The 72,089-nt window shown below is 41.0% G+C and overlaps 1 protein-coding gene across 1 annotated transcript; it reads left to right on the top strand.

Moving 5' to 3' along the window:
* Positions 1 to 30,827: 30,827 nt before the first annotated feature.
* LIFR (LIF receptor subunit alpha) lies at positions 30,828 to 65,126 on the top strand (the record flags this gene model as incomplete). The annotated part of the gene is made up of 19 exons (XM_080707340.1): positions 30,828 to 30,954; positions 32,427 to 32,541; positions 34,717 to 34,856; positions 37,204 to 37,367; positions 42,789 to 42,960; positions 44,281 to 44,535; positions 47,797 to 47,926; positions 48,342 to 48,511; positions 50,431 to 50,576; positions 51,179 to 51,341; positions 51,657 to 51,727; positions 52,987 to 53,206; positions 55,961 to 56,140; positions 57,115 to 57,216; positions 57,784 to 57,951; positions 60,628 to 60,789; positions 62,216 to 62,309; positions 64,073 to 64,151; positions 64,503 to 65,126. 19 exons carry the CDS (start codon positions 30,828 to 30,830, stop codon positions 65,124 to 65,126), a joined length of 3,282 nt encoding a protein of 1,093 aa, XP_080563466.1.
* Positions 65,127 to 72,089: the final 6,963 nt, after the last annotated feature.

The raw sequence follows: 72,089 nt of genomic DNA, 5'->3' as shown, positions 1-72,089 counted from the left end.
TGAATCTTCAACCCTAGGCTCCTGGCACACACAGGGAGTTCATTTGAACAGCTTGAGGCTTTTGACTTCCAAGAAGCCTAAGAAACTTAACAAGTTTCTTGAAGTTGACAGACCTCCAGGACCAGGAGTTAACTGAATGTTAGTCTACTGGGGGAAAGTGGCTCACTCAGTGTTCCTCAAATCAGACAAGTAAGTGATGTCTTGGAGGATGGGAGCTGATGAAAGAGATCCAGGGGAACGAAAGTGCAGAGAAGACCTCACAGATGACTCGTGATACCTGTTCGCTCCTCGTGAGTCATGTACGCATTCCTCTCTAAGGACAAATGAATGTCCTCACGGATTCTCTATACCACCCTTTCCCCCAGAGAGGTGCACATTTTTGCTCTGAATGATTTAGGAGTGGGAGTAGAAAGCAAATAGTGATGACATTCACAGCAAATATTGACTGCTTACTTTGTGTGGGGGCATATAAGCCATGCATTCTTCCCAAAGGGGTTGAAGGTAGTCTACAATAAAAGTTACCTCCAAGAGGGGAGGAAAAAATATACTCTCACACCCTGGCTGAGGAAAACTATATCAAAATTGACACATGAATAAGTGGTTTTATTAGATTATCGTTTCCACGGCCCTATGAGGTAATTACCTTTTTAGTGGTACACTGCATATGGTAGTTAGATTCATAGTTGACGAAATTATATAGTTGATGAAAATACAATTATATATATATTATATATATATTATATATATATGTGTATACATAATTTTATTTTTATTTTTTGCAGTACTGGGGATGGAACCCAGGGGCATTCTACCTCCATGCTATATCCCTATCCCTATTTTTTATTCTTTATTTGGAAATAGGGTCTAAGTTGCAGAGGGCCTTACTAAGTAGCTAAGGCTGGCTGCAAACCTGTGATCCTTTTGTCTCAGCCTCCCAAGTACGAGGATTATAAGCTTGTACCACCATGCCTGGAGACTTCAATACTTTTAATGATATAAATATATTTAGAGAAGGAAACTGGGAAAACCAAGGTATTGCAGTCTTTGTTTGACTTCAAAGGCCAGAATAAAAATAAATAACTGTAGGAGTCTTACTACTCATGTACAGCAATAAATTTCAAAGTTAAAAGCTGGGCGTGATAGCACACGCTTGTAATCCCAGCATTTGGAAGGTTGAGACTGATCTTGGTTCGTGGACAGCCTTAGCTACTTAATGAGGCCGTTTGCAACTCAGTGAGACTGTTTCAAAATAAAGAATAAAAAAAATAGGGCTGAGGGTGTAGCTTGGAGGTAGAATACCCCTGGATTCCATCCCCAGTACTGATAAATAAATAAACAAATAAATAAATAAAATAAAGTTAAAAACAGATAACTTTACTTACTATGAAAAGATGGCCCTAACTATTGTGTAGCGTCTCTCTTAACTTTTGAATATGCTCATATAAGAACCCTTATAACAAATTTCTTTCAGAGGCTGGGCCAAGAAAGACTTTCTCCTAAAAGAAGCCACATGATTCCTTCTATCTGACAACAAAAACCTTCATTTCCCCCGTTTCACTATTGTGAAGCTTAGAGCTAAATGTGTGCTCAAATTGTTTCAGCCAATTTTGAAAACCTTTTTTTAAAAAATTTTGTCTTTCATTGTAAACCACCTTAAGTCCTTTTTGGGAGAAGGCACAGTATAAATAAACAAAGGCTAACAGAACACAGTCCTGTTGGGGTCATGCTAGGGATATAATAAGTTACCAAAATATTTTACATAACACCCCTGAAATCATTTTATTTGAAAGGGAATATTCTAAACAGAACTCTGGGCAGATACTTTCTTTCATGGTGTTTATCACATTTTTCATGGCCCTTAAATAGCATCATTCCAAACCACTTTGGGTAAAGAACATCAGATCTAGAGGAAAATTAGCTGATTGCTCTCATATGTCTTCTTGTTACAGGGATCCAATTAAAGTTTTGAATCTTGTCCAAAACTGTGCTCTAAAAGAAACCAATTTGAATTTACATTTATCTGTCAGGCTTAAAATGAAGAACAGTTTCACTCATTTCAACCAGGCACAAATGAATAACTAGGCTTAATTTGTACATTCTTACTGGATTCCCCAATTTCTTCCAGGAATATGGCCATTCCTTGTCCCACTGATAGACAAGCACTGTACCTAATACATCATCCATCAAGAGAAGGCTTTTCAAGAGCCAGGATGTTGGTAACTTAATTGCAAAACCTTCATCATCTCAAGTTTGCAGCTTTTGCGGGTCATTGAGCTTTGCAAGCCTTTTATTTCCAGAGCTTGCGTCACAGGTGTGCTTATGATTTTTGTTGCACATAACCATTATTTTTATATTTAAGAATTTCAAATAAAATGTTATTACAAAAGCATGAAGGGAGGAGGGGAGGCGAAAGAGAAATCAAAAGAGAACGGCAGGGAGAATAGCAGAAGTCTTTAACATAATTAGCTAAGAAGCCAGTTCTGCTTATTCAGCAAGTACTTACAATTCAACATGCTGCTGCTTTCATTACATTCAATTTTAGCTTGTTATATAACCTACGTTTTCACTTTGAATTGTGTGATCTTTTCTATTTTTGTTGTTTGTTTGTCCTTTCTGTGGTGCTGGGGATTGAACCCAGGGGCATTCTACCTCCAAGCTACACCCCCAGCCCTATTTTTTAAATTTTGAAACAGGGTCTCACTGAGTCAGTTGCAGAGGGCCTCGCTAAGTAGCTGAGGCTGGCTGCGAATTGGCAATCCTGCTGTCTCAGTCTCCCAAGAACTGGGATTATAAACCTGCGCCATCATGCAGTCTTGATATTTTCTATTTTATTATTTTATTTTGACAAACATGTCCGGAGACCTGCTGGGTGTCAGGCTCTTTGCCGCACACTACATGAGCACCAAACAAAACAAATACTTGCGCTGATACTTATTTTGCAGCTTTTCATCAATTTGCAAGCGGCAAATATCATTTGTAAATAGTATTTACAAAATAGACCGCTCTTTGACAAGGTAAATAAAAAAGGTGTCAACCTATGGTACTTGAAACTGAGCTGAAATTCCTTTAAGAATCAGTTTTATCCAATAGATAAGAAACCTTTAGATGGCAGAATCCTACCAAATGTTCCAAACTAGATTATGGCCTGGTCATAACGCAAATACTGCTAATATATTTATTAAAGTCGGCCACCAAGACACTAGTAGGGACCACATTTTGCTCATAAAGTATATATTTTCATCTAGGCAGTCCACTTCTCAATTTGATATACTTTCAGGGTTATTATTATTATTTTTTGCCCGTTTTAGCTTTACATTATCAACAGAGAAAAGTTATTTTCGAAAATAAGCTTCATCTTGCCAATTTGCAAATGGCTTTGGAATTTCACCCATAGGTCTGGTGCTGGTGCATCAAATAAATCACAGACAAAACAAACAAGCCGCTTCCTCCTGAAGGTGTGGCGGCAGGGCCGGTGGCTCTGCGTGCCAGGGGCTCCATCTGGCACGTTTCTGAACTTTGCACAATTGATGCCGTTCGAAGAGAACACCATCAAACGCGTCCGGCACAGAACGTAAACATCTTCAGACCAGGACTCGGTGCCATCAAACGCTCTCCAGCTAATTTCATTTGGTGCATGACTCTGGAAGAACACCGAGGCCAAGCGAAACTGCGGAAATAGGAACAATGCACGGAGGAAAAATCGCACCCATTAAGGGATCCGTTTCTTCTCCGCACAAATAAGCCCACCACGCCTCGGAGGCAAGACCAAATGGCTCCAGGATATTCGCCGGGCCCCGCGGGCCCTGGGGGCGGAGGCCAGGCGACCCCAGCAGCCCGGCCTCGGCCCGAGGGCAGCTAGGCTGCTCCCATCCTGTAAAATCTGGGTGGTCGCTCCCTCCTCCACCTGCGCCGCGGCTCAGAAGCTCGAGTACACGCGTGCGCACACGTGGGCGGCCGGCTTTGCAGGGCGCCGCTCCCCGCTCGGCTTCGGAGGACGCCGGGCGACCGGAGCCTCGGCCGGGGCGCCACCCTCGGCGCCGGGCCCCGCGCGCCGCCGACTGCGCGCGGCGGGCGGGGGCGCGCGGCTTCCGGCGGGGGCGCGCGCGGGGGCGTGGCCGGGCGGGGGCGTGGCCTGCGCGGCCCCCAGCCGAGCGGCGTGCAGGCGCCGCCCCCGCGCGCCGCAGTCCGCGCTCCAGCCTCTCGGCGGCGACGGCCCGGCTGGTCCCGCGGCGTCCCGGGCTGCGGCGGCGGCGGCGGCGAGGCTCCGGGCTCCGGGCTCGCGCCGGGCGGCGGGCGCAGCGGGCCCGCGCGGGCACCGGGGGCCGAGGCGGCGGCGGCGGCGCGCCCGGGCACCCCTAGGCAGCCCCGGCCCCGGGCGGCGGGGGATGGCGAGATAGCGGCGGTGAGTGCGGGGCGCGGCCCGGGGCGGGCGGGGCGGCCGCGGTCAGGCTGGAGCGCCCGGGACACGGGCGGCCGCCCGCCAAGGGCAGCGAGTCCTGGGGCCCGAGGTTACCTGGGGGATGGGAAGGACCTTTAAATCCCCCTCCCGCCGGGAGCCGGGACCTGCCGAGTGCCCGCGCGCCCCGAGAGTGCCCCCGCACCTCGCTACCCAAGTTCCTGGTCGGGTCTGTATTTATAGTGCATCCGACTTACCTTTATTTATTTATTTATTTATTTATTTATTTATTACGTGCTTATACGCGAAGGGGCTATAGTCGTTTTAAACCCCAAGTTCAAGTGCCGGCGATCAAAGTTGGGCTTCTTGAAAGATGCCATTTCTGATGTGTTGTCTGAGCAGGAATTCGGACCCGCAGGAAAGAAAACTGCACATTAAATGTTGTCGTCTTAGGTGAAGGCTTGAGTAATGTGATTCTGGTCCCCACCTTCAGCTACCAAAAATATACGAGGTCTTTTGTTTACAGTTGTGTCTCTTGTGTCCCTTTTGTGTTTGTGTGTTTTAGTGTGGTCAGAGATTGATATAACGTGTGTACTGTAACTGGATGACAGTTATGTGGAAATGTGTTCTTTGCATTTCTTTTCATATGTTCTTGTAAGATGCATTTTTTTTTCCAACAAAAAGTTTCGGTTTAAATTTTGCCTTCCGATTTGTCTTCAGTTTCTTATTTGTTTTTAATTCCAAGAAGTATTTGCTTGGAGGCAAATTAATGGCTTGATATCGTTTGGTCAGGGATCCAAACATGGTGCCAAGATTAAATTTAAAGCAAACCTCCCTTCCCCGCAAGAAAAAAATTAAGAGTTTTGGATCAGTGGGAATGATGCTTGCCCCTCTCCTGAGGTGATTATTTTGCCACATATCTGAAGTCATATTTCAGTAATATCAGAGGGTTCCTTGTCTAAGCCTGGCAGAAGAAAGGAAGCCTATGTAGTCGTGTTTTTAAAAACATAAGCCTGACCTCCTAATCTCTTATGTTGAGTTTCTGCATACTAGCCAGGTGGAAACTGCTTGGAGGCGTCAATAGGACATTACAGGCCAAATTTAAATACGAGATACATCTGCAAGTTGAACTGTGGAGCTATTTCCCCTCCCAAGAATTGAGGTGTATCTGCTTTGTGATAGGTGAGTTCACTCAGGAGCACACTTCTCTGGTTAGTGGAGACCTGAATTCTCTCTGGGAAATGAGAATTTGGAACTGTGCTGTTGAAGGGAAACCTCTGTGTTTTTCTTGAAACGTTTTGTTTCTGAATGGTCATCCTCGGTGAATATGCTGGTCATACTATAAGTTAGTATGTTAAAACGCGTATTACTTTGTGGGATAGGCAGTCCGTTCACACTGGAAAGGATTCAATACATACAAAGCAATAGAGTAGAAGTATGCCTCTCCCCAGCATGTCCATAGTACCCGGCTTCCTCCCCAGGAACCAGAGTTACTGGCTCCTGTATTTGTGTTCTAGACATGCCTAATGCTCTTTTAAGAATTTTGTTTGCTTTCTTTTTGTCTCTACACAAATGAGGACACATTGTATATTCTGTTCTGCACCAGCACCCCCCCCCCAGTACTAAATCATGCTCTAAATCTCTTTCAGTATCTGAGGCTATCATTCTGAGAGGCTGAGTACTCCATTAAGGATAAACCATAATTTATTTAACCTCCTCTTTATTGATATATATATATATATATATATATATGTACATATATATGTCATTTCTAATGTTTTACTGTAAAGTTATTATAAAGCATTCATTTTTGAGGTTTTTAAGTGGATTTCAGTTATTCCCCAAAGCCCAAAGGCAGTAGTATCTTGCTTCTTGACATCACATTACAGGAAATAAATGCCCCCTCTCTCCCCTGTACATCATTTTTCTTTTGTATAGCTCCAGAGAGATGGACATATAAAGATCTTTGGCATCTTTGCTGTGAAGTGTGAGCCATGATGGTCAGTAACTAAAGTCATATTTCCTTAATAATAATTCAGCTTTGTTTCAACCAAAGAAAGAAAGGAAAAATTAAAAATTTAAGAATAAAAGGAAAAATTCTTAATAGTTTAGATTTTTTTTAACACATAGTAAAGGCTCATTCTTTTGGTTAAATTGAAGTTGTGAAACTTTTGTGTTTCATAAAACTTTCTTGCCATTAGGCATGAAAATATCCCTGCCTTCCATAGATGATCACCAGCATCTCATATTTCAATATTGCTAATATGATTACAAACCTTACAGTTTGAGAAAGGGTTATTAACAGCTCTTAAGAGAAAGGATGCTTTAAAAAGCATTTGGCCTTGCTCTTTTTCTCAAATGGAAAATGGGGGTCTCAGTGCTTCTCAGAACAGAATGAATTGTAGAAGTAATGCTAGAAATTAGCCTAATGCATTATATAAAGTTTGACATTAGTCATTGTGAGCTTTAGTATTTTCCATTATGCTTTTATTTTCCTGAGGGTTGTAAGCTATAATTCTTTTTTTTTAAAAAAAATATATTCTTTGTTTTTAATGGATTCAGTCTTTTAGCATGTAAAGAGTTCTTTTACCTTTGTTTTTTGATTCCGATTTTTCAAGTCTGCCACTGTCTGAGTTTGTTCTTAAGTATTTACCAAACACCTGTTAATATGCCAGGTGCCTCTCTGGGGAGGAAAAGCAGCACACAGGAAGGACAGACATACCTGGCTCTGAGTTCGTACCTGAGTTGGGGGAATGTATAAAAAGCAAAGGAACAGTGACGGGATGACGTGTCAGATGGTGATAAATACTGGGAAGGTAATAGAGTGGAGTTGCTCTCTTCCAGAGGGACAGGCCGGGGCTGCAGTTTTAGACTTAGTGGCCAGAGAAGCCTCTCTGGAATAGAACTGTCTAGGTGATCATTGAATAAGGAGAGCAGGAAGCCTGTAATTTTGGACATCTGGAGGGAGAGTGGCTCGGGCAGAAGCCCTGCAGTGGGGCTGAGCCAGGCACGCCTGGAGAACCCAGGGGCGCTGCTCTGGTGGGAGCTGATGATGAGCAGGAGGGGTGGCTGTCAGGAGTGTGTGGAGCTTCCTGCCCTGTGCCTCGCAGAGGTCAAGACATGCTTACAGAAGGGAGGAGAAGCTGAGGGTGGCAGAGTTAACTCCTGCCTGGGCTTGAGCGTCCAGGAGGGCAGGAGCAGATCTGCTCATTACCTATAGCATCTGCAGCAGGAGGAACCACCTCTCTCACAGACTGGGCTCTGACTCTTTGTTGAATAAATAAATAAATAAATAAATAGAGATCTTAGAAATGATTTGCCTGATTTTGTTCAAAATATGGAAAATCCGAGTCTTTTATCTGAGCTATCCAGCTTGGTTTTGGCCCTCAACCTTATCAGATCTGTTACACTATCAACACTCTGAAGTCATTGCTTTAAGTCAGTTGTACATTATTGCTTATCTAGTGTGAAACCTTAAAATGATAGTGATTTCTGAGAGGTTTAGTACTTTTGTGTTTGATGTCAGTGAAGTGGCCATTTGCTTAAGTGTAAAATTTTCAGAGATGCCTTATTGTATATTTAATATTCCAATTCTTTGGACGGATAGACTAATGAGTGGATAAATATTAATTGAAAGCTTGGGAAATGACTTTTATGCCAAGCAGTCGATGTAGATATCTAATAAGACTCTTTTATTTATTTTATTTTATTTTTTATATATTTTTTGGTGGTACTGGGGATGGAACCCAGGGGCCTTCTACCTCCGGGCTACACTCCCAGACCTATTTTATATTTTATTTGGAAACAGGGTCTCTTAAGCCAGCTGAGGCTGGCTTCAAACCTGCTCCATCCTCCTGTCTGTGCCTCCCAAGGGTGGGGATTACAAGCGTGCGCCACCACGCCCAGCTAATAAGACTCTCTTGACTAACTTTTGGGCTCCTATCCTCTGTCAGGAGTTTTGTGATCTTGCAGGAGAGTTTAAGTTTTTCTATTCTGGTAGGTTGATACGTGAAAGTAAAAAAATTATTTTCAGGTAAGATAAAATTGCCTTCCAACTTTCAAGTTCTATGCAAGCTTTGTGTAAAGGATGGATTTCTTAACTCCTCAATCTTAAGCAAAGTAGCCTTTGTCCTTACACTTGCAGTAAAAGTTCTTTGAGCAAATAGCAGGAGCACTAGTAGAAGCATGACACTGTTTGGAAGGGACTTTAGAGGCTCAGAAGCTTGAGTTAAAGTGCTTTTAACCAACTTTGTTAAATTCTCTCTTGTGAACTCTAGACATCCAGGAATTGTATATCTTTCTTACGTTGTCTAATATGATAACACACACATTCTTCCTAGTAATATGTTGCTACTGATGTTGCTCCAGTGAGCAAAGCTCGTAAATGTTTATTAGCTGCTGTTTTATGGTTTGATGTTTGAAGTGGAGAAAATGCTTCTGGTGGGCGATTCTTTCTTCATGTGCTTTTGCACAGAGGTGAGAAAACCTTGGCTGCTGTTCATTCTAATGCTTTATGAGGCAGCTACAGAGGAGAAATTGGAATGGCATGTATGCCTGGAGCAGAGACCTTGTACATGTGTGAGTAAGTGGCAGTGTCCCACAGGGCCACCAGGAGGCGATGCTACTTCCAGTTGGTGCGTCTCCCTTGGTTACCTAGGTATACTGAGACCTCTAGCTACCCGCTACCCCTTCCTCTGACTACTCCCCCAAGGAGACTTCTTCAAGGAGTCCCTGGATCCAAGGACAATTGAAGTGGGGGTGGCAGGAACATCTGGTGGAAAATAACAAGTGGTGACAGAAATAGTGCTTCCCATTTCTAATATTAGCAATGCTCGCAGGGCAGTGAGTTGTAGTCTATGGACAGCATTGTGTGTGCTTGTGGAGTTGGAGGTGGGTAAGCTGCAGTGAGGGGGATCTGCACAGGACTCCAGTGCTGCAACCCTTCCGGGTCCCCAGGTGCCACTGAGAACATTAAGGCGCGGAGCCCAGGTCTGAGCTGTGCTGGAGCAGGCCTCAAGGCCTGCCACCATGCCCTGCTTCATGCCTTGCATGGATTTAGCACACACAGCGAAGGAGGTGAGACTGGTTGAGGAGCCTCTCAAAGAAACAGTTAAAGATGGGAGCATACAGCATCTAATGGGAACCTTGTCCTGCACTCATTCCTTGAAGGTGTCTGTGCCGCCACAGTTTTACTGTATATATAAAATTGCAGTTTTTGAAGGGTCTGGTTTTAGTGGAAGACCTAAATAGAGATTAAAATTCAAAGCTTTGGGGAGTAATAGAAAAAAATAAACATTCAAACAAACCCAAAGAAAATATAGACGTTGAGAGTCAGAAGGACCCTTGGATCCTCTGGTAAATTCTTAAGTTTACAGATAAAGAAACAGATCTAGACGTTCTATAATTTGTCCAAGAACCTAGTAGTTGCTGGCATCGTAACTAAGGTTTGGTGATTTCTTAACTGTAGTGTCTGAATTCTTCTCTAGAATGGCGGTTCCTACAGGGGTTAACCACTGTTTCCCCAGCAATATGACAGTGCCCAGCCCACAGCAGGAACCAGATATTGTTTTTTTTTTTTAAAAAAAAGACTATCTAAAAGAATTTTAAGAATTTTGGATTGCCACATTGGCTGTGACAGTGCTTATACATTTTTAAAGAATATACAGTTTCATGAGTTTCTTGTTAACGATTAAAATGCAGTCTCTTAGCCAGGCAGGCAAATGCAGGTTCAGTGTTTCACTTACCAGCCTGGCACCTTATAGAGAATCATTTCACTAGATTTTCTAGTAGCCACTCTCCTAAGTCATCTGGTACTCAGTGCCTCACGAAAGTCTTCTATTTTGTATTTGAAAATGTGTACTCTAAAATCAAGCATTTATTTATTGCCTGGATCATTTGCTGTTTTTCTAGATGTGCTTTATCAATAGTTTTGCAGTTTTTAAAACTCACGGCAGTAGAGGGGTTTGGTTGTTTAAAAAAATTCTAGCCAACCCTGGAGAGGTTTGGGTAGAATTGTCACATTCAGACACTGCTGGTGGGTGTTTGGATTGTAACCTTCCAGGAGGCCAATTTTGTATTACTCATCAAAAGCCTCAAAAATGTGCCCTGTCCCTTAGTCAGGCATTTCCACCACCAGGAATTTAAACTAAGGAAGGAAGAAAAATAAAGCTCTTATATAGGGACCAACATATAGCGGGGGTTCCTGCTGCATAGGACATGTGTACACTGCGCTCCTGATGGGAGCTTTTTCTTTCCCACAGTGATTGTTAACTTGGTGGGAAGTCCACTTAGTGGCATGTATCAAACAAAATCTGGAAGGGAGCTTTTTGAAGTTTGGGGGGAAAAACTTGCCTCCAGATGTGGATGAAGTCCACAAATATGTACACACCAAAAGAAAAAAAAAAACCCTTTAATTTGCAAAAGTAATTTTTGTAACCTTGTTTATACTAGTTACAAACTATACACAATTTAAATTCTCAGTAATAAGGAGACTGATTAAATGAATTATGGTACTTAGAGAGATAGGGAATCCTCTTTCTTCCTTAACCATGATATAGAGAGTGCTTAGTGGTGTGGAAATATACTCAGAATTTGTAAACTGAAAAAAAAACACACATTACAAAGCAGCAGTGTAAGTTGACACAAGCTTTTTGTTGTCTTTTCTGTTTTTGGAGTGTGTATCTACACATATTCTACATTTTAATGTAGAAACATTCCAGGAAGAATATACACCACATGTTAGGGATGTTATTCCTATGTTAATTGCAGCTGTTACTCTTTTTACTTGGCCAAATTTCCAGTATCTAAAGTGTCCTGCAGTAAAGGGACCAGGATCAGACCCTATTTCCATCTCTCAGGTTTTTGTTGTGTGAATGTGGGTCAGTTCCGTGTGTTTCCTCCTCTGTGTTTGGGGATGATGATCCCTAGCTCTCAAGGTGGCACTTGAGAAATGTTCCCTTGGCCTCGCTGACTTGATAGAATGACTAACACCAGTGTTATATTCCTAATTCCTAGTATTTCTAAGCAGAATGATTTTGTTTCATAAGTTAAATCAAAACTGTCATGAAAAGCATTTCAGGGCATTTTTGACAAAATATTGTAATCCCTGTGCTTGGGAGGCAGAGACAGGAGGATCGCGCAGGTTCGAAGCCAGGCACGCGCACTGGCTTAGGAGACCCTGTTTCCAAATTAAAAAAAAATGTAAAAATAGGTCTGGGAGTGTAGCCCAGAGGTAGAAGGGCTTCCAGGAACCCCAGTATCACAAAATAAATAAATAAATAAATAAATAATAATAATAATAATAATATAAAATAAAAGTAAAAAAATTCAAATGCTAGCTGGGTGTGGTGGCACACGCTTGTAATCCCAGCATTTGGGAGGCTGAGACCAGAGGATCACAGTTAGCAGACAGCCTCAGCTACTTAGTGAGTTCTCCTTCACTCAGACCCTGTTTCAAAATAAAGAATAAAAAATAGGGCTGGGAGTGTAGCTTGGCGGTAGAGTGGCCCTGGGTTCCATCCCGAGACCCACACAATAAATAAATAATTAATTAATTAAAATTAAAATGCTTTCAATTGCAGACATTTTATTTTGAAGGCATTTCTTCTTTAGTGGTCTTGAATAGTCCTGCAGATTCCTGAAGGTCGGGGTCCGATCTTCCTTTCCTTTTACAGGAGTGGCAGGCGACTCACTCACTGTGAAGTGCCTCTGCTTTGCCCAGGTACTAGGGAGGCATCAGATCCACAGCAGTGCTCTGGAGACATATCCCACGTCCCTGCCTATATTGATCAGTGCTCACTACAGTAACAGAACTCACAGGACATCTTTATGGTAAAAGAGGAATTATCAAATCAGCTTATAGTCCAAAGTGGCATAGTCTCAAGTGGCTGACTGCATGTGGAGAGCTGGAGGAACCAGCAGCTGGTCCAGTGGTCCAAGAGCTGGAGTCTCAGAATCAGAGTGACCACTAATTCAGCCCTAGTCTAAGATAGAAAGGCCAGGAAAGTCTCAATGAAATGAAGAAATGAAGATGAAAAGCCAAAGAGCTGAAGGCCAGCATCTCAGATGAGGGCAGATGCGCTTTCTTCAGGAAGAACCATGCATAGCTTTCATGGGGCTTTCTCTATCTTTTACCCAAGTCCTGCGCCTATCTAAGGACTGTGTTGCCCACGTTCAGGGCAGGGCTTCCCTTTCAGTCTGCCATTACATAAACCAGTCGTCTCATCAACACAGCCAGAGTCACATAACCTTAGGTGTCCCATGATCCAGTAGAAAACTGGCCCTCAAATGGCGTATGGGAAGTGGCCAGTACCATTGGGATCCAGGAGGCCCACTCAGTGAGCGGTAATTATGACAGTTAACAATCATGTAATCCTCATTTTCTCTCCTGCATTATTTTTTTTTTTCAGTACTGGGGATTGAACCAAGGGCCTTGCACAGGCGAGGCAAGAACTCTACCACCAGGCTATATCCCCAGCCCTCTGTCCTGCAATTTTAAAAGAAATTTTGTTCTGAGATTACTTTTCAGTGCACTCAAACATTAGCTCCTGCTTATTCAACCAACTAAATGAGCAACAGCTAGATTATTTCACCTTGTTGGCATTTACGGATGATTTAGTGATGACATATTAAAGATGTGTAAGAATGTCTTAGGTTAATAGTCTTAAAATTGCTACTATATCTTTTATGAAGGACAGTTTTTCATGACGTTCAGGTCATGAAAGAGATTAGCGCTAGCTCTTTTTTTATATAATTATATTTTTTAACATTAGTGAGGATGTGTTCTTCCTAGTAAATCTAGGACATAAGGAATTCACAGGTCTTCAACATGAGAAATTCCAGCACATGATCTTACTAAGAGACAAGGGCAATAAAACATGCAGTTAAAATATGTTTGCATTTGACCATATGCAAACTACATTAATTCTGTACTTATGTGTAGAGACAAACTTGAAGTTGGCCACAGTTATAAATGACATATAATTTGTACATCCATAATATATACACATTTCATATGTGTGAATGTGTATATATATATATATATATATAGTGTTGCATATTATAACGCTAAAAACATAGGCCCTCAGTTGTCATGAAAAATGATGCATGTCAAATGTTGACCTTGAATTTTATTTCCCCATGCAACCAAGTGAAAGACAGTTTCATGAATCATGAAATTATTTCTATGTACAACTTGTGAAAGGTTAAGTCACATCACAGGTTGGGGCTGCCAGCAACGTTAGCATTTTAATATTTATTTATTTTTTTATTTATTGGTACTGGGGGTACCCAGGGGCTTTTTTTCCTCTGGGCTATACTCCCAGACCTATTTTATACTTTATTTGGAAACAGGATCTCACTAAGTTGCTGAGAGCCTCACTAAGTAGCTGAGGCTGGCTTCAAACCTGTGCAATCCTCCTGGCTAAGCTTCCCAAGCGCGGGGATTACAAGCGTGCGCCACCATGCCTGGCTTAATGTTTATTGTTTTGTATTGGGTTTTCTGTCTAAAGCATTACTTTCCGTGGCCCACTTCACTCCTCCTTTCCCCAGTGGAACCAGCAGATGTTCTTTTGTGGGGGATATGGTTACTTTTCACAAAAAAATACTTTATTTCTCTTTTTTAAAAAACCATGCTTTTACTGGTGCGACATAGTATAGTTGTAGTGAGATTCAGTGTGATATAAACTTACATGCAGTCGCCTCGGTGTATTTCCCTCCACATACCTCCCTCTCCAAACATATTAGTGAGATGGTAGTGAAACCTGTGGATATAACCTCGTTGGCTCCCTTCCTCAGTCCTGTTTTTCTCCCTTCTCCCCAGTCCCTTCCACTGGCCTATGATTCTCTCTCCTCATGTGACTGGAGTCCCTTTGCTTTCTGTTTTCATCCTGGCTTCGAAAACATACGACCCTTGACTTTCTGAGTCTGGCTGATCTCACTTAGCATAATATTCTCTAGTTCCATCTCTTTTGCTACAAGTGACGTAATTTTGTTCTTTATGGTTGAATAATATTTCATTGTGAGTATATACACACTTCTGCCTATTGATGAACACCTAGTCTGCTTCCATAATTTAGCTATTGAGAATTGTAGTGCTATAAACAAAGGTATGTGTGTATCACTATAGTATTCTAACCTAAGTTTTTATGGATTTTTAAATTAATTTGTTTATTTTTATGTGGATCATATTGAAAATGGCATACATTCAGACTGTGCTTGGTCCCTTACCCCCCCCCCCAGCAGCGAGTGTCCAGGTTAACCATGCTATATTAATTTTACACATATTTGGGTGTAGCTCCTCCATTAATCAACCTCAACCTTCTTCCTCTCCTATTCTTTCATTCTAGCTTTGCTGAGGTTTCCCCTCCATTATCTGGAGTCCCTCTGGTATCCCTAACACTCCCTAGTTTGGGCATATTAGAGAAAACATATGTCCCCTCTCTTTCTGTGCTTGGATGATCTCAACATAATGTTCTCCAGGTCTTTCCATCTTCTTGCTAATGACATGATTTTGTTCTTCTTTATAGCTGAGTAAAATTGCATTGTGTGTATTTCCCGTAATTCTGCAGTCCATTCATCTGTTGATGGAAACGTAGGGTTTTTTTTTTAAAGATACTGAGGTGTGATATGGCTGGCTCCTATGATGGCTCCATCCCCTGTCTTTTTTTTTTTTTTTTTTTTTGTGGTACTGGGGTTCCTGAAAGCCCTTCTACCTCTGGGCTACACTCCCAGACCTATTTTTATATTTTTATTTAGAAACAGGGTCTCCTAAGCCAGCGCGCGCGGCTGGCTTCGAACCTGCACGATCCTCCTGTCTCCGCCTCCCAAGCGTGGGGATTACAAGCGTGCGCCACCACGCCCGGCTATCCCGTCTTTTGAGGAACCTCCGTATTGAGCTCCGTAGTTGTCCTCTTTTGCCATCCCACCAACAGTGTTCTGTGGTGGTATGTGGGGAGCAGCTGAGCTGTGCAGACATGAGACTATTGGCGAGACAACAGCCAACCCCCCCTTTCCTGAAAGGCAGCCTCAATAAAATTACAGATGATTCTGTTTTGGAACTTCTCAAGTCACTTACACATACTTAAAGCTTATGCACTCTACAAGCTGTACTCCTGGGATAAGAAACTCATGCCTCCTGGACAGGGGAAGCTACATAAGTTGCTTCTGCCTTTTAGTCTCAGCACTCAGAGGTAACTTCAGGTAATATTCTGTTGTACATTCTTCTAGATTAATTTCTGTGCATGTGCATGTTTTCAATATCTGTACCTCCAGATATGTTAAATCATGGTTAGAGGTACATATGTAATTTTAAAACATGATTTTAAAGGTTTAAGTTAACATACGCGACACATTTTTGCATTCTAGTCCATATATAAATTTACCCATGTATTTAATATTCAACAGGTTTGCTGCACATTTTCTGTGCTCCATGCAGTTTTTCTGGCTGCTGGGAGCCACAGTGCTGAAGAAGAGAGGTGGTCTTGGCCCTCATGGTGCATTGATGAGGGTGCGACCCACAATAGGGAGAGCCGGGGGGCCACCTGACATGTGTGAGGCCAAGGTGACTGGAATACAGGGATGGACGGAGAGAGACCTGTGCAGGAGGAGAGGCAGGGCCTGGCAAGGTCTTGGGGGAGAGTGGACTCTGTGTAGAAGGGAATCTACCCTACAGTTTTAAACTGAGGTGTAACCTCATTTAATGTTTTTTGTTTGTTTGTTTTTTGTGTGGTGCCTGGAATTGAACCCAGAGCCATTTTACCTCTGAGCTACACTCAGCCCTATTTTATTTTGAAACAGGGTCTTGGTAGGTTGATGAGAGTCTCACTGTTTGCTGAGGCTGTTCTCGAACCTGCGATCCTCTAGTCTCAGCCTCTCAAGTCCTGGGATCACAGGTGTGTGCCTCCATGCTGGTTTATTGTGTATTTTTGTAAGGCCTCTGGCTTCTTTGTGCAGGACTGATGGGTAGGGAGCAACAGTGGAGGCTAGAGCCCACTTCAGACTGTGATGGCAGTTCTGGCAGTGGAGGTGGGTATTACTAATTTAGGGAGGTAGCAGTGAGGAGAATGGGTAGTGTTTGGTTTTGGAATGTGGTCACAGCTGGAGCTGTGGAACCGAGGGAGGAAGTGGAGGCTACTGATGAAGGAAGGGGTGAAGCAAGGTACAAATCAAGGATCTGTTTGGGTGTAAATAAAATGCCTTTGTGAGTTGTGTGTACATCTGGAGACAGAGCAGGTAGAAAGTTACATGTACACCTGGGGAAAAGTTGAGATAAATGAAGAAATCAGTATGGGTAGGTAGGTAGGGTTTATGTAAATTAATGTGATGGTTTAAGAAGTTAGTGTGCCTGCAGGAAGAAAGTGGGCTAGAATGCATGTGGGGGTTATTTTAATCAAGCCCAGGTAATGGTTAGACATTCAGGTTGTTTCTTTTCATTTACATTATGGATTGTATTTTGTGGATATCTTTGCAGTCTTGTCTCATCTCTTTTGAGAAAAATTTGCTTAAAGTGGATTACAAATTGCATGTGAAATGCTTGGCACAGAACCTAGCACACAGTGAGCCCAGTAAATGTTTACAGCCTTGGTTTATCAACATCACTGCTATCAAGGTAAAAGCTGTTGATTTGAAGGTCATCATAATGTACTGGCTTTGAGTTCAGACTGGAGTCACAATCACAACCCCAAGTGCAAATTCTAGTTTTGTTCCTGCAAGCTATGAGACTATGGAAAGACATGTAATCCCCTTGTGTCCTCATGTATGACATGTAAAAGACACCAGGCCTCCCTCAAGAGCTGTAAGAAGCAGCAGGAAGAGTGCTTGGCTCTCTGGAGCAGGTGGTACTGTAACCTCACAAAACTGTGGTTTTGGGTCCAGGTTCTCCCTACCCTCCTGAATAGTACCTAGCATCACTCTCCTGAGTACCCTCCCAAATAGTACTAGCATCACTCTCCTGAATACCCTTCTGAATAGTACCTAGCTGTAAAGATTTAGATTCATTGGAGATGCTGTGTAGATTACGAAAGGAGGTGATCTGACAGCGATGTACAGAATCTGCTTTAATCCGGAGAAGAGCTCGCCTCCCCTCGGGGATGGGTCAGCCAATCATGGGAGTAAGGGACCAGTCCCAATTGGCCAGCTTAGTCAACCGCCTGGCTGGGCAGAATTCTGCTTTTAAGCTGGTATTTTGGGGGTGGGGTGGGACTAAGCATGGGAACACCGCTGCTCTCACGACATCTGTAGTCTCCTGAAGCCTAGAGTCTTGAGGCACCTGGACTCGTTATATCTCCAGCTCCAGGATTCCGCCTCCTGTACCTGCTGTGAGATCAGGTGGGGGAGGAGAGGGACCTGACTTATCACTAGCATCACTCTTAGAACCTTTTTCAGTTTGTAGTGGGAATATGGTTTCTCATCCTTTTCATGTTTTGCCCACTGATATTTCTTAGTGTGTGAGTTGCTTATTTATCTTTTTATTGAAGCTATCCATCTTGCTTTAACACATTTTTGTCCATTTTTACTAATATACTAGGTATATTAACACTGCCAGCGGGGCGTGGTGGCGCACGCTTGTAATCCCCGTGCTTGGGAGGCGGAAACAGGAGAATCGCGCAGGTCCAAAGCCAGCTGTGCTGGCTTAAGAGACCCTGTTTCCAAATTTAAAAAAAAAGTATAAAATAGGTCTGGGAGTATAGCCCGGAGGTAGAAGGGCTTCCAGGAACCCCAGAACCACCAAAAAAATAAAATAAAAATAACACTGCCATATTTGTTGCACATACTATTTTCTCAGTGGAAAAAATCTTCATTGTGCTCAGGCTGGTGAGCAAGGTGACAGTAACAGAAGGCTGTGCACTGCGCGGTGAGAACTCTGGTGAAGAGCAGATCTGGAGGGGTGAGCTGAGCTTTGAAGAGCAGGTTGATATGTGTTAAAGTGATAACAAAGAGTGGAGTGGAAAAGTGGGGTTCTTCTGGGTAGACGAACAATACTGGAGAAGACCTAGCAGTGGGCAGAGGTGGACTGGAGACATAGGGAAGCAGGGAAGAGCCCCAGGCCATGTTCTTGTTGGGACCTTTTCCTGCAGGCCAGGGCAGGGAGCGGGGATCATGGAAGAATCTGCTGTGTGAGGCTGCCCTTGTGCTGTGGAGGGTTGGCATCTGAGTCTGTGGGACGCTGCAGTGCACACGGCTCCGAGGCTCCTCTCTGCAGGACTGTCTTGTTTCCTGGTCAAGTTACGGCGGTGGCACAGACAGTAGCATTGACCAAAAGCGCCCTCACGCCCATCCCACAGTGTCATTTTTTTACCAAATGTCAGGTTAAACTTGAGTAGTGAGAAGCCTTTCAGCTAGTCTAGAGCTCTCTGACATAGGTTTTTTGACCTTACCTTCAAGTCACTAAATGTTCAAATCGTCCCCCAGTGTGGGCAGTATTGAAATAGGGAGTAGCTCGTCCCATGGAGACATGGAATGAGAATCTTTAGATTTATTTTGAAGCAAGAGTTCTTAATGTTTATTAGTAATTTTTCAAAATAAAAATGAGCCATCCAGCTTAACACCAGTAGAGGTTAGGATTTTAGACACTTTGGTAAAGTGAGGTAAAAGGGCCATCTCTTTATTTTGGTGGCCACAGTACAGTATTGGCCTGTTTTTGTTTTTGTTTTTGTTTTGGTACTGGGGATGGAACCCAGGGGCTTCTAGCTCCGGGCTATACTCCCAGACCTTTTTTTTTTTTTTTTTTTTTTTGAAAACAGGGTCTCACTAAGTTGCTGAGAGCCTCACTCAGTAGCTGAGGCTGGCTTCAAACCTGTGTAAATCCTCCTGTCTCAGCCTCCCAAGTACTGGGAGTACAAGCGTGTGCCACCACGCCCAGCCAGTATTGGCCCATTTTGTAAATCATTTTTGGTTGTTTTTCTGCGGGTTGCTGTTAATGTATCACCTCCGCTATGTATTTGTTCATTCTCTGTTCGCATTATCATTTCATTTTGGACCCTGAAGTAACCTACGCTAAGTCTACTTTGTTGAGTTAATTTATTGGAGTAATTTGTTGGCATCCTTATTCTTACGTACACTGTCTTTGCTATTTTGCCCATTGCTTCCACCCACAGAGCTGATGATATCCTTGATCTTCCTCAGCTCACTAAAACGCTGTCAGGAGCAACAGCTCTGCCACTCAGTCAGTGATACTTCTGTCCCACTTGACGTCACCCATGAGTTTCCATTCTTTGAGTGTGGTTGGTCACATGATGAAAGCAACCCATTTTCTCTCGTTGATACAGCCTGAGGTTTTTCATCTTGCTCATCCTAGCATTTAAAAATAAGGAAATTTCACATTAAAAAAGAAAACAAAACCCTCCTTCTGCATGGAATCTTAGTGGGCGGGGAGAGAGCCAGGGCCTGAAGGTGAAGGTCCCCACCCCAATGACAGACACTCTGCCCCAAAGGTCCAAGCAGTCAGACTCTAAAGAAAAAATTGTACAAAGCAACAACCTTGATTTTTTTTTTTTTGAAAAGCTTGCAAATTGAAGTCTCTGCTGTCCCCAGTTCCTGCATGGCGTGAGTAGACACAGGAACTGATGGCCGCCTCAAATCACACTTCACCTGGCTGGCCTGAGAGTGTGTTTGAGTGTGCGTCAGCTGAGTTAAGTAAGAGCTTAACCAATTAAAAGTGCACTTGGAGTTGAGAGCGGACAGTAAGACAGCACTTGCTTTCCTTGTTCCCTCAGCGAGGCCTGGCTGATCTCTGTCATGACTTCACTAGTGGAGTGCTTGGTAAAGAGGGTGGTGTTTCCCCTAGTAAGAGCGCTGACAGGAGTTCCTGGAGGGGACAAACAAGGTGTCCAGAAAATGAAACAACCCCAAGTCTGCGTGGCCTGTGAAGTAGGGAAGGCAGGCCTTGGGCCATGGCAGTGTGCTGTGAGCCTGGTCCTGAGAGGTCAGGGCTTTCTCTGCAGCCCGGTCTCTTCAGTGCAGGAATAGGTACTGGAGCCCAGGACCCCAATTCAGAGGTGTTTCCTTTCCACGTTTCACAGTTTAGTGGTCTACTGATTTGCAGGCAGAACGGGGGACCTGAGTTAACCAGGACATTGCTTTGTGTTTTGCATCCTTATTACTAAGAGGAGAGTCATGAAACTGACTTGATGGAGTTGATAGGGGAATTTAATCCAGTATTACACTTAAAGAACTTAGAAAAGTGCCTGCCCCTTAATAACAATGAATATCTAAAAAAATTTATGAATTTTATTTTACATGGCACTTAGCTAAAACCTGCCCTTTGTTTATTTGTATGTATGTATGCATGTATGTATTGTAGCACTGAGAATTGAACCCAGGGACTTTCTACTTCTGAGCTACACCTTTAGTGCTATATTATTATTATTATTATTATCATTTTTAAATTTTGAAACAGGGTCTCACTAAGTTGAGGTCTTTCTAAGTTACTGAGGCTAGCCTTGAGCCTGCAAACCTCCTGTCTCAGCCTCCCAAGTACTGGGATTACAAGTATATGTCATCATGCCTTTCTAAAACAGCATTTCAATTACATTAAATTATTACATAATTAGGTTTTTTTTTCCTCTAAGAATTTTTAACGACCTTTAGTTTTAATTCATGTATTTAAAAAAAGTAAATTCCCAAACTTCATCGGTTGGAACCAATGTCTTTCATTCATCAGTTTTTCTATAGTAAACAGGTGCACTTGAAAACAGACTGATCGTTTACCTTATTCTTCAGGATGTAAAGGAACAGCCGGGTGGCATAAGATTTTTTTTTTTTTTTTTTTTTTGTGGTACTGGGGGTGGAACCCAGAGGCTTTCTGCCTCCAGGCTATACTCCCAGACCTTTTTTTTATATTTTATTTGGAAACGGGGTCTCACTAAGTTGCTGAAAGCCTCACTAAGTAGCTGAGGCTGGCTTCAAACTTGTGCGATCCTCCTGTCTCAGCCTCCCAAGCACAGGGATTACAAGCATGTGCCACTACGCCTGGTGGCAAAAGATATTTTACATCCTCAGGAACTCCATTTAGATGAATTGAGTCAAGTCGGAGGGAAATAAAAACAAAACCAAACCCCTGAATATATGTGAGTTTAAAGGACTGTTAGATACAAAAAACGTACAAAGGTAAAGCTCTGCTCTTAGTTTATATTTAATGGAAAGAGGGTAGAAGAGAGAAAATAATCTCCATAATACCTGGATTGATAATGATAAACACGAAAAGTGGAAATTAACACGTAAGCTCTATGTTAACTGAGACCTGAGCCCGAGGGGAGGGCCGAGAGTCAGAGGTGCCCCCAGAAAGGAGGAGAGGGGAAGAAGGTTGAGTCTGGACATAATGTCAGTGTCTGGGCTATCAGTGGGACCACCTCCTGCTGTTTGGCCTGGGGCTTGGGAGAATGACAAAGGTCAGAGATAGTATTTAAAGTTTATTGTGGAAGGTGAACTGCTGGAGCCCCTTGCTGGAGGCAGGAGTGATTTTTTTGTGTGTGTGGGGGTACTGGGGGTGGAACCCAGGAACTTTTCTACCCCCGGGCTATACTCCCAGACCTATTTTATACTTTATTTGGAAACAGGGTCTCACTATTGCTGAGAGCCTCACTAAGCAGCTGAGGCTGGCTTCAAACCTGTGTGATCCTCTTGTCTCAGCCTCCCAAGTGCTGGGATTACAAGCATGCGCCACCATACCCAGCACTAGTGGTGATTTAAATTGCTTTTGCTGGAAGTGAGAGGAACCTGAGCCAGGGAAGCGGGAATGGGACCAGGACAGGGCAGAATCAAGCCATGTTCTAGAAGTAAAATTGGCTAGTATTAGACGGGCGTGGTGGTGAAACGGGGGTTTCTTGCGAGAAAACCCCAGCGAGTTCTTGTCTACGGAGAGCGAAGAATGACACCCGCAGACCTCAGGAAGGGGAGTAAAAGGTTTATTGGAAGCAGCAGGGAATGGGGCAAGGGTGGCTGAACACCCCCAAAGGGGCTGGAACTCTGGGTCCAGCAGCTGCCTTCAGGACAATACTTGAGAGTAGCCCAAGCCGAATTGCCTTCAGGTGCAGGCTGCTTTCTTCCGGAGTCCGCACAATCTGCCAGAAGGGAATAGAGAAAAGTGGCCGAACACCCCATAGGGGCGGTTGGAACTCCGGGGTCTAGTAGCTGCCTTCAGGGTCACTACCCGAGTGTCGCCCGAGCCAAGTGAGGCCCATCAGTTGCAAACTACTTTCTCCCAGAGTCCACGCGATCTGCAAGAAAAGAGGTGCAGGTCACCCCTAGGGGCCTGGTCAGCCATGATGTCCAGCAGAGGCCTTCAGGTCACTACTCGAGAGTCGCCCGAGCCATGTGCCCTCAGATGCACTCTGCCTTCTCTCAGGGCCAACACAACCTGTGAGAGAGAGAACAGCTCCCCAAAAGGAGAGGGGGTCCAACTACTTTCTCCCAGAGTCCACGCGATCTGCAAGAAAAGAGGTGCAGGTCACCCCTAGGGGCCTGGTCAGCCATGATGTCCAGCAGAGGCCTTCAGGTCACTACTCGAGAGTCGCCCGAGCCATGTGCCCTCAGATGCACTCTGCCTTCTCTCAGGGCCAACACAACCTGTGAGAGAGAGAACAGCTCCCCAAAAGGAGAGGGGGTCCCGAGCGGGAAGTCCCTGCTTTTGCCATCTGACTGGCCGATGCCTGACCGCTTGCAAGTCCGTTTGTGGTTAGGGTGACTCCAAGGAGAATTTGCATAGGACATTTGCAAGTTCTTTGAAGGGTCTCCTTTCAGGAATGCCAGACTTGCTGGGTGGGTTTGTTGATTAGGAAACTCAGGATGGCCTTGTGAAGCTTTGACCTTCTTATCTCTGAACCTTTAGAGTTTCAGGTATCTGTTGTCTCTCAGGAAACTCAGGATGGCTTTCTGAAGCTCTGGTCTTCTTATCTCTGAGCCTTTGGAGTTTCAGGCATTTGATGCCCCTCAGGGAACTCAGGAAATTAACTTTTTTCTACCAAGGCCTTTTCCCTATCTGCCTATTTCCTTTCTATCTCCTCAGTGGCGCACGCTTGTAACAGGAGGATCCAGGTTTGTGGACAGTCTCAGCTACTTGGAGAGACCCTTTGCAACTCAGTGAGACCCTGTTTCAAAATAAGGGAAAAAAAATAGGGCTGAGGGTGTAGCTCAAGGAGAATGACCCTGGGTTCCATCTCCAATACCGTAAATAAATAAATAAATAAATAAATAAATAAATAAATAAATAAATAAATAAATAGGCTAGTATTGGGAGCAGTGAGGAAGGAGGAGGAGTCACCAGAAGGTGACCCAGAGATACTGGTACCATGAGCTGGGCCTGGGGCATGAGAGCGGATTTGTGGTGGGGGGTAAGTTTTGCTTTTGTTTATGTGCTGATTTTATAAATCTGAAATGTCCAAGTACATATGTAGCCTCAAAATACTTGGGCATTCCTGATAGACCCGGCCTTAAGAACTTGTCTATTAAACTTGTCTGTTAAGTCGTTAGTCTGTAAGTGGGAAGAGGCCATTCCTGGGAACATGAAATGGGAAGTCATTGTTCAGCCACAAGAGTAGACAATATAGCTCAATGATGGCATGGAAAGTGAAAAGAGCCATGGGCTAAGGGAGGCCCAAGCACCTAGGAAGGAGTGCTGTTTAATGCATCTGAAGCCAGTGAGGCAAAGGATGGATTACTGGATAAACTCCTTTGGATAAGGGGAACCATTTTGGTGGTGGTAAGGGTAAACTGAATCCCTGACTCATACCATATACCAAAGTTAATTTCATGTGGATTAAAGCTTAAAATGTTAAAAGCTTTAAATGTACTCGAAAGCAATAGGGGAGGTAATTTGTATAATCTTAAGACATTTGGTCAGAAACCATAATGGACAAAATTAAGAAATAGGATTTTATAAAAGACAAACAAAAACCTCAGGAAAGTAAGAAGGGATTTGGAAATATATTTCTAAAGTAAATAGTTGCCATGCATATTTCCTATTTCTCTCCCATCAAGTAGTAAGGAAAAGATTATGCCCAACTAGACAAATAGGCAAAAGAGAATACCTGCTGTACAAATAAAGCATTGCAAATTACCAATGGAAAGATGAAAAGATCATTTGGCTATGTAATCAAGGAAATGCCACTTAGGACTCAACAGAAGAGAGTTTTTTTTAAAGTAATTTTTGGTGTTAAAATGATTATTTTTCATTATTTTAGAGTGAGAGAGTAGGGAAGCAAGTTGGAAATGTTTCAGAATCTGAAAATTTTGGTGTCCATGTGATACAAGTGGCAAATTCCACGCCTGACCTCACGTGAACAAGTTAGAGTCAGAATACACTAAGAGTATCTTCTATGCTTGCCTTCAGGTTATGTGTGTATTTAAAGCTCACTGAAAGCATAAATGGATTTCGTGTTCAAACTCAGGTCCTCTTCCCAAGATATAGTATATATATACTGGGATACATTATATATACTGGGTATATATACATTATATATACCTTCTAAGTACTGGGATTATAATTGTGCGCCACCACGCCTGGCTGAGATATTACTCTTAAGAGTGATTCTAACGAGTCGTGAAGGATAGGAAAAATTGGAATTAAGGTGAACATTGCAAGAGACATTCCATAGGAGCCGTGGTTTGGGGGAGCTTTGAGGTGGGTGTGTGGAGGGTTTGGGCTCTGCTGTGGTGTGGAGGTGGCCAGCAGCTGCCATGTTGAAGGATTGTCTGCCACATGGAGCTGGAGTTTTATGTTAAAGCCTTGGGAAATCTTGATTGTATTTTTTTTTTTTTTTGGGTGGTACTGGAAGTGGAACCCAGAGGCTTTCTACCTCCGGGCTATCTCCCAGACCTATTTTTATATTTTATTTGTAAACAGGGTCTCACTAAGTTGCCGAGGGTCTCACTGAGGCTGGCTTTGAACCTGTGCGATCCTCCTGTCTCAGCCTCCCAAGCGCAGGGATTACAAGCGTGTGCCACCACGCCCAGCCCCTTGAGAGTATTTTGTACCCGTGGTGATATATTCAAACTTGTTTTGACATTCCGAAGTTAATGGACAAGCTCTTGAGTTAACAAGGAAGTCCCCACTGCGATGAAAATTAGCAAAACTAACAAAGAGCCTGAAGAACATTCTGGAAGGCACCATACTTCAAAAGTTACCAGAAAATGCAAAGAAATTAAGAAAAAAAGTGGATCAGCATATTTTATTTAAATTGTAGACCAGAAAGATGTTTTGGGGACTGGATAGCCTATAGTATCCAGGGTGATAGATGAGTTTTTTATAACATAGTACACATTAAGTTTCAGTATTCTGCAGCAGAGTGCAGATTAAAGTGCGAGGCAGTGGAATGAGTGTCTGAGCATCTGCCCCACCTCAAGTTGCACATTCTTAATTCACGGACGCGTAGCGTCTCATCAGTGATTTGCACAGCGCCCCTCAGAAAAGAATTACTAACACTACTTTTTTATGAAGCTGCTAGGTCCAAACAATGTAATAGGTATTTATGACATGACACTTAACAGGAGAAAAATTTGTTTTATTTCATTCTTTAAGCTGCAATTACTGATGAAAGTGTGAACCTATGCATTGTTTCTCAAACTTTAGAAACAGAGATTGGATGCCACCAGTCCCATTCCTATGTCTACACTGATTTTGGGGTGTTTGTTTGTTTTTGGTGTACTGGGAGTAGAACTCAGAGGCTTTCTACCTCCAGGCTATACTACCGGACATATTTTATATTTTATTTGGAAACAGGGTCTCACTAGGTTGCTGAGAGCCTCACTCAGTAGCTGAGGCTGGCTTCGAACCTGTGCGACCCTCCTGTCTCCGCCTCCCAAGCACGGGGATCACAAGCGTGTGCCACCACGCTCGGATCCACACTGATTTTTGGATAATCCTCGTGGTTTATTCCATCAGTCACCAACACTTTGAACTTCTCCACAAGTATACTATCCCTGGAAGGAATATGGCATGACCAGATGCTGAAACTGTGAACTTTCTTGAGTTAAAGGTTCTCACAGAGTTAGACAGATGAGCTCTGTTTCCTTTAAAAATTTAAACTGTTCTATGATGGTCTTTATGATCTTCCTTGAATAGTTATTTTGATGTTCTCAGTGATGTACCTTGATGTACGTCTTTTCCGGTTCATTGTGCTTAATATGTTAGGGGGCTCTTTGAGGACTAGATTCTTGACTGTATATGTGTATATGCACGCACATATGTATTGATCATTTTGTGTACATCTTTTTTTGTTACTGTCTCTTCATTAATCTTAAAACACTACCTCCTTTAAGCTTCCCTCTTTCTAAAGAACCAGCCCTGTGCCTCCCTGTCCAGCCTCCGCCCAGTTTTCCAGATGAGCACCCCAGCCCAGCCACGTTTGTGTCTTCATAGGCATTTCTCTCATGCTCGAAGCCCCCACACTGCACTTCAGTGACAGTCGTATCCTCCCAGCTCAGGGTCCATATCCTCCCTGGTGAGCAGACACCCAAGGAATCCTAGGTCTTGTGGGAGAGAAATGAGAAAATGTTGGAGAATCAAAGTTGTTTAAACATATTTTTAATGTTTTCTCATTAAAAAAAAAAAAGGAAGAAAGGGATGCTGAGAAGATTGAGCAGCCTGGTCCCAGCCGGGTTAGCGCCCAGCACCTCCGCCGGTCCCTGGCCGCCCAGCTTGGGCTTTTGTTTTGCCTATGTGGGTCAGTGCTGTGCCCTCTCCAGTGTTCCCGCTCAGCATTCAGTTTCTTTTGTGAATTAGTGACAAAGGAGTTACCTCATTGTGGTGAGAAAAGGATGTGATTCTGGAGCTAACAAATGCCCTGGGTAATCTTGATTCCTTTCCCTGACGGCGCAGGTGTTTCCCAAGGCTGCCCTCACACAGGGTAGGCTTGTGTCGGATGGCAGGATGTGAGGACACCACTCCTGTCACATTTGCTTTAGCCGTACTTGTTGCTACTGCTCAGTTTTCTAATTGTCCTCAGTAGAAAGGTACAGAAACCAGAATTCTCAGAGCTGAGAGATAAACACGTCAAAATCCACGCGGGAGGGCCTGAAAGCTCAGGGGTCAGGTTGTGCACGGGACTCCGCTGCCTGGTGGGGCCAGGCTGCCTGGTGGGGCCAGGCTCCTGCGCTGCCAGGGCTCCGTGGTGCCCTAACGTTGCGGTTAGCATGCCTGAGGAAACAAAAGCAGATTTCCTCTTGCCATGTTAGTTTTGTAAATCGCTTCTGCATGATCACTTTTCTTAAGCAGAAGGGTATTTTTTTTTAAATTTTCTTTAATTATATTGCATAGGAAATAATCTAGAGGCCCTTGGGCAGTGAACACAGTCTGAAGATGTGTTTTGTTGGCCCACCAAGTCCATTAAAATTTGAATTAGTGGCTACAGTTACACTTCTGAGTTTTTAGTAGAAAATCTCAGATTTCTACATTATACTGAAAAATCAGATCATTTGGCAAAATGAGGCTGGCACCTGCCACCTTTCGACTCCAGGTGGACTCTGGCTTTTACCTGCCTGTGTTACCTGCTCTGGCTCAAAAGAGCCCAGACCTATTATAAACATAATATTGTATTGCCGGGGTGACTTGCTCAGGATTTTCTAAGTAAATCTTATCTCAAGAGGAATTTTTCTTCATTTTCCTGCTTGTTTTAGGTTGAGTAGGCTTTGCTGACACTGCGTTGGTCCCTCTATTCCTGAGACCCGTCCCAGTGCTCACCAACCTTCCCTGCGAGTCCTCAGTATGCTCTGCCCTGGCTCTGGGTGTGTGTAACCACTGTCTTCAGGCTGGCTCTCTTCCAGTGGTGGCAGAATATTACAGCTTATCTTTGGGAAGTCTCTTACATGGATCCAAGTAGAACTTGCATCAGTGTCAGTGGTGGCTGAGGCTCAAGCTGAGAGGTATTAAGTGATTTACCCGCAGTCCCCACTGCTAATTAGTAATGGAGCCAAGATTAAAGTCTGCCTGACAGCACCTGGTCCTGAGCTCTTCCTGGGCACCTCACCCCACCCCCACCCCTGCCACCGCTTCTTCCTGGCTTTGCACTAGGGCTCTAGGGCGCTAGTCTTTTACCAGAACAATCTTAAGCTTGTAGGGAGGGATGGTCACTTCAAGATAGTGTTTAGCCAGTCAGTGAGAATAGTTTGTGATTATTTTAGTTAGGTTTTGAGTTGGGGCTGGAGTGGGGTCTCCTTTATTCAGTTATTTCTATATAGCTGTGTAATTCCATAACCTTAGCAACTTGTGTTTTAGACATTTGATAAATACATTTTCATTCTAATTAGTAAGCTCAGCGACACTGGAAATGAGTGGGAGAGTGTTCACTCACCCAGAAAATAACTGGGCATTATAAAAATGTCTACTTGTACCTTTTCTATATTTTGGTCATAATTATTTACACTACGTGGGATTAATTTCCTGGGTTTTAGACAGTGCTCACTAATAGGAAGGGAATATTCCATTTGTTCTCACTAAGAGGTATCTTTAAAATTCTTTCACGTAGCTTTATTTAGCTATTCGATCTCTTTTCCTTTATTAACTTGTTTTCATCTCTCTTCTCTTTAACTTTTTAATTTTGTCCTTTTTCCTGAAAGATTGTTCAATATTTTATTTTGTAATAAGTAGTGCCAGCCAATATGTCTAATTTCTAAGAGCTATTCTTATGACTATTCCTTTTACATTTCATAGTCTTCTTATTTTTATGGCTATGCCTTGTTTGATCTGAGGATACTGTTCAAGGTTTGTTCTTTGTTTTCCTGTCTTTTTTCTTTGTTTTCATTACTAAGAATTGAACCTAGGGCCTTGTGCATGCCAGGCAGGTGCTTTGCCACTGAGCAATGTGCCAGGCAAGTGCTCTGGACTCAAACCTGAAATCCTTTTTTCTCAGCCTTGTTTTGTGTTTTTCTTTTAAGTTTTCCTGATATCTCCATTATCCCTCTTTTTTCTTGTAGCAGTTTTTATTTTCTTTCGGTTATCCTGCTGCTTTTCCTGAGTTTCTCTTTAATAGTTTAGGCTTTGCTTACATGTTTTGTCATCCTTGTGTCTGTGCCAGTATGAAATTAGGCAATATTAGGTCTGACAAGAAGTGTTTGGTGCATTGGAAAGACTTGCTGGCTGTCAGGTCTCATTCTAGGAAGGGTGGGTGGGACCTCATTGCTCTGGAGAATCACTAAGTGTTCCATGTGGAAAACACTCATGTCTATGTCAGTTGCCCTAGTTCTCTGTAGTTGTTTTATTTTTAAAGTATTGCAAGAAGATCTCCTGTCAGGGCTTATTTTTCAAAGCAGATCTTTAAATCTTTTAATTTCAGGCTGGCTGTGGTGGCACACACTTGTAATCCCCGCGCTTGGGAGGCTGAGATAGGAGGATCGCGCAGGTTCGAAGCCAGCCTCTGCTACTTAGTGAGGCTCTCAGCAACTTAGTGAGACCCTGTTTCCAAATAAAATATAAAATAGGTCTGCGAGTCTGTCCCGGAGGTAGAAAGCCCCTGGGTTCCACCCCCAGTACCACCAAAAAAAAAAAAAAAAAAAAAATCTTTTAATTTCAGACTCATCTCACTATTCTTCATGCGCCCAGAGAGGATTGAAATGACACCATCCGTCCATCCATTGCTGCTGAGCCACCAAACCTAGTAGTCCTTGTTTCTTCTCTTCTCTTTAACCCCACACAATACACAAGATACCGAATAGCTCTAACCATGTACTTGGCACTATTTCAGATGCTTTATATATATGTAATCACTTGATCCTCATAACAAGCCTAAGAGGAAAATACAGTTACCATTTACACTTTGCAGAAGAGGGAACTGAGGTATAGATTGGTTAGCAACACATAATTAGTGTCATATCTGGGATCTCATAGTAAGTGACTTCTCTAATAGTCAAACTCATTCTGTGTTAATATATAATTAGTAGGATTTTTAAAATATCAATTTATTTATTTTTGCAGTACTGGGGATTGAGCCCAGGGGCATTCTACCTCCGAGCTACACCCCCAGCCCTGTTTTTTATTCTTTATTTTGGAACAGGGTCTCACTAAGTTGCAGAGGGCCCCACTAAGTAGCTGACGCTGTCTGAAAACCTGTAATCCTCCTGTCTCAGCCTCTCAAGTACTGGGATTACAAACATGCACCACCACGCCTGGCTCCACGTGTCATTTTAAATTGTCAAAACTTCAGTTTTATGAACTGCTTTTCTCTATTTTTAGTAATAATGGAGAGATAAATACTTGCTCAGTTATCTTGAACTTGAAACACATCATCTGAAAGCTGACCCTATGGCGGATACCTGAAGTAACGCTGTGTCTTGTTGGTGTTGTCTAAAGCCAGGGCAGCTTGAGTTCCAGGCTCTTCTGTTATTAAGTGGACAGTCATCCTTTCCAGTGTGAGTGTGTGCAGTGTTGAGTCTGTTTTCACAACAATTTGAACATCGTTTGAAATGTCTCTTCCAACCTAGGACTGACTGCATTGCATGGATCATGGATATTTACTTGAGTTGGAGACGACCATCCTGGATGAGAATGAGGACGACTTCGGGTGTCCGGTGGCTCTTAGCAACATTTATTCTTCTGTATCTAATGAATCAAGTAAATAGCCAGGAAAGGGGTAAGTGCATCAGTCTTGGAATGAACAAACTTCAGTTTTATTCTCATTTGGACTATGAAATAATCTTGTTTCTTTATTGATACCTGCAGGATTTTAGTGGCCAAAATCTCTTTTTCTGTGTACTTCAAGTGTCTTCTAAAAAGACACTTAAAGATAGATCAAAATATTCTTTTGTCATTTAAAAAAACTAAGGTATATTTATATACAGTAACATCCCTTTTGTTAGGACACAGTCGTATGGGTTTAACAGTGTGTAGAGTCATTAACCCCTGGCCCCATCAAGATGTGGTGCAGGCCCAGCACCTATGAAGCTCCCACAAGACAGCGGTCAGCCTCGCTAGCCTGCTCTGCTCTTTCTCTTCCTATTTATACCTTTCTAAGAATATTATAAATGAAATATAAATATATTCAATGTGTTATTTACTATCATCTTATTTCGGTATATTATGAATGTTTAAGGTACATCCGGCTTATTTTCTCTGAAGAACATTGCTATCTGCTGCTCCTTGGCTTCATTTTTACATTATTGCTATAATTACACATGTCTTTTCTCCAAAGTCATTGATTAGATAACTTTATTATTGATTACTGCTGATTTCTAATGTGAGCACTTCTAATATAATGTTTGTTTTCTGTCTTAAATAGTGTTATAATTTATAGTAAATATGCCAGCTATGCATAAAAATAAAACATTTTTATAGACATTTGTAAACTCTGAAATAGACTAACATTTTACTCCATAGCTTCCCCCGCCCTTTTCTTTTTTCCTTTCCTCTTTCCCTCTCTATTATACTATCTTTTAATTTTCTTTCTAGAGTGACCATTTTCATTGTATGGTGCGCGTGTATTCCATAATGTAATGTTATTGTGTAGATGTGAGGAAATGCTATCAGGATTATAATTTGAGTTCTTTTCGGTTGTTGAATTCTACACAAAAAAGCATATTTTAAAGGTTCATTTGAGTTCATTGAATTTAATGTCCTTTGCAACAATATAAAAATCGGCTATGGGATTCCTGCAGAGGGTTGCACATGGGAAGCACATAGCTTTTACAGATATTTTACTTTTTTCTTCATTGAAGCTCTTGGAGATTCAAGGAATGTTAAATGCCCCCAGCCCCACTCTTTGCCCTCTTTGAATCATAACTGGATTTATGTTATATTTATTCACATTGTCAATTTCCCTTAGTTGCCTGGAAGTGAGATTTTTTTGATAGCATTTTATTCCAAAGTGATCTAGAAATTAAACTATTTTCATCACCTATTAGCTTTTTTTTTTAACCAAAACTCCCAAAGAAATAGGAAATCAGTGCCCTCCCATGACTGCAGGGGCATCTCTTCACAGAGAACAAGGGTTGCCTTCTGCATACGCTTGTGCTTGTGCTTATAATCAAAATACTCAGCCAGCCATTGGCCTTTACAAGAGTGTCTGTGTCATGTATGCATGCGTATGCCTGTGTTCCTCTTCTCCAGGGGCATCTCATCACTTGAAGTGTACAACTAATAATTTGCAAACATGGGACTGTTCTTGGAGAGCACCCCTCGGAGCAGGCCGTGGTACTCTTTATGAAGTTTGCGTTGAAGACAGGTAATGGAAATACTTGGATTAATTTACAACTACAACCTAGAAGTATCTTTAATTTAGATTATAACCATTTTTTTTTCTGGGATTTTTTTTTTTTTCAGTACTTGGGATGGAACTCAGGGGCATTCTACCTCTGAGCTACATGCCCAGCCCAATTTCTTATTCTTTATTTTGAAACAAGGTCTCATGAAGTTGTAGAAGGCCTCACTACAAGTAGCTGAGGCTGGCCAAAAACTTGGCTCCTCCTGTCTCAGCCTCCCAAGTACTGAGATTACAAGCGTGTGCTACCAGGCTCGGCTTATTCTGGGTATTTTTAAAGGAAATTTTAACTCCTAACTCTCTATTTCTTAAAAGTTCTGAATCTTAAAATTATCAAGAAACAAACCCTTCTCCTAGACAAAAAAATAGTGATTATGGTGCACAGTATTCTGATCTGCTGTGGGAAGATTTTTGGTTTACCCCAACCAGTGTCTACTGTGCCTAATAGAAAGTGTCAGTCATAGTGGCTCAGCATACAGGCATTTACTCTCATGGAGAAGATGTGGAGTAGGCAGGTTATCAATATTTATTGATGGTGTATGACCACAGAGACCCGGTCTCTTTCTGTTTTGCTACTCTGCCATCTTTAGCGTATGATCTCATGTTTCATGGCCAGCACTAGGTCTGCATTGCAAGAAGCAAAGGGGATGGGGAGGACAATTTTTTCCTAAGGAAACTTAAAAGAAATCCCACAAAACACCTCTGCTTATATCTCATTGGCTAGAACCCAGTCATACTGCTAAACCTGGCTCTCTGAGAGGCTAGGAAATAAGTTCTAGCTAGGTGGCCACATGACCAGTAAACATTAGGTCTTTGTTACTAAGGAGAGGGAGAAATGGACATTGGGAGGCAGGTGGCAGGCCCTGTTACACCTCTTTACCCTCTCAGGTAATCCTGGCCAGGACTAGACATTCTTCTGCCTAGAGTGGAGGCCTTAGGACTAACTGCAGCCTCAACAGTTTCCTTTCCTTTTCCCTAATCCCAGCAGGATGCTGAGCTGCATAGCAACACCAGAGGCAATCCAGTTTGCTATGAGTGATCCTGATGTAAATTGGCATAAGTGTATATTTAAGCACAATCAGATTTTCTCCACACTGTATATTTATTGAGCATTATTCTAAGCATTGGGGGTAATTTATCAGTCAGGATGAGCTAAGTTATGTTGCAGAAACAGCCATCAGATCTTAATTCCTTATATCTTGCTTGTGAAGTGTTATTTTTGCTGTGTTGTATGTCTGTTGAATATCAGATGGGCTCTCTACCCTGAGTTTCTTTCTAAGGGCCCCAGGAATTATGAGGTTGGTACTGGGGAACAGACCATCCAAGGATCAAGGCTGGCACTGACTTAAAGTTCCTTTAAAAACTGATAGATACAACTTTCACTCAGGTTTCTGTGGCCATTTAAGTAAAGGCACATAGCCATGTCGTGCTTCAGAGAGCAGGGAAGCTCTGTGAGTCCAGACGGGGAGCTCCTGAACAGTGTGGTAAATGGTATAAATGCCTGCTGCAGTCCACAGCAAGAGGAAGTTAATTCTGGTTCCTTGGGTGTTCACAGTAAACAAATATTAACTACCCTGTGGGTAATGCTGTGGGTTGCGAGCTGAGGGAAGTTATATGTGAAGATGTAAAGGGCACAGGAGTTGGCACCACGGAGCATCAAGGAAACTGAGGAGGAGGTCCTGTTCACAGTAAACCTTGAGTCAGGCCACAGGAGTGGGCAGGGGAGGGTGTGTTTGCAAGGGCCAGAGGTGGCCAGTTTCATTTTGTTCATTCACATCTGCTGCTGGCCTATGCAATGGTCAAGTCTCGAGTGCTAGGTGTGGAGTGGATAGAGCCTGGGAGGGATACGGCTATAGCAGGAAGGTTGAGTGGATCTGAATGATGTGCTGAACTCCAGGTTTCTTAAAAGAATCATCAGTACTTCTGTATTCCTTGGTGCAGTCTGGCTGTTTTTCCTTATTACTACACTGATAAAAGTACTGTTAACCTCTATTTACAGTCTTAAAATGCAGTATGTTTTTGTATATAAAACCCAACATTTTTTGTATATAAAAGAGCAAAAGGTATTTTCAGGGTTTTAATGAAAAGGGGACTGTTAATTTTTATCTGCTAATTAAAATTTTGTTTTCTTTATTGCAGGCCTCGTTTTTGTTATCAGTCAGAGAAAACAAACATTAACATCCCAGCTCTTTCACCCGGTGATCATGAAATAACAGTGAATCCTCTACATGAATTTGGATATTCTATGAGTAAATTAATAATAAATGAAAAGGACGTTTGTGAGTATTTGATAAGAAAATGGACTTTAAGATAGAATAGTGCCATTCTTAGTATTGCAGAGCTTTGTAATTGGCAGAAACCTACAGTTCTTCAAATTTCATTCCTTAGGCTAATACTTGCACTTGCCTAGCAACCTCGCTGTGGATTGTAGAGCACAGCTAGGATCAGGAAGGAAGCACAGGTATCCACTGGTCAATCCCAGTGGCCCTCCAAGGGCGCAGGGCCTGCCCTCAGCCTGCTGCTGCCTCCATGACTCCTGCGCAGTCCGGAGCACTTCTCAGTGCCCTTGCTTGAAGATGCAGTCTTTGACCACCCAGAGGAAACCCCATGCCTATTCTTACATACCCGTGGCAAGCTGTGCTTCTTTGTGGCATTTCTCAGCTGAATGAATAATCCCTTGTGTTGTTAGGTGTTTATCATGTGTGCCCCTCACAGGGAAAGTGGTTCTGTTCAGGCGGGGGCTTTGACTTGTCCTGAGCAGCCAGCATGGAGTTGGGCAGGCAGCAGGTGTCTGTTCCAGGCTCCCTGATGGAGTGTGCAGAACAGACTCAGGCTGACAGAGGGGGAAATGTCGCTGGCAGCAAGTCTAAAACCTGAGTAGTCTCCTCTCTCCACGGTAGGCAAGCAGGCTTGTCAGCTCCAGATAACTGATGGGAGGGTGTCATCGTGGTATTACGATGAGTCTATAATGATATCATAATGAGTCTTGTTAGGTTGACTAACTTTGAAGCAAAGGAAAGAAAATATAATTAGTTTGGTGGTTTGTCCCATTTTATGAAGCAGATGTGTGTTTAGAATGATTTATGTCAGAGACAGCACCGATTTTGAAACAATAATAAGAAATACACTGTCCAATAACTTTCCTATTTTCTGGCCAACCTGTTGTCCATGTAAAGTGGCACTTAAGGTCATCCCTCAACATTGAGATGCACCATGTTTGTTATTTTTTTCTAGAATCATATGTGAGAGTTAGACTATTTTAGGTAGATCAATCATGACCCCCAGTACCCACAGAAAAAGATATGCATGTGTATATAACAGTGAGGTTTATATTACTTTATAGCCTACTTAAAAAAAGGGTTTTCAAGTGTTGATCCAGTGGTGCCCTCACCCACCTAAATGGCCTGTTGTTGGTGTGAACCATCTAAATTGATCCAGAATAGCGAATGCCACACGTTTCCAGCTCAGTGATCCTGGCTTTGCTCTGCTCTCCCTTTGCTTTCCGATCATTCCCTCTCTGGGTTCTTGCTGATGTGCCTGGGTCCTCTGCGGTGTGATTGGTGATGAGCGTTCGAGGTCTGGCGGGGGCTGTTCTCACCCACCTGGGTGCTGAGCGCTTCATCCCTGCCGGCCTTCTGCATCTCTTCACGGTGGCTCCTCATTCTTTTTGCCTACCTTTCTGCTTTCTGGGATGGAACCTGGAGACAAAGCTTGATTGTTTCTCTTTCTCATTCGAGAAAATCCTTTATTTCTCTGACCCAAGCATTCTTAGAAATGCCCAACAGGTTTTGCCCTTTCTGTTTCATATTTGGCACCATCATCTATTGACTTATTACTTTAGCCAGTTTTTTTTCCAGTGGTCTAATGGGTCACCTTACCTGTTGTCTCTGGTCTCCTGCAGACTATTGTAAACTACTGCTAAGCTAACCTTTCTGATGTCCTTAGCTACCAAACCTTTTGGGTAGGCTTCTTAACTCAAAGCCTTAGTCATTGCAACAGTCTTGGTGTTGTTTAGTGATACCTGGAATTATATAACCAGGAGTTATTATCCTCAGGAATGGCTCATAGAATTCCTCCTGTGAGTGGCATCCCCCAGGTCAAAGAGGTGAGCCAAGAGGCTGCAAGAACACACAGAAACCTTTGCCAAATTGAGCTTTCATGTGTTTTCATTCTCTTTGGTGCAACCTGCTGCCATAAAAAGGAACATTAGGTCCTCGACCCGATGGCCCTAGAGTGTTGTGGGCCCCCTGTTGATGTTTGGATTAGAAAGTGTATTCTAGATTTCAAGTGGCCAGCTGATGATTTTCTCAAGTGTACCTGACTAATCACTGAGAGTTTTATGTGAAATAAATACACAGATTTGTTCTCTTTTTTCAGTAGTGGGTTTGAGAGTTTGCTTTTAATTCTTTTTTTCTTTTTGGATTCTGAGAATGAAACCCAGGGTCTCACTTGTGCTAGACAAATGTTTTAACCACTGAACTATACCCCTGCTTTTAATTCTTGATTATTTATAGTTGATCGAGAATAAATAGAATATAAAAGTAGCTAATTAATGGAAGTACAGTATGAAAATCACTTGTTAAAAATTGACTAAGGGTTTTCTTTTTGTTTCCTTTGTATTTAAAGCCTTAATCCCAAGCACTCCAGAGATCTTGAATTTGTCTGCTGATTTCTCGACATCTACGTTATACCTCAAGTGGAATGACAAGGGCTCTATTTTTTCAAATCACTCGAATGTCATCTGGGAAATCAAAATTCTGCGTAAAGAGAGTATGGAGCTCATAAAATCAGTAAGTTTGAACAAAAGTAGATTTTTTTCCTATGATGAATAGTTTATAAAAATATTAAAGGTAGTATTAATTCATTGGTGACACCAATGAGCTTTTTAATTACTAAGGACATAGAACAAATTTTATTCAGAATTCATTAAAAATCATATACTATGATTTTAAAAATCACTTGAGTAGCCATTGTAGGAAATTTAGGGAGTTAAGAGAAGAAGCTTTGTGCTTCTACTACTTGAATACAGGAAATGTTATCTTTGTTTATTCTTGATTAGCTGTTTTAAGCCTTCACATGAAAGTGTACTTTTAATTTAGTCTGTTATTTTAATATTGCACATGAGGTAAATGTTTCAGACATATTTAGTTAGGATGATTGTTGGCAAATCCACATAAATTTATCATAATATGAAATAAAATTCTGAGGTTGAGTCCAAGCCCACCTGCCTGCCTGCCTCCGTCCCTCCCTCCCTCTCTTCTCTTTCTCTCTCTCTCTCTCTTTTTTTTTTTTTTTTTTTTTTTTGTGGTACTGGGGATGGAACCCAGGAGTTTTCTACCTCCAGGCTACAGTCCCAGACCTATTTTATATTTTATTTGGAAATAAGGTCTCACTAAGTTGCTGAGAGCCTCACTAAGTAACTGTGGCTGGCTTCGAACCTGTGTGATCCTCTTGTCTCCGCCTCCCAAGTACTGGGATTACAAGCATGTGCCAGCACACCCAGCTTTTTTCTCTCCTTTTTAATCCTATTTATGAATGGTTTTTGTAGGATCTACATTTAACTTGCTTTTAATCTAAGAGACAATGAAGAATAGTTAAATGAAAGTTTGACAGGGGCATGTGAGTACTAGAATGAGAAGGATACTTTTTGAAGTGTGACTGAAATCAAACATAAATGAAAGGACTATTATTTTAAGTCCATGTAACTCATTGCCACAGACAAATAACAAGTTGACAATAGTAAGAAAGCATAATTCCTTATGTTTGGGAGAAATTTTTATATGAGAAAATAGTAGCAAGGGCCAGAAAATTAAGTTAGAGAAAGAATAAATTAAAACAGTGAAATAAAAGAGGGAAAATGCTCCAGGCCCATCATCTAATACGACTATTTATTTTGGTACTGGGGATTGAGCCTAGAGGCATTCTACCCCAGAGCTACATCCCAGCCCAATTTTATTTCTTATTTAGAAACAGGGTCACGCTAGGTTAATGAGAGTCTGTCTCGCTGCTTGCTTAGGCTACCTCCAACCTGCAATCCTCCTGTCTCAGCCTCCCAAGTACAGGGATTACAGGCATGGGCCACGTTGCCTGGCTTTATTTATTAATATCACTTGTCAGAATTGCTGCTACAAAATGATAGTATCGGCTGGGCATGGTGGCGCACTCTTGTAATCCCAGCACTTGGGAGGCTGAGACAGGAGGATCGCACAGGTTCGAAGCCAGCCTCAGCTACTTAGGCTCTCAGCAACTTAGTGAGACCCTATTTCCAAATAAAATATAAAATAGGTCTGGGGGTATAGCCTGGTAGTAGAAAAGCCCCTGGGTTCCACCCCAGTACCACCAAAAAAAAATATATATATATATATATCATATATATCATATATATTTATATATATGATATATTTATATATAAATATATATATATATATATATATATGCTGGTATCATAGTTTGTCACAGTGAAGGCTGGGAATTGAACCTGGGGCGTTCTACACCAAGCTACACTCCCAGTCCTATGTTTTATTCTTTATTTTGAAACAGGGTCTCACTCAGTTGCAGAGGGCTTCATGAGTACTCAGCTACTTCAGAGTAGCTGAGGCCAGCCATGGACTGTGATCCTCCTGTCTCAGCCTCCCATGTACTAGGATTACAAGCAAGCGCCTCCACGCCTGGCTATATTTTATATATCTATTTATCTTTATATACGTACATACATACATATTCGTATTTCTTTGCTTAATTCAGCAGCTTCTGTAAATCTTCTTTTCTTTCATATGTATATATGAAAGAAATAAACGCATGAGCTGGTTTATTTCCAAAACCATATATAATAATATACACATATGGTTTTGAGCAACATTTTATTAACTTCCACGATGGAATGTCAGGATTTAGTCCTTTTCTATCTCTGATCGGACCTGAACACTGTCCTCTTCCTCTCTCTCTTTACGTCCCCACCTCAATTTCTTATCTTCTTCCAGTTTAGTTCTATTAATAATTTCTGGTAGAATAGTAGTTATTCTAGATATATAAACATTTAAAGCTTTTTCCTTTTTTGTATTGTCTTTTTTTTAAACTCATATTTCTTTGCTTAATTCAGTCTTGAATTCTCTCAGCTTCTGAAAATCTTCTTGAAATTTTCATATACAAGATATTTTATCAGTCTATCATTGTGCATAAATCTCTGAGGGCCTCCAACCAGCTTCCTGATGTTCCACAGTAAGGGTCACTTAGATGCCGGTGATGTCTGTATAATACAAAGTGTGGTGAATTGCTGAGGCAAGTGGCCAGAGGTGTCACAGGGGCTCTGGCAGCCTCAGCTCCTACACACAACCCTAAGTTTGAAAGGAGTAGAATGTATAGTGTATAGCCGATGACCCATTCAAGACAGACCGTAGTGTCTTTCAGCCTGTTTGTTTGAAGCTATGATGCACCCTTGATCTCCAGCATCATTTAGGGTTTTCTTCATGCTTTTTTCTTTTGATGGATCCTCCTTTTCTTTTTTACATTTTCTTTTTGTTTCAGCATAGTGGTGGAAGCATTTATTCTAGTAGGTATTTGCTATTGTTGATGCTCTTATCTCCAGTCTTTAGCTTGCGAAAATACTTAATCTTTTAATTGTCCAAAAATTAAAAAGCCTGTTGATTACTGATTGAGAAGGTGAAGAGCAATTAGAACTTTAATACATTAGCATTGAGAGTATAAAATGTTACCAGATGACATTGAGATAGCATTTCATTTATTCTGTTGACTTACTCAGTGGGCCCCTTTTTAGTCTAATCTATCAACATGGGAACTGTTCTTGATGTTTTTATTTGTTTTTATTTCCCCCTTTCTGTTTTCTCCCTTTTTTCTTAGAACTTACATTCTTTAGAAATTGAACCTTCTAGATTGGTTTTATTGTCTTCTCTTTTTCATCTACCATTTGCTTTGTTTGTTTGTTTGTTTGTTTGTGGCACTGGGGATGGAACCCAGGGGCATTCTTCCTCTGAACCACACCCCTGGTCCTATTTTTAAGTCTCTTTTTTATTTTTTGAAACAGGGTCTCACTGAGTTGCGAAGGACCTTGTTAAGTAGCTGAGGCTGTCTGCGAACCGCGATCCTCTGTTTCTGCCTCCCGACCGCGTGCGCCACCACGCCTAGTGCATTTGCTCTGTTTTTTGAGAAACTCTTTTAAAACTTTTTCTTGCAGTCCTGCCATTAAAGTTCTATTAATGTATTTTCTAATTTTTAAGACATACTTTTAAATAATTATCTTTTAAGTGAATCCTGTTCTTGTTTCATGGTAGCATTCCTTATCACTGACGATATCAGTGATTTGATTTTTCTTTGTATAAATCCTGTTTAAGTTACTTTTTCTCTTGTTTTGGATTTAGAATTTCATATTAAATTTTTTTCTGAGCCAGGCATGGTGGTGCATACATAATCCCAGTGCTTGGGAGGCTGAGACAGGAGGATCGCACGAGTTTGAAGCCAGCCTTGGCTACTTAGTGAGGCTCTCAGCAACTTAGTAAGATCCTGTTTCCAAATAAAGTATAAAATAGGTCTGGGAGTATATAGCCCAGAGATAGAAAAGCCCCTGGGTTCTACCCCCAGTATCACAGAAAAAAAATTTTTGTGTGTATTTTCTGGGAATCTTGATTGTGGTTCTTATTTAAATTAGAGGCTTTTTTTTTTCTTTAAAAAAATATGTTTGAAAGTTTGTTTTGCTTGGCAGGGACTTGTTGACTCGAGTCTCCGTGTTGGGTAATTAGAATGGGCTGTTCAGTTGGCAGACTCTTAATATTATTTTAGGTATTTTATCTTCACCTGCTCATCTGCCCCAATTAGGCTTGTTTAGACTTCTGCATGGTGAGTGTGAATCTAGCTGTCAGTGTCCTGAGAGCTGAGTAGGGGCAGGAGGGACAGCTTAGCAACCCTTCTGCAAGGTGGTATTCCCCAGTCTCAGTTCTTCCTGAGATCCTTCAGTCCAGAAGTCTAGTTTTACTTCCTTTCTAGAACATAAATCTCTATTCTGACAAAGTTAAAAAAAAAAAAAAGTAGTCTCTGGGCAGCATCAAGTGGGAGGGGCTCTGGCTCTGGTCTAGTGTTTTTTCAGACAGATTTCCAGGGCCACCCTGCCTGGAACCCTTTCACTCTACATCTGCAAGGGATGCGGGGGCTACTCCCTTTGTCATCTCTGTGACAGAAAGCAGGTGGGCTCGAGGCTTTCCTGTTGGAGACCTAGCATTCAGCTTTCTTAGGTATTCTAAGCCCTTGTCCATTTGCTTTCCTACTTGCAAAATTTTAGTAGTGTTGGATATTTTTTGTCCTTCTGCATTTGTACCTTTAAAAAATCTGTTTCCCCTTGTCCTAGAAGGATGTCAGGAGTAGTAGAGAATGGAATGCATTTGTTTAATTTATTGTCTTTTAATTGGACTCCCCGAGTTTCTTTTAGTAGATCTTTAAAGTTTGATTGAAATCTTGCCCATTTCTCACAACTGAGCTCAATATTCTTTAGTACTATAACTTGTATGTAAACTAAGCTTCTGAGAAGTTTGTTTTGTTTTGTTTTTGCGGTACTAGGGATTGAATCCAGGGCATTTTACCTCCAAGCTACACCCCCAGCCTGAGTTTTATTCTTTATTTTAAAACAGGTCTCACTACGTTGCATAGGCCTCACTAAGTATCCGAGACTGTCCTCGAACCTGCAGTCCTCCTGTCTAAGCCTCCCAAATACTGGGATTACAAGTGTGCTATTTGCCTGGCTTGAGAAGTTTTCTTTTTAAAGAAAATTTAGCATATAGAGTGCATATATTAAAATTGTATATAAAGCGGTAATGAGATTAAATCTAGTCTAAATTTATTTTGTTAAAATGTTGCCCCTGTTCCAACTTCAACTCTTACAGTCAAATCTATTAATTATTTTTACTCCATTGAAAAGAATTAGAGATCATTTAGGCTGCAATGTGTTTTCTTAGTTACCCTATTACCATTTTGATGAATTTCAACGTCTTGGGTAGTAGTCCAGTAGGGCCTAGCCTTAAAGATGGGAACAAAGATGAGTATTGATTACTGTTACTCTGACTTTCCTGTTTTTCCTGGTAGAAATTGAAATGTTTTACAAAAGGAATGATGACTTATTTATTTGGTGATTATGTACAATCTTATCCTACAGAAAAGCAGAATGTATCCCTGTTTGGGCATGCAGTCTCATTTGTGTTTATTTTTAGGTAAGATACAACACAACTCTGAATGGCAAGGATACAGTTCATCACTGGAGTTGGACCTCAGACCTGCCTTTGGAGTGTGCCGTTCATCATTTAGCAATTAGATACTACATCGACTGTCTTTTCCCTGGTCACAAAGAATGGAGTGCCTGGAGCCCAGTGAAGAACATTTCTTGTAAGCTTTTATTTAAAGAATTTTGGTTTCAAATAAATCGAGGTTGCTGAAGAGTGAGGGTTAGCTTAACATTTCAGTTCCCTGAACCCCTGTGGTTTCATGAGGGTTACCTGGGGAGCTTCTGATCCTCCCATCCCAAGAGATCTGGATTGAAGGAGTTTGAGATAGACTGCAGGAATCTGTACTTTAAAGATCTTCCTGAGTGATTGGATAAACATCCAGGTCGGGAAATCAGTATGATAAACATTAAAAAAAAATCTAGAAATTAAATGTTGGTGAAAGTGAGATCAAATCTAAATATACCTTTAAAGTGGTTTCCAATTTCTACTCCAGAGAACAGACTCCTACATGTTGCTAGTTATTGCAAGGAACACGGGAATCTGTAAGTGTACTAGTAGCAATCTGTACATTAAATAAAACTCAAGTGTAGGCAGAATGCTGACAGGTAGAGCAGGGCCAGAAACATCACTGACATTTAATAAAATGAAGTCCTGGCGGCCCTTTTAGGTAGACCACTCTAGCAATTTTAGTGGGTTGATGCCTGGGGAGAAGCCAGACTGCAGTATAAAGTGAGAGGTAGAAAAGAGATTAGAAACAAAAGATTGGCTCTTTAGGGGTGAAAAGGTATGACTTTGGCCTGCAGAGTTGGGACTAAAGAAAAAAATTTTTTTTTAAAAGATATGGCGTAGCCGGGTGTGGTGGTGCATGCTTATAATCCTGGTTCTTGAGAGACTGAGACAGGAGATCACGACCGTGCGGCCATCCTCAGTAACTTAGTGAGGCATTCTGCAACTTAGTGAGATCTTCTTTTAGAATAAAAAATAAAATAGGGCTGGGGGTGTAGCTCAGAAGTTGAACATCTCTGGGTTCAATTCCCAGTTCCACTTACACACACAAGAAAGTAGTAAGTCTGCCCTGACCACTTAGAATAGTTCCAAAGGAATGAAGTTATTTAGTGAATGATATTTTTGGTGTGCATTTTGTGCATGTGTATATAGCCCACTGAATTTGGACATTTAGACTTCTTAAACATTAACCTATGACTTTAGACATTGGCCTTTGATCCACTTCCATTTCCCACCATTATTCTTTCATAAGTAAATAAAAAATACACACAGATTTATTTTTTGTATGGAGTCTTGCTCCTTTGAAACCTGAGAGACATACCTTATATTTCAGGCAGCATTATTCCAAAACATCCAACGGTGTGTTTTATATGTACTGTACTATCTAAAAAATCATATTTGAAAACAATGTCTTATTATGGAGATTATATGAAATATTACTAAAATATTTATAATTTTTTTTATTTTTATCTAGGGATTCCTGATTCCCAGAACAGAGTTTATCCTCAAGACAAAGTGATACTTGTAGGCTCAGACATAACATTTTGTTGTGTAAGTCAAGAAAAAGTGTTGTTAGCACAGATCGGCCAGAAAAAGTGTCCCCTTATCCATCTCGATGGGGAAAATGTTGCGATCAAGATCCATAATATTTCCGTTTCTGCAAATAGTGGAACAAATGTGGTTTTCATAACAGAACGTGACATGTTGGGAACGGTTGTTTTTGCAGGATGTAAGTATGAGATATTAAAGAAAGTACTAACTTGTTTTGGTCCTCTTTGAAAACCTTAATTCCTTTGCTTGCAGGGTGGTTCTGTTTCACTCCCACTTTTTTTGTTCTTTATGAAAAATCATAGATTCCCAAACTTATTGGCTTACTATCCCCTTTTTAGAAAAATAAATTGCTCAGTACCACCCTGGGTGTTTACTGCCCTCTTACTTTTATTCAACACCCCCCATTGCGCTGGAGGCTCCTACTGCCCAGCTCACTCATTTCACATTCTCCCCCACAGCTGGTATCCCTGACCACTGAGTCTCTGAATAATACACAAAAGCCATAGGATTCTTGCACGCTTTAAACTGAGCCCAAAGTTTGCTCCTACATACATATACCCTGTAAGTTTTATAATAAGATCTGAAACATCTAGCTGTTAATGTTTAGTTTAAATTCTTAGTTAATAATAGTTTTATTGGCTCAAAGATCTTCAATATATATATATTTTTAATCCTACATTGCTTAGGAAATATTTCATGTACATTTATTTCCCTTACTTAAAGTATACCCTTTTTCAGTGCCTGAATTAAAAAGATAGTTTATACAATTTCAAAAACACATAATATACCTTCTCTGACTTTTAAATAACATATTTGAGGAGGACAAAATGGCCAGAGGACATAAGTCTTACTCTGTGTTCTGAATACAATATGTGGGCTATCATTCAGGGCACCTTTAGTACTGAGTTTACTCCTATAGCCTAAAATTTCCTATTTCCTAGAGTTGTGGCATAGACTGCCCTGCCCAGGGCCTGGTGTGGAATGTCCTCAGATAATTATGTATGTAGAGTTTTTTTTTTTTACTGTAGTTTTCCTACCTACGCCCTGTGGCTTCTCATCCAGCAGCTATTCTTCTCCTCTCCAAATTCTGAATAAATAGCCTGATGTTTCCTCTAAAGATCTCATGAAGAAAGTGTGTGAAGTGGATTGAGTGGATTCAGTGTTATTGCTTTAGGTTGCTAGAGATTTTCTTGTATTCTTAATCCTATTCAGATGCTGATATAATCCCTCAGGAAGAAGCAGGGTTAGGTGCATCTCTCAGCTGGGTGACTCTAACCTTCTTTCTGTCTTCTAGTAAGGCATTTTGGAATTCAAATGACAGTGAAGTTATGTTCATATTTAAGTTTTAGAAAGTTGTAATTTCCTAGCCGGGCAGGTGGTACCTTCCTGTAATTCCAGTACTTTGGGAGTCTTGAGATGAAAGGATTGCAGGTTTGATGACAGCCTCAGCAAGTAGTGAGACTCTCAGTAATCTAGAGAGCCCCTGTTTCAAAACAAAAAAAAGAATGGGGATATAGCTTGGAGGTAGAATGCCCCTATGTTTATTCCCCAGTACCACCAAAAAAGGTATATAGAGATTTTTTTTTTTTTTTTTGTGGGTCTGGGGATGGAACCCAGGGGCTTTTGACCTCCGAGCTATACCCCCTGCCCTATTTTTTATTCTTTATTTCGAAACCGGGTCTCACTGAGTTGCAGAGGGCCTCACTAAGTAGCTGAGGCTGTCCGCGAACTGTGATCCTCCAGGTCTCAGCCTCCCGAATGCTGGGATTACAAGCGTGTGCCACCACGCCCGGCTTAGATAAGAGATTTTCTAATGGAATTTTAGGAGGTTATTTACAGCATTCATTACACTGGTACCAGGGTCTAAGATAAGAGACAGTGGTATGTGTAGTGAAGTTGCTTGGTAATTGGTACCAAAAAGTAAGCTGTTCATTTGAAAATATGGGGAAAAAAATTAAAACATAAAAGATGAGAATATATGCTATTCCCGTTCCTCTTATTTCAGACACTTTTTTCATCTATCAGAGATAAATGTTTACTCCATAATTTGACCTTTTTTATAACACTACGGGTTGAAATACTGTTTAGCATTTGTCGCTTAGAGCAGGAGTAGCATTTCCCTCGTCAGAGACTTACAAGAGCAGGTTTCCATGTGAACGAGGGATCAGGCAGGATTCAGTTATTTTCTTTCTCTTATCAGTATCCTGTTAACCCACAGTTTATTGAAAATAATTTTAGAATCTGCTTTTGGGTTTCCCCCCAAACACACGCATACCAAAATCAAAACTTACTGGAATTTTTATTGGAATCACATTAAATCTATACATCAATTTATTTTCATTTTAATTTCTTTTTCTATTTGCTGATATATAAAAATACAGATGGCTTGTTCTGTATTTTTATTGTCTTTCCTAACTTCATTTAATTCTTTTGTAGATTAATTTTATTGAAAAGAAAATTAGTAAATTATATTTCAAATACTCTCTTTACATATTTTCCCTTCCTGTTTCTCCTATTTCTTTTTAGTTTATTGTTTGGATTTTAAATACTGATTTTAAATACTGCCCAATATAACTGACAAACCCTAAAACAATCAGCTTTTAAATATATTCTATATTTTTGATATGTGATCTTAATAAAGTGGCTAAAAGTTTAGCTTTAAATTTAAAAGTTTTTGAAATAAATATGTCAGTTTCCAATCATATTGTTATTTTCTTTTTCTTTTGGTACTGGGGATTGAATCCCGCAGGGGCATTCTACCTTCAAGCTACACCTCCAGCCCTATTTTTTTTTTTTTTTTATTCTTTATTTTGAAACAGGATCTCACAAAGCTATAGAGGGCCTTACTGAGTAGCTGAGACTGGCTGCAAACCTACGATCCTCCTATCTCAGCCTCCCAAGTACTGGGATTACAAGTGTGCACCACCACACCCAACAAATTGTTAATTTTGTAATAAACACGTTAGTCTTCTTAAAAAAGATGTAAGGGGAAAATGATAATTTCTCAAGTTGCTTCTGAAAATCTAAAAATAGAGTCACTTTTCAGTGTATGTTAATCATCATTTCTAATGTAACATGGATTCTGACAAAACATGTTATAGAAAGAATGATGATTTCTTTTTTTATTCAGAAGTAAAATGTAAGCCAGGCATGGTGATCCACACCTGTAATCCACTACTAAGAAGCCTGAGGCAGGAGTGTCACAAGTTCGAGACCAGCCTTGGCAGGTTAGCAAGATCCTGTCTCAAAACATATAAAGTGCTGGAGGTGTAGCTTAGTAATCCTAGAGTGTCCCTGATTTCATTTGACAGTACCACAAAATAAAGTAAGACAGCAAATTTTTCTTTCTTAAGGAAATTGTGTAAAGTGTTATTAATATTTTACAAAAATATTTTCAGGAAAAATGTTGTCATATGTATTTTTTCCATTTTCCTCTTAGATCCACCTGATCGCCCTCAAAAACTGACCTGTGAGACACATGATTTAAAAGCTATTGTATGTCGTTGGAATCCAGGAAGACCAACTGCACTGGTGGGCCCAAGAAATACAAGTTACAATTTATCTGAAAGGTAATGGTAGTCAGGAAAAGGTGTCACATGGCAGGTAGTTTGGAAGTACGTGTTAAGTAACAGGGGAGAATGTTCTGTTGCGTTACTATTATGAGCAAGTTATGCAACTGAATATGCCATGTCAAATTGTATATTCTATAAAAACTTAAGCTTAACCACATATAAGTCTCAACTTTGTGTCTCCTCTTTTAAAAAGCTGAGAAGGAAAAACTTAGATGGGAGCATTTTGTTTCTGGGGGGTGGGCTTATGGCTAAATAAGTTCTGTATCATATGCCTGTATTTTCTGAGTGTATAATATGTTTATTAGAAAAATGAAAATTTCATAAAGATTACTAGAAATGTGCCTAAATGGGCACATTTTTTTCTTCCATTATTTATTTCTTATTTTACAATTATTTTTCTTTTAATTCACAGTTTTTCAGGAAAATATGTTAGATTTCAAGGCGTTGAAGCATTTATGAATGAAAGCTATCAGTTACTTTTTCAGATGCTTCCAAATCAAGAAATATACAATTTTACCCTGAATGCTCACAATCCTCTGGGGTGGTCAGAATCAACACTATTAGTTAACATAACTGAAAGAGGTAAGTCACTAGTATCTTAAAAGTCTTAAAGTGGTTAAGTGCATTGGGATTAATGAAAAGTGCTTCTAGGTATTCATTTTTGCTGGTTCTTTTCTTGAGAGTTACTTAATTTTATAAATTATCTTAAAAGCTTTAAAGTAAATAGTATTACCTTTTAACAGTTTATTGAATTAAAATAAAAATTTGAATTGATAATTTCATAGAACCTACAAGTGGCTTTGTCTAATTGTTCTTGATTTAAGAGTCTCCCATTTTTGAAAACTGATATTAAAATAAATTTTGACTAACAGGTTGTTGCAAAAATAATGAATTAGAACCTAGTGACCCCTTGTCCAGGCTTTCCTTAGTGGTGACATCTTATACAGCTAGTACAGCATCAAAATCAGCACACAGACATATAATACTGGCGTATTACTGCTAAGGAGACTCTGAACTCTACTGTTCATCTTTCTCAGTTCTCACGTGTGTACATGTGTGTGTGTGTGTGTAGTTCTAGACAGTCTGTCCAGGTAAAGATTCAGGCAACCACCGTCCCAGTCAAGATAAACACCTGCTCTGACACTCAGAGGAACTTCCTTGGGTTGCTCCTTCAGCATACCCCCCACACACTCACATCCCTATCCCTTGGTTTTGCCATGCTGAGAGTGCCCTCTAAGTGAAAGCATACATGTGTCACCTCCTGAGGTTGGCATTTTTCATGAAGGGCGGTATCCTTGAGAACTATCCAAGTCAGTCCAAGTTATCAGTAGTTCATTTCTTCTTATACCAATGATTTCTGAGCTTTTATCAGCTCAGAATAGGTAGCTTAATGTGGAAATAAACTGTGGCTGATCTTGGCATCTGTTCCCATGGTCACTCCATGTGCATTACCTCTGTGCCAGGCTGTAGTGCATGAGAAGTGGCACCGAGGCCTCTGAGAGGGCCAGCCGGCACATTGTCATTCAGCCTGCCCAGTGAGCGGTGGCTTCTGTGGCTTTATTTACAAACAGTGGTCACATTTATCCATCATGCCTTCTTGTCATCTTTATTGCCTGATCTCCCCGAGGGCCAAGGGGCTGCATTTCATGGCTGCGTGGTGATGTTCACATTTCTGTCTTCTGCCATTTCACCCCATTTCCCTTGTGCTTCTTTGCTGCCTCTGAAATTGGTGTGTGCGCCAGCACCATTGTCGCGTGCAGTACGCTCTACTGCACCTCTGTTCCTGCCCAGACTCCAGCCTGAAATGCTTTTGTTTTTTGCACTAGCTGTAGCCTGACTCTCCCACTCATCTCACATCCCCCTTCATTGTAAGACTTGCACGGCCATGCTGTGCTTCAGTTCCTATGGCTGCTAACATCTGTACCACGTGTTTAGTACTGAGCATCAGTGCTCTTACCAGTTTTTTTCTTTGTGTTGTTATATATCATGTACCTTAACGGTAGAGACTGTGATTGTGCTACCTTTTACTTCTTTTAATTTTCCCAACTTCAGAGGAAGAACTTTGAGCGGGATTGGTTCTTAAAACCTGGTATCAGCAAGTGAAGACTGCATTCTCTGGACACCGGGGAGAATGCTGCCTTTCAGCACTAATGATACCTCCTTGGTTTTTGTTTTCTTTGATTCTTGTTTATCATATTAGAAGATAGCCTTTCATCTTTTTTTTTTTTTTTTTTTTTGGTGGTACTGGGGGTAGAACCCAAAGGCTTTCTACCTCTGGGCTATACTCCCAGACCTATTTTTTTAATATTTTATTTAGAAACAGGGTCTCACTAAGTTGCTGAGAGCCTCACTCAGTAGATGAGGCTGGCTTCGAACCTGTGCGATCCCCTGTCTCAGCCTCCCAAGCGCAGGGATTATAAGCATGCGCCACCACGCCTGGCTCAGCCTTTCATCTTTTAATGAATATTTAAAGGAACTAATCTTAAAAATTCTGTTTACAGTTTCTCCTCATACTCCTACTTCATTCAGAGTGAAGGATATTAATTCAACAGCTGTTACACTTTCTTGGCATTTACCAGGCAACTTTACAAAGATTAATCTTTTGTGTCAAGTTGCAATTAAAAAAGCAAATTCAATACAAGAACCAGTAAGTAAGATTTTTCAATTTCTTTTTTGGTTATTTTTTTGTAAAATAGTTTTCAAAAAGAAGTAAATTAATATTAATGTTAGCTCTCTATTATAGTGCTTTACTAAAAATTTAAGACATTACATATCAATTTAATAATAGCTTTGTATTTTGCCTTTGGAAACAATTTTAATACTGGATATTATAGAGCTTTTACAGCTGTGCATGGTGGCGCACGCTTGTAATCCCTGCACTTGGGAGGCTGAGACAGGAGGATCACACAGGTTCAAAGCCAGCCTCAGCTACTTAGTGAGGCTCTCAGCAACTTACTGAGATTGTGTTTCAAAACAGAAAATAAAAAGAGGACTGGGGGTATAACTCACAGGTAGAATGCTCCTGTATTCAACCCCCAGTACCAAAAGAAAAAAAAAGAATTGAAATAACTAGAGTGGGTGAACTTTGGTGTTATAAATGCAAATTCATATAGGCATTGAGTCAATTGACATTACAAATTTGAGAGGGTTTCTTACAAAGAAACATGTATGAACACATTTATGATTTATGTAGTCACACACACATATGGCATGTACACAAAAATAACAGTTATTTTTGTTTTCCAATAGCGGAATATCACAGTCAAAGGAGCAGAAAGTTCAAGTTATCTTGTTGCTGTGAACAAATTAAATCCATATACTATATATACTTTTAGGATTCGTTGTTCTAGTGAGACTTTCTGGAAGTGGAGCAAATGGAGCATTGAAAAACAGCATTTAACCACAGAGGCCAGTAAGTTAATTATGTGCTTTATGACTAATTATTAAGGGGAGAGAGGAGGAGGAGAGCGAGGCAGCCAAGGGCCAATCACAGATGTCTTGAAAGTGACTTGAACCCATTTTCTGGGTCTTGTGCTTTATAGACATTGAGAGCTTAGGTTTTCTCTTGCTTCCTTTTTTACGTAGAAGACACTAACCTGCCTTGTATTTTATTAAGAATTCCAAATATCCTAGAAAAAATTTCAAGTACCACCATCTTAATTGTTGATATCATCCACTGACATACACGTTACCTCTTCAGGTACTAACTTTTACATCTCCTTCCTAGTTCCTTCAAAGGGACCAGACACTTGGAGAGAGTGGAGCTCTGATGGGAAAAATTTAATAGTCTATTGGAAGGTAATTATCTAATTCAGATTTGAATGTTTAAATAGTTGTTATGCTGACGTGCTTTGCTCACTGATGATACCTTTGGTTACCAAGGAGCCCAAACTGCCCAGAATGGCTAAGCTTGTGGCATAGCTGAGACCTAGCCTGGCTAGTAAAACCCCCAGACTCTTGGGTACCTCTGCTTCAGTGTGGTCGTTGTGGTAAGGGTCTTCTAGTCTAGCTCAGTTCTAAGCACCCTTGAGCTTAGATCTCCTTTGATTTTATGAGGCCAGTAAAGGCCCTGAAGATTTCATGAATTCCCTCTACCTCCGTTTAATCAGAAACTCACACAAGTTGCAGGTGCGAGACCCAAGCACTGCTTATGTTTTTCTTCTATGTATGGATCCACAGGTTTTCCATAGTGCCTATAAATTGGGAGGGTTGTTTGTAAAACAGTTTAACTATATAAGTAAAGTTTGAATGTTCATTTATTTTATATAGAAAGACCATTTTATAAAGTCCATATTAAAGAATCAATTCAAACTATAATAAAGAAAAAAGTGTGGCACAAAAATATTCACCAAACTTATTTTAGTATTGTGAAAAATTTGAAACAGCTTAAATTTATTTAAGGGCTATTCAGGTATACTGGTAAAAATGCTAACTGAGATGTAAATCTATAATTATGTAGTGTGAATAGATCTATGTTTTAGGGAACTTTTTCCCCCAGTCATAAAGCAGAGTTCAGACTGAGGGTCATAAGTCATGTTGGAGTTGATAATTAAAAAAACAAAAAAACCTACACCTAGAAAAACAATTTGAATTAACTATCAAAATGCAAGAGGATTTAAAAGTTAAAATACAGGACATTTTTACTTTTCTCTCAATTTTTGTATGTTTTCAAATTTTTTATAATGAACATGTGCTATTTTAACGAGAGAACAATATACAAGGCCATAATTTCCCACATTCATTATGGAGAACCAGTACCTCTGATGCCTTTTTAAATTTTGCTTTTGAAAATTTTGGAGATAAAAATATTATTTTATATCTACTTAATTTTTAAATTTCTGTGTATTTACTCATAATACTTACAGCAAGTGTAGGAAGATGTTACTTTTCTGGTTTACCAGGTCTCAGTGGGCTTTAAGTCTGTCGACCACTTCGTCATTTCTAATGTGACTTTGTTGTTGTGCATGTGGCATCCAGTTTAGACCCGATGATCTTGCCTAATCACTGTTACTTTTACAAGTTTTTAATAGCAGAATTTATTTTTCCATTTTTCATAGCCTTTACCCATTAATGAAGCTAATGGAAAAATACTTTCCTATAATGTTTCATGTTCGTCAGATGAGGAAACACAGTCTCTTTCTGAAATACTTGATCCTCAACACAAAGCAGAAATACAACTCGATAAAGATAAAAATGACTACATCATTAGTGTGGTGGCAAAAAATTCCGTTGGCTCATCGCCACCTTCTAAAATAGCTAGTATGGAAATCCCAAATGGTAAGTCCTTAAGACGACTTAGTGTGTAAGAACAGAAGATTAAGGTGGAACGTGTATGCTACTTGCTCTTCTGCAGTATCAACAGTCTTCTGTACCTCGCTTTGCTGATGACATATCATATTTAATCATATCCTATGTGGAAGAATAAGCAGATCAATATCTAATATTCATTGAGATGTAGAAGTCATTGACCTAAGCATGTACACTGGTGATATAATTATTGTATTCAAATATTTTTTCATATAATTTGGGGAGTTATGGTTGTGGATAGTATTTTAAGTTTTTATTCAAGTACCATTTTCAGATCTCTCCAAGACTACGAGAATCCGTCAGTGTTATCTGTTGGTGTGCTTTGCAAACTGTCGGGGGCAGGGGGAATACTTGTTTCATTCAGCAGCTTTGTTTATAAGAAATTTTTTTATTGATAAAGTCTTTCTAAAATCTAAATTAGATATTTAATTTAGGCCTTTAAAAGCCCTGTGGTGTAATTTTAAATTTTAGTGTCTTCCTTTAAATTTCACAGATTTCTAGTGACCATTGCATTCCTTCTTAGCTTTTGCCTGGACTTCATCTCTCTCTCCCAGTTAACTCCTCTTCCAGTCCCCCTGCAGAGCACCAGCTATGGTCCTCTGGGTATCTGTCCAGCTCTCTGTTGAGGCAGTTTCCTAATGCTTTGTTACTTTGCTGGTTCTGTGTTCTGTTTTCTACAGCTATAGGAAGATTAGGAGGAAGGAGTAGTGAACGCCAGGCACATTTCGGAAAAAGGACACTGGCTTAAGCCCAGATAACAGTTGGGCTGAGGCAGCTCTCAGGGCAGTGGTGTGGTCCTCAGGGCAGTGGTGTGTGGCCCTCAGGACAGTGGTGTGGCCCTAAGGGCAGTGGTGTGGTCCTCAGGGTAGTGGTGTGTGGTCCTCAGGGCAGTGGTGTGTGGTGCTCAGGGTATTGGTTGTTGGCCCTCAGGGCAGTGGCATGGTCCTCAGGGCAGTGGTTGTTGGCCCTCAGGGCAGTGGTGTGTGTTCCTCAGGGCAGTGGTGTGGTCCTCAGGGCAGTGGTGTGTGGTCCTCAGGGCAGTGGTGTGTGTTCCTCAGGGCAGTGGTGTGGTCCTCAGGGCAGTGGTGTGTGTTCCTCAGGGCAGTGGTGTGGTCCTCAGGGCAGTGGTGTGTGGTCCTCAGGGCAGCGGTGTATGGTCCTCAGGGCAGCGGTGTGGTCCTCAGGGCAGTGGTGTGTGGCCCTCAGGGCAGTGGTGTATGGTCCTCAGGGCAGTGGCATGGTCCTCAGGGCAGTGGTGTGTGTTCCTCGGGGCAGTGGTGTATGGTCTTCAGGGCAGTGGTGTATGGTCCTCAGGGCAGTGGTGTGTGGTCCTCAGGGCAGTGGTGTATGGTCTTCAGGGCAGTGGTGTATGGTCCTCAGGGCAGTGGTGTGTGGCCCTCAGGGCAGTGGTGTGTGGTCCTCAGGGCAGTGGTATGTGTTCCTCCGGGCATTGGTTGTTGGCCCTCATGGCAGTGATGTGGCATGAGAGAGGAGAGGTCAGAAGGGGCCAGGCTGTTGGCCCTATGTTTGGGTGTGCCCACCTTATAAGAATATAGTCTGCTGATTTTGGTCTTTGATCTCATGCTTGCACCATGGGTAGCCCACAACTATTGTAGTCTTTTAACTCAAGCCTGTTCCTTGTCCTGAGAAGGTGGTAGCTTGCGAGCTAGTCATAGGCTAGTCTTCAGCTTTTGAACGATGGCTGCATCCCCAGAACCCTCATCGCGGCCTTACTCAGGGTTTCATTGTGGATTTGTGGTCACACTGAGCCAGAAAGCTGCTTTATGTGTAAAGCCTTCTGTATTCTAAGCCAGATAGTTGTCTTCTGTTTAGAACTAGCTGTTCTATGAGTGGATATTTGTTAAAAAATCTTTCTGTGGTTTTGTACTGAACCCTAAAGTATGAACTCAGTTAAATTACTTTTTTCTCCCCTTGCAGTGGGGGACTTCACCGTCCCCTTTGACTGCACTGTCCTGACCCCACCCCAGTTCCTCACCCCCAGGCTCAGGGACTATTTCTCACCGAGGCCCAGATCTGGCAGAATGGGAAGTCAGCGTCCCCACGGGGCCCCTTCTGCCTGTGCTCCGAGCCTCTGCACCCATCGCACCACTCAATATTCCATGAGGCTCTGTGGAGGCCAGCCTCTCTGCCCACACCAGACAGCCACCTCACCTCTCCACTGCATCAGCATTGTGACCCCCTGCCTTTGTAGGCCAGAAGCCCCTGCAGCTCAGCCCTGAGGCTGCCAGCTTCCTGGCTTCCTGGGGAAGGGTGTGGCCCAGCCACTCTGTACCGTCTTGGTGGGCCCACATGTTCTGCCTGTGGCGCAGAGCTGCCTGTTTTCTTGGAGCTCTGTCACAGTGGCTGATGAGGAGGCTGCAGACTGTCCCCTGACGACCTTTCCCAGCCTCCCTCAGCCCCCTCCTTCCTGGCCCTCCATCTTCCTGACCCAGCCGCAGGGCCAGGTGTTTTGACCCTTTTTATGCTGTGTTTTGACAGCTGCTGTGTTAATCACTGTGTACAGGTAAGTGCTGTTCAACATTATGATAAAAATAACAGAGCAACACTTAGAGTCTTTATGCTAAACATATCTCTAGTCCGTCCGAGGACTACTCATAATTTGTGTACACTAAAGCAATTTTTATAACTCCTGTTCATTTTCAAAAAGTTTGCTTTCTAGTATTGTTCTTAATGCTAATAAAATATCTTTATTTCTTATTGAAGATAATCTCAAAGTGGAGCAGGCTGTTGGAATGGAGAAGAGGATTGTCCTCACCTGGCATCCTGACCCCAACATGACTTGCGACTATGTGGTTAAATGGTGTAACTTGTCTCACTCTGAGCCTTGCCTTATGGACTGGAGAAAGGTTCCTTCTAATAGCACCGAGACTGTGATAGAATCTGGTAGGATGAATTCATATCTCTCAAAGCTCTTTACAAATATTTTGAAAAAGCACACATGTGACTAGGTAGAGGGGGGTGATCATTCTCCTTTGGCACTGGGTGGGTATGGATTGGCTTCCCTTTTTTGAAAGGTGGTTTATGGTAGTAGATACGTGAAAAGTTTGAAATCATTTGATCTATTAATTATTTGACTAGTATTTTATTTGAAGCAATAGTCAGAAAACAATACAGATTTGCATCTAAGAATGTTACCTATAACATTTATGATTGTGTTTGTGTAAAACTGAAAATAACCTGAGCAGGGAATAAGTGGTGGTACATCTAGGAAATGGACTCTTAGGTGGAGTTAAAAGTATATCAGAGATTAAACAACAGGTAGAAACACTTACAAAGGAAAGAAAACTACAAGGCTTTCCTTTGCCTTTAAATGTTCAGGGCCCACTTTACTGAGGCCACGAATGAGCCTAACAAGGAATAGGAATGGGCGGGGGGTTGGGGGGAGGGTCCTCGTGTTCCCAGCACCTGCTGGCTGGTGAGCCTGAGCACCCTGTAAGGTGAGCTGCCCTTGATGGCAGCCTGAGGAGTCCCGAAACCCAGAGATGATGCCGTGTAGGGAGGGTCTCAGAGAAGCATGATGCACCTAGAGCAGGTTAGTGAACTGATCACATCCAGGGAGAATCATCATTGCTTGAACTTGAGACAGAATGTAAACCTCGGTCACCATTCCTCTCTTCAAGTAATGTCATTTTAAACTTTTCATTATAATAGAAATGAATTTATTCATTTTTATGTGATCATTTTTTGCTCTACGTATTTACCAGTTTTGAAACCCTAAATATCATTTTGTAATAAAACATCTGCTTAAAATTAGCTTTGGGAATTTCAGAGTAGCACATTTTATATTTCTAAACTAGGTACTTCTAGTATGTGTGTGTCACATACTCATGACGGTTTCTTTTTTGTTCATCCTACAGATCAGTTTCTACCAGGTGTAAGATACCATTTTTTCCTGTATGGGTGCAGAAATCAAGGATATCAATTATTACGCTCCATAGTTGGATATATAGAAGAATTAGGTAAGTTTTTTTTTCTTTAGTTTGGGTAACATAAAAAAGTATAAATCAACAAATAAAAATCAGATTGAATTAAAACATTTCATTCAAGGAAAATAAAATAATTTGGTAAATTTAAAGTTATATATTTGATTGTTTATTCTTAATTTAATATTTATATTTCACAATTTTACTGTTGCCATTCAGAAAATTAAATCTTGGTTATCAAAAATATTTTATTTTCATTTATACAAGTTTTAAAAACTGTTAACTTATTCAGGACTAGCAATAAAAGGGGGAAATAAAAATGAAGTCTGTTGGATAGCTGGATAGCCTCTTACTGACTTCATACAAGGTGTTCCCCTAGACCTGCTTTATGTAAAAGTTGTAAGTTCTACCTTTGTTCTTAAAAGTATTTTTGCCTGTGATTATTAGCGTACAGCTTTATGATAATATCACTGAAAGTTTATCACTGAATAGACTTCAGTCTTAATTCCCAGTGTCTATATGTTTTGCATCCGTAGATCTCATGAGCCATACTCTTACTCTGTGTTGGTAAACTTTCCTTCTGCAATTGACTTCGTTTTGCAGCTCCAATTGTTGCACCCAATTTCACTGTTGAAGATACATCTGCAGATTCAATCTTAGTCAAATGGGAAAATATTCCTGTGGATCAGCTCAGAGGCTTTCTAAGAGGGTATTTGTTTTACTTTGAAAAAGGAGAACGCGACACATCTAAGATGAGGGATTTCGATTCAGGTAAGTAAATTCCTGGCGTAACTAGTGTTTCTCAGAAATTCTCATTAGCCACAAAAGAAAAGAAAGGAAACAAGAAAGCAAGTGCTACTTTTAGTTTCCAAAACAGTCCGAAAACTAGGGAAATTAATTTTAAGATTTTACTCTGCAGTAGCTTATGAGGTCTTCTGAAATCATTTAGATGCATTTTCAGAAGCCTTATTATTAGACTCTCTATTAGCCTTACATGAACCATAACTTAGCATCTTAAGAAATTTACTTGAAAGAAAGAAAGAAAGGTTTCTTGTACTTATACAGTGAAAGAGAAAAACCAGGAATCCAAAGAATGGCATCAGAGCTTCCGTGGTAAACTGACAGAGTTGAGTCCTTAGCTAAGGCAAGTTGGGAAACTTCATTGGTTTGAGCTGGATATGAGTATCCATTAAATCTTAAAAATTACAGTGCATCCTTGTCGGTTGATAAGTGTCTGACTAAAGGCTTCAGACAATTCTCAAATTTACAAATGCAGAAATGTTTATGCAGATTTCTGGCTTTCCTTCAACTGTCTGTCTTTTGGGAGTCAGCTGTTTCTTATTCACTGACAAATGACACAAGTGGAATATCTTTTCCGTCTGAGAGCTTTCATTTCCATTAAGACCTCTCCTCAGAAAGAAAGCATCTTAATTATTTAATGCTTGCCTGGCAAGTGGAGACCAGCAGCGCTGCACCCAGATGCTGACCAGGCACAGCCAGATCACCTCCCATAGCTGCCGCACTAAGCATGTGCCCTCCCAGGTCACTGGCTTCCACCGTTCCTGACCTCAAGACAGCCTGTGGAGGGGGAAACCCTAAATACAAATTCTACAACCTCCAGAGTCTAGTGGTTTTCCTTGGATGCTCCAAAATTTTATACTGAAACCAGTTAAAATTCTATCTAGATTTTCAGTTAGACTTGGTGGATTTATCACTCAGGTGAGAGAGGGACAGAGACAACAGCATGCAGGCTCACAAAGCCACCCAGAGAAAGAGAAGCAAGAAGCAAGACACTACCCAGAAAAAAAACTCAGAAATTTGAGGGTTGGCATGGGCTAATGGATTGTAGGGGATGGTGAAATATAAGTGAACAAGTATGTATCTTTGAGAAGCAATGTGCTTTGTGCCGAAGGACCAGCTATTGGAAACAAATGGTTAGAATGATCTCTGAGCTGAGTGGAGGGGGCTGATTGATGGAAATGTTCCCGAATTGAAGGATCTGTGAACATACCAAAGAAAAAGAGTTCATTAAGTACGCAGTAAAATAACTAGAGAAAGATCTATGCCAAGGTACATCCTCATGACTTGTCAATTTATAAAGAAGCTGCCCCAGACCTAATCAGAGAACAGGTTGTGTGCCAGCATTGGGAGTAAGAATGGCGCAGACTTCCCTGCAATGCTCACATACAGGAAGACACCACACCAATGTTCTCAAAATATTGAGTGAAAATTATACTTGGTTATACTTGGTATTAGATTCTGCCAACCAATATGATAGGAGAATGGAGACATTTCTGGACATGCAGGGCTGTGGGGCTTTACTTCCCCTGTTCGCTGAGGAAAGAAAGCAGGGAAGAGCCTTGCGGCCGAGGTGCAGGAGGGAGCAGCCTGGAGGCTGGAGTGCAGGAGCCAGGGAGGTGGCTGGAGGTGTGGGGCCGGGCTTTTGCTGAGTTTAACCGCTTAGAAAATTGTGTTATATATTCATTGGATGATGTGGGAAAAATTAGAAATTGGTACAGAGAAAATCACCACTTGTAACAACAGGAAAACAAAAAGGGAAATGCCATGGGAATCACTTCTTAGTAGCCTCTATTTATGTGATTACAGTAATGTAAGCACTAAACCCACCAAACATTCTATATGACTGATAGTGTGGGGAGGAGATAGTGGCAATACAAAGGAGATACATCTTTGTCCTTTCTGGACACGAGTAGATAATGTCTAAAATGTAAAAAACAGCAATCAGTGTGCTCTTTTGAAATATGGAAGTAAATACCCAAAGAAACTATGATAAAGTGATTTGAAAGTGGTTGTGGGTGGTGAGGGGAGGGCCTGATAGGGAACTGCCTTATTTGACATTTAGTACTGTTTAATTTTAAAACTGTCATTTTGCTTTTTTTTTTTTTTTTGGTTGAGATGTTTAAAAAGAAAATTAAGTGAAAACAGTTATTCATGCTTCCTTTGAAGTGATTTGGAGGCTTCTTGTAGTCTCTCACTTGGAATTACCCGCACAGGGGTCCTTCTAAGTGGTGTGAAGTCTTCTTTTGGGCTGCACTCCTGCCCAGTCCAGGTCTGCCTCTGCCGCATAGGCGGGACCAGCTGGGTGGGTTGGCTGATGGTTTTCATGCCCTTAGTAACAGACAACAAGGTGAGTTTTATTGATTACCTGCTGTATGCTGGGCTTTTTCTGGAGAATGTGGCTGTACACCTTACACAGCCGTGTGAGGCAAGATGTAGTACTGTGTTTCAAAAAGTCAAGGCAGAGTAGTTTAACCTTAGTGCCTGACTGCCAGAGCAGAACCTGGAGGAGGCTCGGCTGGCTCCAGATCCTTGGCTGGGGGTGGCCAGCGGCCACTCTCTCAGTCGAGATCGGTGTGACAGGCATGCGTAATCCCGTGTTTAAACAGGTGTCAAGATGAACTAAACTATTCTTCATTTTAAAAGCAGGTCGTTCCGACATAAAGGTTAAGAACATTACTGACATATCTCAGAAGACGCTGAGAATTGCTGATCTTCAAGGCAAAACAAGTTACCGTCTGGTGCTGCGAGCCTACACGGATGGTGGCATGGGCCCAGAGAAGAGCATGTTCGTGGTGACAAAGGAAAACTGTGCGTGAAGTCTGACATTGAGATGCCGTCCATACCTACCTGTATAGTGCTCCTCGTGATCTGGGGTTTTTTAAGGAGTCCCTTATTCTCTCGTTTTATAAAATTTCACACTATATTTTTATGCCACATAGAAGACAATATTGGAAGGCCATGCGATGACCTTATATTTCTTCTTGTCAGTTATTTGAGACTGTTTTCACTTGAGAACCTAAGAAATTAATGAATTAGGGATATATCTGAAGCCTAGAAATCTTAAGTTCATGTTGAAATTATATAATGGCCAGAAAATTTAAATAACTTATCCCTAGGTAGTCTGTGGCTTTATATTTGTCAAGGGAAAAGTAAAAGAAATATCCTTTAAAATTATTTGTAAAGCACACCACTTACAAATTGGTGATGGAGGTAGAGAGGAATGGTGACCTAAACTATCTTTTAACATCAAGCTTTAATTTGAGGACAGATGTAACCTGTACCCCTGAGTTAGAGTTCACATACAGTAGAGAACCAAGAGGACGTGGTTAACCAAAGCACTGGTTCTCAATGGGAGGGAGGAAGTTTTGTTCCTAGGAGACACTTGGTGATATCTGAAGCCATTTTTTCTTTTCTTTTCTTTTTTTCTTTTCTTTTTTTTTTTTTTTTTTTTTTTTTGGTACTAGGGATTGGACCTAGGCACATCCTACCTAAGCTACACCCCAGCCCTTTTTCACTTTTTGAAATGGGATCTCACTAAATTGCTAAGGGCCTTGCTAAGTTGCTGAGTCTGGTCTTGAACCTGCGATCCTCCTGTGTCAGCCTTGTAAGTCCTGGGTTTATAGGTGTGCACCCAGCAGCTGGCTTTTGCTGACACTTCCAGTTTTTATAACTGACAGTGCTACTGGAATCTCGGGGCTAAAGGCCAAGAATGCTGCTAAAACTTCCTGAAGTGCACAGGGCAGCAGGGCAGGCTACACACACACACACACACACACACACACACACACACACACACACACACACAGAGAGAGAGAGAGAAATGTGTTTAAGTACTAGAATAAAAATGATTATAATACTTTGACAGTTATATTTTTAATAGTTTTTCAGTGCTCCTGGAGCAGTTATATTTTTTTCTCCTTCAAATAAACCAACTCGAATATCTTCTAATTTAGTCGGGTGTGGTGGCACACGCTTGTAATCTCAGCATTCCGGAGGCTGAGACAGGAGGATCATGGTTTGCAGACAGCCTTAGCTACTTAGTGAGGCCCTTTGCAACTCAGTGAAACCCTGTTTCAGGATAAAGAATAAAAATAGGGCTGGGGATGTAGCTCAGAGGTAGAATGGTAGCCCCTGGGTTCTATCCTCAGTACCGAAAAAAAAAAAAAAAATCTTTTTTATTTTATACTTGATACCAAAGTGGTGATCCTTAATATTTGCAACATTCTCTTTTCAGCTGTGGGATTGATTATTGCCATCCTCATCCCAGTGGCAGTGGCTGTCCTTGTTGGTGTGGTGACAAGTATCCTTTGCTATCGGAAACGAGAATGGTAATGGCGCCTGCATTTACTCTCACTGTCTAGTAGTTAAGGCCTGGTTATTTAGCTCTGTGTTACAAAATAAGAACATCTTTTTAGTTGAACAGGTTAGTAAAATATATTTTTTTCCTTCTGAATTAGTGTTGACTGTGACATTAGGCAAAAATGTGACATTATTTAAAGGTTTTAAAGCTGATAGAAAAAAGTATAAATTTTTTTCTTCTGTTTTTTTCCTAATTTAAAGTCATAGCAGTAGTGCTCATTTTACTAATAACATAAAGTAATGACAGCTGTCTTCAAATATTTATATATTTTTAGGCATAGATATGGCAGTAGATATCTGTAAAATAAGTGTAGCTTAATTTTTAAGATCTCGCTTGTCCTGGTGACCTGTTTAGAAAATCTGTTTGTTGTCCTCTATTCACGTATTCTGCTAGCAGGCCTCCTTTCATGTGAAGGGAGAGATATAAACAGAATATAGAAATAAGAGAAATAGAGTCAGCCTGTGCTATAGATGTCTAGGGGAGGAGGAGAGCCTACACCTTGGCATCCAGAGTGCCTGCATCATGCGGTGCACAGGGAGGACGGAGGCCGCTGCGGGAGGCTCCAGGCAGAGATGGCTTCTTCACAGCCTTCAGACTGGAGGAGGCGTGTGGCGGGTGCAGTAGGGGGGAGAGGCGGGAGTCGAGGGAGGGAAGGGTTCATCTGGTGAGCTGGCAGTGCTGTCCCAGGCCAGGCATGGACGCGTGGCTGCATTCATCCAGAGAGAGGTCCGTCCTCACTTTCTTTAAAGTGCCATTGGTGTAACAAGAGAATGCATCTAAGCAATTCTGGCTTCTCAATCAAAGCAGAAATAATTACAAAACTATAGAATAGCCAGTTTAGGTAACCAAATCCTCATTACCAAAACTTACATTTTAAAAATAACTATTTCAGTACAGAAAAGTAAGAAAAATATTTAGATCACATTAACAAAAGTTATTTCTCCTGCCAGAATTTCAAATAATGAAGTTCTTGTTACTCACTCTAAATATAGAAATATGATATAACACCGGGCAAACTCGTTTTTGTTTGCATTTACTTTCTGCTCACCTGATACATGGGCCTTCTTTTTCTTGGCACAGCACAGAATGTGCTTGGACGCGTGGCACTGTCCTTAGCCACTGTGGCAGAGCAGCTTCCCGACCTGAGCAGGAGAGAACTGCCTCTGCGGACGTGCCCTCTGAGTGTCTGCCTGCTTAACACAGTTTGCAGTCTGAAAATGTTGGTTGTATAAATGTGTGTGTTTTATTTTGTACATGATAGGCAATCACCATTTTACTTAGTTACTTTCCATTTTCATGATATAAATAAGATATTACAGGTTTAGAAATGCAATAACTATAGTTTTCAAATTTCAGCCTGATGTAGAAAGCCCTAGTGAATAATTGCACATTTTTTTTCTCGTGTTCATTAAAGTATTTAAATGCAGTGTCAAAACAGGCCTAGCCTGCCTTGGTGGTTCATGCCTGTAAACCCAGCGAAGCAGCTGACTGAGGCAGGAGGGTCACAAGTTTGAGACCAGGCTTGGCAACTTTGTCAGACTGGGTCTTAAAATTAAATTTTTTTTAAAAAGGGCTGGGGGTGGGGCTCGATGGTTGAACACTTTTCTAACATGGGAAGGCCCTGGGTTCAGTCCCCATCGCTGCAGAACAAATAATATGCCTGATGACTTATTAACGTATTTGTTATCTCACTGATTATACTTACTAAATGTAATCATTCTTTATTTAAAGGATTAAGGAAACCTTCTACCCTGATATTCCAAACCCAGAAAATTGTAAAGCGTTACAGTTTCAAAAGAGTGTCTGTGAGGTAATCCTTTTATTTTCTTACATTTGTCTTTGAAATACTGGCTTCTTTCTTCGGTCTTTTGGGAAAAGTTTGTAACATGCAGGTGTCATCCTAAGAAAAAACATTGAGAAAATGACACACTTTAACATCTGCTGCATGTCTAATATTACTAATCTTTAACTATTTATACTCTGCTCTTTTCCCCCCACTACTGATAGCAAAGGAAAACATTGATATAGAGATCAAAAAAAGTGAGTTTGCTCTGTGTGTACTACAGTCACGGGGGCAAACGTTTGTAAGCAGATGTATAAAATTAACATTGCATTCACACTTGGTGTTATTCTTAATTGCTGCTTCCAATTTTCTTTCTAGGGAACCAGTGCTCCTAAAACACTGGAAATGAACCCTTGTACCCCAAATAACGTTGAGGTTCTGGAGACTCGCTCAACTCTGCCTAAAATAGAAGACACAGAAATCATTTCTCCCATAGCTGAGCGCCCTGAAGAGAGCTCTGATGCAGAACCTGAAAACCATGTGGTTGTGTCCTACTGTCCTCCAATCATTGAGGAAGAAATACCGAACCCGGCAGCGGATGAAGCCGTGGGGACTTCGCAGGTCATTTACATTGATATTCAGTCCATGTACCAGCCTCAGGCCAAACCAGACGAAGAACAGGAAGTGGACCCCGCAGTGGGGGCGGGCTATAAGCCACAAATGCGCCTCCCCATCCAGTTGGCTGTGGGAGAGACAGCTGCAGAAGAGGACCTGGATAAGACTGCAGGCTACAGACCCCAGGCAAATGTAAACGCGTGGAATCTGGTCTCTCCAGACTCCCCCAGATCCACAGACAGTAACAGCGAAATTGTCTCTTTTGGAAGTCCATGCTCCATCAACTCCCGACAGTTTCTGATTCCTCCTAGAGATGAGGACTCACCTAAATCGAATGGAGGCGGGTGGTCTTTTACAAACTTTTTTCAGAACAAACCAAATGATTAAGAGTGTTGCCAGTCACTTCAGTCTGCCATCTCAATAAGCTGTTAACTGCTGGTGTTGCCAGGCAGCACTGGGTGTTTGGAGGGACCCTGTGAAGTACTGGTGGCCCGGTGAACTTCACCGTGTGCAAGTTACACTAGAAGTGTTCATGTGCTTTTAATGTAGCCGAGAAGCCAAAGGGCGGTGATTCAGAATCCTCACCCCACAGAACTCAAGATTTGGAGCTATTTGTGATTGAGCCAAAGAATTCTCCTTCAAGAAACATTTCAAGGCTAATACTGTTTAGTTCATATATGCAAAACAAATCCCGTAACAACTGTGTTCTGTTGTTAGCAGTTTTCTCATATGTATATTTAACAGGATCGCAAGGAGATTTGCAGGCAAAAAAGAAAAACGTCAAATTCATGTAATGCTTATTTGCCTGACCTTTACTCCATTCTAGAGAAGAATCAAGCACAGATTTTAAAACTTTTAAGATGACTCTCCCTTATCCACAGCATTTACAGAACTTAATATAATTTTTAATGTAGCAACAGCTATTTAGCGTTCTGTTTGGTAAAGCATGATGAATTCTGTGCCTACTGTATGTAAATGATTATCAAACAGTGATCTCAGGGGTACAAACGTGGGACACAAGGGTGACACTGATCAGCCCAAGTCAAAGTTGTGTTTTCTTGCTTTGGTGAGTTTTTCAAACCTTTCCATTATTTCTCAGCTCTTACTAGCCTTCATTATTGCAGTGATTTACCCTAATATTTGAAACAAAGTTCAAAGATCTTTGTTTTTTTTAATCCATTTTATTTTGTGATACAATGTCAGCTTATATCAATGAATTCAAGATTATCCATAAGCATATAATTCCAGTGGGTTTACTATACAAGGTGACTACTAAGCAGTATCTTGTGGCATTAGTAGGCCATGTTGCTCTGATTGGCTGTCTTAGTGTTTCCTTCCTTTTCAGTGACTGGGCCACTGTTAGATCCAGTCCTCAAATTCTTAAGGATAAAACCAAAGTTAATATGCTTCTTTCAGGAACAAGTAAGGGCTTTTTCAGGCTGAAGGCCGTAAGATAATTAGAATCAGTGGACATACCCATGTCGCCAGTACAGTCATCACCTGCAGTTACAAGTCTCCAGTACAGGCTCCTTTGCCCTCCCAGGTTTCTCATTAGATTCTTGCAAAAGGAAAATTAAAAACTAAAAAGTGTGTCGTGTATTTTTCCTGCTCTCTGGATCTGTGTATTTTGTCTTGACAGTCTTATAAGACAAAAAGACAGATTTTAAATATCTGTGTAAGTAAAGATAGGCCTTTTTTTAATCATCTGAAGCTCTATAATGCATTTTCAAATATCGGAAAAGTTTATTTTTAGCTCATACTGTATCTTTTTAAAAATCAAGGAACAAAAATCTTCTTAGGTACTCAGTATATAAATCCTGATTTTTAACTGCTAGAATTCAACTAAATTTCTGAAATTCATGATATGTGGAATGAAATATAATTATGCACATGCATAAAATACTTAAATTATATAATAGTCATAGAAATTTTCAGTAATGAAAAATATGTCAACCAGAGCCATCCCTAAACAGAGTTCTCTCTCGTCTTCCTTTGTATCCTCTGACTCCATCTCAGCTCCCCGCCTCCCCCAAACCCTCCCCAGAGGCCCAGACCTGAGGCGCCTCTTCTCCATGCCAGGGCTCCTCACCACCACTCTGCTGGCCCGCAACTCCTGCCTGCTTCCCTTGAAACTTGTTGATCTAAACTGCACCCACCTAGAACACAGGAAAAGGTCCAAAGAGATCCATTCCCGTCCTCAGTGTAGATGCTTTGATCTGTGCCATGACTGACCTCTCTCACGGCTCATTTGTTGGGCAGACGGTGAATATCACCATTGCTGGAGTCTAAGCCTTGACTGTGTGAAGAAAGTTCAATACTGCTCCTCTCTCCCTGCCTTTGGAGTTCCATACCCAAGGATTAGTAGGTTGGTGAGAAGCAGAAGACTATTCTCTGAGCCTGGGCAAGTTTCCTATAACTTGCTATAATCTTAGGAGAATGTGGTTTAGGTCTAAGGCTAAAGCAGTTTTCGTTTGTTTCTCCCTTGAACTGAAAACAGGCAGAGGCCAATGCAGGGTCATTACCTCTCCACCAGCTCAGTGTGCAGGAGAAGGCTGGGGGAGGGACTAGGAGAATGGCAGAGCACCTTTTGTCAGGTATCCAGTTGTTTGAGAGATCCGATTGTTTTGTCAGCTTGGGAACATTGCCCACGTGTGCGAGTGATCTCAAGGCGGCCCTGCTCTGGCCAGTCGGGTTAGCTACTTCTCCCTTGGGAGGAGAGGGTCAAGGACTATTTGGGGCACGGGGAGCACTGCATGTGCTCCTGCCCCCAGAGCATTTTCTGACTGGGAAGAAAAATTGAGAAAGCCCTCTTTCCTAACAGAAGCCAATCACTGGTTAGAAAGTTGTAAATGTCTAATGTAGAATTACAGACCATTATAGCTGTGGAATAGGACTACCTAAGGGCATGTTGCCACCTCTATTGTGAACCAGTTTCAAATTAGACTTCCCTTGTGAACCACAAATCTATTCTGGGGGTCATTATAACTTGGGAGTGGCCATTTTCAGTAAAACTTGATATAAAAATATTCTTAAAAGACTTACTAGATTTTTGACACCAGAGACCCTATGTATTATGGATTAGTGCATGTGTGAAGCAGTAGTCATGGATCCACTGAACCTGGAGAGCTCTGGACTTGAGGTCGTGGCCCCAAGTGTCCGGGAGGCTGAGCTGTGTGTATTTGTGCAATAGAGGTGCATTGTTCCTGTAGCTGGAAACAGAAGCAGCCATTCATCAAAAGGCTACGGGAGGAAGGAAGTATCGGCCTCCCTTTCCATACCAGCATACTTTCACGGCTCGTGGATCTCAAGGATTGCATTTAGAACATCTAGTACTGTTGCACTCAGAAACGATGTTAAAAAGTCACGTTTTCAACACTTCATGCAAATTGTATTCTTGTTGGAAATCAGCCCTACGATTTCTTAATTGTCTTTTTACTCTCCATATTTAAAAAACATTACATCCCTTTCTATATTTGGTTAATATGGCTTAGTGAAGGAGACTACAGGTGGTTTCCTTCCAAAGGGAATTTGAAATTAATCTTAGGGCGTTTTGACACGAAAGTACCCCTTAACGTGTCAATATTCAAAAAGTGCTTTCTCAGAGTTTTCTACTGCTCGGGCACATAATTGGAAAAACTTTTTGTTTGTTTGCACTGAGATAATTTTTGCTGTTTTCAGTTTTGAACTACATTAAATTTGTATGCCTATTAGAACATGCCTTTTTTTCTTAGAAAATATAAAATTGGGCATCTCAAGTATAAGTTGTGGGAGGAATCATTAGGTACCAAGACTAGGCACATAGTGGAAGCTCAACAACTCATTTTTTATTGACTGAGCCCCATGCCAGAGTGTTACAAATTTCTCAACAGTTTCCTAAAGAGTAGTATATGTCAAGATCTAGCTTGTGGAGATCTGAAGCTATTGGCCCTGTGCTTCCTAACTACTATAGAAAAGGCTCCACCGTTTGAGTGGAAACTTGGAAAAGACACATACTTTTCACACTTGATATGTTTTCACAATTTTAACTGTTTGTGGTTTGATTTTATTTGATGAGTACACAATTTGGAACATGTTTGTACTGCTTAGTGAGTGTTTGGACAAACAACATTGAATTTCTAAGCTTAATTGATATGTGGTCTTATTCTCTTGATATTTCTTCAAAGCATTTCTTTTAAACTGATATTTTCTGCTGTAACAAAGTTTTATGTTGTTGTACCCACCTTATCTTTTGTATCCAGAAGAGATTTTGTAGAGGAAAATGGTTTATGGCCAGCCTTACAGGACATTCATCTTTTAGACATAGCCTTGGAAGTTACTTGGTTTGAATTTGGTTTATTTATACCTTCATGGATTATGTCATAGGACTATTGATAGTATTTAAGCCTTTCATTTGGCCAGGTTGGTTAGATTTTTATTCCTTTGCTGTGAGTGCTTTTGTTTTCAGTACACGTGACCGTGGTCATGGTAATTATAATACAGGTGGACTATTTTTAATGCCAGTATAGAGGGTTGAAAACAACATTCACTTAGTGCCCTAACATGTCAGGCCTTATTGGGTATGGTAGAGTTTCAGGGGCTGTAATTTGGTCTAGAATATACCCACATGCTTAGAGTTATTATGTTAGATTATGACAAGATTCTATTATTTTTAACCATGAGTAATGTTTGCTGATTATCTCTCAAGAATTTGGAATATTTTAAATTATGGGTGTCTAAGTAGAAAGCAGAATTTATCCCCAAGCAAGACAAATTCTGTGATACTGTTTTATAAGAATTAAAAGCAGTGTTTTAAAAGGGAGACCCTCTGAATGTTTTCCTGTGTACATGCCTAGCTAAAGAGTCATCAAAACAGTATATTCGGAAGCACTCACATAAGTCAACCATATGTGGTGGGATATTAACCAAATACAAAGCAGTAATACATTTTGTTTTGGTTGCTGGAATTAAAGTAATTAAAAGCTGAAAGATGTGAATGAAAAAAAAGGTCTCAGTTGATCAGGAAATTGCATTTTATTCCATGTATGTGTCTAAGGTTGTCTTTGCAGTAGCCAATCAGATCTTAAGAAAATAATACCACAGAGGTTTTATGCTGCACTTAAGCATGAAATGCTCTGTGCACCTGGTCAGGTGTCTCACTTAGGTGTGTTCAGTTTCCTATACACTGAAATTGTACTTCCCTTTATTTTAAGTGGATCTCTTTCAACTTCTGAACTTAAATTTCCTAAGCATACCAGTGGTATGATAGGAAAGAGCAAACAATTTCTAGGTGGTAATAAAATTTCATTAAATCACAAGACAAGTTACATGTTTGGTATAATATTAGTACTTTTATTTTTGCAATTGATAATAAAAAATTGAATAATGATTTTCTTAAGATTTTTTCAAATGTCCTTCCAGTTTGGTTCAGCTATCCCCCACCCTTTTTTTTTTCCTAATATAAGCTAGTGGTTCTTTCTGTTTAATTTTTGTATCCCAGAGTAGTATCTAGAGAAAATTTGAATAGTATTGTGCATAGTTGAGAACACAAAATGAAACCCTATTCAGTTCATTGTTGTAAAAGGGAAGGTGTATGTGATACCCTGAGAGTTGTTTTATCCTGTTTTCTTTAAAAAGAGCATGGCTTTTTCTTAAATACATTTCAACTCAGAATTCCTTGGGAAAAGATTCTCCCACATGAAAAGAAAAACACCCTAATTTTGAAACATTACTGCCTTTAAATGGTTAAGTCATTTTAAATAGGGCATTTTGAAATTTTCAGCATTCTCAGCAAGATGTTTTTTGTTTTGGTTTGGTTTTACCATTTCTTTCATTGGCTGGCCATAAGTCAGTGTCCTAAAACACTAGGAAATTACCTTTTTTTTTAATTTGCAAAACTACATTATAGTGAATTACTGTTTACAAAATACACATACTGTGAACAGATGTAAGTTTTTGTCTTTTATAAGGTTTGTAGAATGAGTGTTTAAAAAGATGTTGAGTTTTTTTAGTTTTTTATAAATATTAGTAATTGTTTACTAACTTTTGTTTGGTCAGTTGTGTGTAAATGTAGCCAAAAGAAGATAGGGAGAAACTACAGATCCTAAACTGGTCCCTTTTTCATTTCTTGAAATGCTACCAGTACAGATTTTTTTTTTAACACAGAAGATCAATTTTGATTTGCTATGCCTAAAATTGTTTAATCATATAAGGGAATATTTAAATATATGTATACAGAAGTAAACTAAGTTGAAGTACATCTGTACTCTGACTCTCAGAATTTTGAGTTTATTAAACAATAAACCAATTCCACTTAACAGGTGACAGCTGAAGTATTTCCTGCCATGTAGAAATTTGGATATCAGGTTGGAAGGAGAAATTTAAACAATTTTATATCACCATATAATTTCAGAATTTAGTTGCTATATCTTTTGGAAAAACACGATTATGGCAAGAAATAGAATTTAAGTAACCTATTACTAAGATACCATAAATATAAAACTAGTATGCTTGGCTGTTAACTCTAAAGATGTTACTTATGTCTGTTTTTAAAACATGCATGTATTTAACAGTTTTATCATAGTATTATCATGGAAAAAATAAAATATATTTTCTTACATCTTAACCCTGACAGATTTGGGCATTATTGGTTTGGATTGTGGTTGTTACTGTTTTGTTTCTCGTGTTTTAAGTGCTTAGGAGAAATAGCTTTCACTTTTTGTTGCATTTTTAATTCTATCATAAAAATATAGTGATTCTGAAGCAACCATAGAGAGTCACAGCGAGGTCTTAATATTTGAAGACATTGCTGTGCCATTGGTATAACTTTCCATCTACTTCATATATGTCAGTATTCTGTTTACCAGAGAAGTTAACATGATAATCAAATAGTGGGAATCCCACATAAGCAAAAAAAAATTTGTAAAAAGCATATATAAAGCCGGGCGTGGTGGCGCACGCTTGTAATCCCCGCGCTAGGGAGGCAGAGACAGGAGGATCGCGCAGGATCGAAGCCAGCCATGCGCGCTGGCTTAGGAGGCCCTGTTTCCAAATAAAAATGTAAAAATAGGTCTGGGAGTGTAGCCCGGAGGTAGAAGGGCTTCCAGGAACCCCAGTACCATCAAAAAAAAAAAAAAAAAAGCATATAGACAGGCCGGGCGTGGTGGCACACACTTGTAATCCCTGCACTTGGGAGGCTGAGACTGGAGGATCGCGCAGGTTCCAAGCCAGCCGCGCATGCTGGCTTAGGAGACCCTGTTTCCAAATAAAAATGTAAAAATAGGTCTGGGAGTGTAGCCCGAAGGTAGAAGGGCTTCCAGGAACCCCAGTACCACCCAAAAAAAAAAAAAAAAAAAGCATATATACAGGGCCTTG

Source organism: Muscardinus avellanarius (genome assembly GCF_963383645.1).
Source record: "Muscardinus avellanarius genome assembly, chromosome: 1".
In the NCBI taxonomy this organism is placed as follows: Eukaryota; Metazoa; Chordata; class Mammalia; order Rodentia; family Gliridae; genus Muscardinus; species Muscardinus avellanarius.
This window is presented reverse-complemented; position numbering and strand designations above follow the sequence as displayed.